Here is a 72,089-nt window from a genome sequence, read left to right as displayed (position 1 = left end):
AACATTGTTGTAAAAACCGCAGATCTATAAGTTCAACTCACCATTTTGACATAATACTACCATGTTAAAGGCCTACAGAAACTCACTACTACCGACCACGCGGTCTGATAGTTTATACATCAATGATGAAATCTTAACATTGCAACACATGCCAATACGGCCGGGTTAGATTAGTAAAGTGCAATTTTAAATTTCCCGCAAAATATCCTGCTGAACACGTCTCGGTATGATGACGTTTGCGTGTGACGTCACGGATTGTAGTGGACATTTTGGGACACCACTGTGGCCAGCTATTAAATCATCTGTTTTCATCGCAAAATTCCACAGTATTCTGGACATCTGTGTTGGTGAATCTTTTGTAATTTGTTTAATGAACAATGGAAATAGCAAAGACGAAAGCTGTAAGTGGGAAGCGGTGTATTAGCGGCCGGCTGCAGCAACACAAACACGTAGCGGCTACGTCGTAGCCGGTGTTTCATTGTTTACATTCCATTTACCATTGGCCTGTGGAGAACTGGGACAACAGAGACTCTTACCAGGAGGACTTTGAGTTGGATATGCATGCTTGTGGTGATGGGACAACAAAGACTCTTACCAGGAGGACTTTGAGTTGGATACGCAGACGCGGTACTGTGAGTATGCAGCTGCGGCTTCCAAACATTTGATCGCTTGCCCGTACGTGCGTGCCGCTATGTGCATGTCACGTACGTAACTTTGGGGAAATATATGTGCTGTATGAACTTTGCAGAGGTGAACGATACTTTGGGCTGTGGGACTGAGTGTGTTGTGCGGGTGTCTGATTTGTATTGGCGGGTTGTATGGACGGGAGGGGGGAGGTGTTTGTTATGTGGGATTAATTTGTGGCATATTAAATATAAGCCTGGTTGTGTTGTGGCTAATAGAGTATATATATGTCTTGTGTTTATTTACTGTTTTAGCCATTCCCAGCTGAATATCAGGTCCCACCCGTCTCTCACAGCATCTTCCCTATCTGAATCGCTTCCATTGCCCTCTAATCCTTCACTCTCACTTTCCTCATCCACAAATCTTTCATCCTCCCTCAAATTAATGGGGAAATCATCGCTTTGTCGGTCCAAATCGCTCTCGCTGCTTGTGGCCATGATTGTAAACAATGTGCAGATGTGAAGAGGTCCACAGCCTGTGACGTCACGCTACTTCCGGTACGGGCAAGGCTTTTTTATCAGCGACCAAAAGTTGCGAACTTTATCGTCAATGTTCTCTACTAAATCCTTTCAGCAAAAATATGGCAACATCGCGAAATGATCAAGTATGACACATAGAATGGATCTGCTATCCCTGTTTAAATAAGAAAATCTCATTTCAGTAGGCCTTTAAGAAAGGCTATAACTATCTGACAAGCAAAACAAAACCATGTTTGCATAGCTTCCTGAGCAATGCCCAAACTTACAATGTAAATATACTGATTAGACTTAGACTTAGGCTTGGGAAGAAGCTGTTACAGAACCTGGAGGTTCTGCTACGGAGGCTGCGGAACCTCTTTCTAGAGTCCAGCAGTGAAAACAGTCCTTGGTGTGGGTTGGAGGAGTCTTTGCAGATTTTGTGAGCACTGGTCAGGCAGCGGCTTTTTGCGATCTCCTGGATAGAAGAGGAGTCCTGATTATCTTTTCTGCCGTCCTCACCACTCTCTGCAGAGACTTCCAGTATGAGGCACTGCAGGCTCCAGTCCAGACAGAAATGCAGTTGGTCAGTAGGCTCTCTATAGTGCCTCTGTAGAATGTGTTTGATTTTGATGGGTTTGATTTTATGTATGTGTCCCCAAACAAAGCAGATAACCTGTTTAATTTCTCACAGTGTGCTGACAGAACATAAACAAAGAGATGGCCACACTTTTGCCAAATGTAAACAGTGAAGTTAAGTGTGCTGTTCACTTAGACACATTCGGACAACTACAGGTGTGAAATACTACTGAAGTGAATTAATTAACTCATAATATATTTTGCTTGTGGTGAATATTTATCTTCACCTTGGAGAAAGCAAACCACCAAGTTTAATTAAATAGTGGTATTTCAGCTCGAGCACATAATAAGATAAGGCCCCTTAGTTTGACATTTGCAGGTGGATCTGATCACTTCTCGTAGGAAAGAGGCCCTGATTGGGACTTTGGAATGCAAAAGTGATAGCCCTATCCTTGAGAAGAGACAACCTGTCTAGCTCAACGGCAACATGTAAGTTATGACTTAAAGCAGTTGTTTTCCAGACACTTACACACAAACATCTCCTTTTATGGTCAGGGTGTGCTCTCCCGCCTTAGCACACACACACAGAGACAGGAGGGAGGAATATAAAACTGATGGTTTGGCTTCTCCAAGTTAGGAGTGCCTCATTTTGTTGTCCTGATCTCCTCCAGGTACTGCAGTCCCTGTATAATGACGCTCACTTGTAATAAAGCAACTGTTGGTTCAGTAAAGTGTCTCCGAAGGCTCTTTTGATCCACCCGCACTGCTGTGTCACCCTTCTGTCCGGACAAGGAATACACTTCTCTACCTTTCCAACTCAAACATTGGTCAATAATATGACATTGTATGTAACACTAACACGTTGATTAATTGATGATAGCACCAGGGGTGTCACTCGGTTTGAAGACGTTTCTCTGTTTCTCTCTGTGTTTTCCCTTCGTGTCTGATGTCCTTGTCCTCCCAAAGTGCTTTCCCGAGTGTTACCCGTTGTGATCTCCTGTAGTTCCCCTGCGTATTTGGACTGCCTTCCTCGATCCTCGACCCTCGCCTGGACACGGACCTTGTCGCTTCTCTCCTGCCCTCGACTGCTTGTCTGCTCACGGACTGCCCTCCTGCGTTGTCCCTGCTCTCGCTCTACTCAACACTTGGTAACACACACTTCAGCTAACCATACACATAGCCACACACACACACTCTTGGGTTTTGTCACACACACACCATTCTATAGTTAGGGACTGAATGTCCCTCTGGGACAGAGGACCCCATTGTATTTGTAAGGTTTTATTATTATGATACCGCCGCCTCTTGGAGCTGTAATTTGACCCCCTTAACATGCTTCAAAACTCACCATATTTGACACACACATCAGGACTGGCAAAAATTGCGATCTAATCAAAAAACCTTGCCCCAAAACTCAAAATTGCGCTCTAGCGCCCCTTAAGAAGAAAACACAGACAAAATTGCCTGTAACTTCCAGTAAGAATGTCGTAGAGACATGAAACAAAAACCTCTATGTAGGTCTCACTTAGACCTAGATTTCATACACTAACATCCTTCATCAAAAATCAACAGGAAGTTTGCAATTCTCCCTTCCAAACAAAAGTCTTGTAAAAACAGTCACCTTTGCCTCTCTAAGCTATAATTTGACCCCCTTAACATGCTTCAAAACTCACCAAACTGGACACACACATCAGGACTGGCAAACATTGCGATCTAATAAAAAACCCAACCCCAAAACTCAAAATTGCGCTCTAGCGCCCCCTAAGAAGAAAACACAGACAAAACTGCTCCTAGGAAGAAAACAGACAAAACTGCCTGTAACTTCCAGTAGGAATGTCGTAGAGAAATGAAGCAAAAACCTCTATGTAGGTCTCACTTAGGCCTAGATTCCATTCACTGACAAAAATCGACAGGAAGTTTGCAATTCCCCCTTCAAAACAAAAGTTTTGTAAAAACCGGTCACCTTTATTCAAACATGATCTCCTCTGAGCGCGTTTGTCGTGTCAGCTTCAAACTAGCACAGGAGAGATATTGAACCCTTCTGATTAAAAGTTGACGAAATAGTTTTAATTACTGCTCCGGTTTGGATTGTATGTGCCGTCAAAGTCGGTCCCGTCCATCGCTGCTTGCAGCTTTAATTTTAGTTAGTATTGTTTATTATCATTATATATATTGTCAGAATAATTGTATGTAAGTTATCACAAAACTTTGTGTTTCAATGACTTCCCGGCGAGCAGACAAAAGCTGTCTTTGATCTTATGAAGCAGAAAGCTTGTAAAACTCCACTGTGTACGATGGGAAGCGACATGAAGGCGTCGGTTTCTTTGATGTATTGTAATCCACAGGAAGATTTAGTCTTGACCCGAGAGCTACAAAGCGGAGAGGAAGCAGGACCTGACCCCCCTCCAGGCACCTTTTTCTTTGAACTGTTTTGTAACCAAAGGCGACCGAATGTTTACGACCCCCCTTCCTTTAGAAACAGCTGTTGCCATGTAATCAGGGAAAGTCCAAATAAAATAGGAGGCGTACAATCTTTCGTCAGAGCGTGGTGGGACACTGTGCAAGGGTACAGGTCTACGCGTTTCTCCTCATTGAGCCAAATTTAATTATGTCTCTGTTCCTTGCTTCTTTGTCTGTTTAATAGATGTCATCAGTGTTTGAAACTGACATATATATTGGCTGTATATATAATAAATCATATAACTTTACTGCCCCTTGGTGTCTGTGCCGTCAACTCCTTCTCTCTCAATACACAACACAGTGTAAGCGTAGTCTGTGATCCTAGTTATTTTACTGTAATTGGACGTTAATCAACATTTAATATAGTGTAAGCCATTTTGATTTGTAAGCGCAGTTGGACCGGATGTGACGCGTTGTGCTATTATTGTGAAGGCCGGATGTGTGTGATTGGTGAGAAAAAGAGAGCTCTTTTGTTGTATTATGTTGTAATAGGTAACATTCTAAAATAAAACTCACATTTATAAGCTATGTTATGTTTTGCGGCTCCTGACGAGCTGTATTGTGTGGAAGCCGGAGAAAAATGGGTCTTTTGATAATGAAGGTTACCACCCCTTGCACTACATACAAATTAATTTACAGCGAGGATGGAGGCATCTCCATGAAAACAAGAAAGTGGTATAGGCAGCGGAGCACAATAACACGCCATCCGTGAATCCCATCTGTATGCATTTCGGTGAACCGCAATTAGGTGTCATTTTATCAGTAGGCTGTGCGTGTCCTGGTTGATTAGCCGGGCAATCGTTGTGTTTACAGGGCAGGCTCAGCAGGAACACAAAGCACCCCGTCATTCCCCTGGTAAAAAAAAGCCAGCAGCTATTAAAAGCGCATTCATTTGTTTAATTTTAAAAGAACACCACGGCCCGAGTGAAAAAAAAATTAAACACATCCCTTAGCGAGTAAAGAAACAAAGTCCTTACCTGAGGCAAAGACCCCCCCCCCCCACCCCCCTCCTCCCTCTCATTAGCAAGATGATGATGATGATGACACAAGAGGGGCCTTTCTTTTGTCCTTGCCGAGGTCAGCGATGTGCAGCAAAGCATTGCACACTTTCGAGTGTCGAAAAAGGAACAACGTGCAGCTCTTATAGGAATAAACAGTGACTATAAGTGAGTGCTTACATTTGTGCAATGGGGAGTAATTAGTGCATCATTAAATCATGTATCCCTGTGGACCTACATTATTAATTCATTTTCTCATTAATAGTAATGAGTAATAGTAAATATTCAATTAACTATTAGTGTTATTATTATTAATTATTAAAATAACCATTGATGAAATAATCAAATGAATAATGTTTTTCTTACATTTATTATATGCTTGTTAAATATTGTATTGTACCTATGATATAAAGGAACAAATATGTTACGATTATTTTTCACAAAAAACTATTATTTGCTTACATTATATTCTACGGATCATCCTGTTCAGCATCACAGGTCTTTTGAGGCAAAGCACACCATGTCACCACATGGTTTTCGCAGCTTACTGCAAGGTGTGTTCTCCCAGGATGCAAACGGACTATTCCGGACAAGGCGTGCAGGTAGGAACATATTTATTTCTCAAAACTCAAAAGGGTACAAAAAATGGAAAACAAGGCCAAGGCACAACGCGCTGATCGCACTTGAAGCCACAAGCTAACACTTAGCATCGACTATGGACATAGAGAACTAATGAAACTGTGGCATGAAATAAACAAGACTTACGTAGTCCAGGCATGAGGCACACGACTGGCATAACTATGGCATGGAACAAACACGAAACTGTGGCATGAAACAACGAGCATTAACTATGGCATAGAACAAACACGAAACTGTGGCATGAAACCAATAGCATTAACTATGGCATAGAACAAACACGAAACTGTGGCATGAAACCAATAATGACGCCAGGACGACTGACTGGCAAAGGCAGGCTTAAATAATGTATCTTGATTGGAAACAGGTGCGCGTCCCGAACATCAGAGGCAGGTGAAAATCATAAGTCGCCATGGTAACTAAAACAAACCCAGGTGTCAAAGAGGAACTAAAAGAGTCCAAAACTAACAGAACGTAACAAAAACATGCTCCGGAACACGGATCATGGCACACCACAGACAGACTGATGGCTTGTCAATAGGACCCTTTTTTTTGTTTCATCTGACCACAGAAGTTTCCTCCAGAAGGTCTTATCTGTGTCCATGTGATGTCAGATGAAACAAAAATTGAGCTGTTTGGCCACAATACCCAGCAATATGTTTGGAGGAGAAAAGGTGAGGCCGTTAATCCCAGGAACACCACCCTACCGTCAAGCATGGTGGTGGTAGTATTATGCTCTGGGCCTGTTTTGCTGCCAATGGAACTGGTGCTTTGCATAGAGTAAATGGGACAATGGAAAAGGAGGATTACCTCCAAATTTTTCAGGACAACCTAAAATCATCAGCCCGGAGGTTGGGTCTTGGGCGCAGTTGGGTGTTCCAACTGGACAATGACCCCCAAAAACACGTCAAAAGTGGAAAAGAAATGGCTAAATCAGGCTAGAATGAAGGTTTTAGAATGGTCTTCTGTCAGGTTCAAACACTGATGACATCTATTAAACAGACAAGAAGCAAGGAATCACGCAGAGACATAGTTAAATTTTGCTCAATTGAGGAGAGACGTTTTTTGGGCTGTACTCTAGTTACAGATCCAAACTACGCTCTAAAGTCTAGCCCACGTGCTTCCTCTATTTATTTGGGAGGTCCCTGGTTACATCACTGAGGCTGTCGCTGAGGGAAGGGGGCAATCTCGACAGCTCCAGTGGGACACAATATATAACTATTAATGAAATGCAAATGTGTTGATACTCGTGATATCGCCCTGTCTCTGCTCTGTCTGCGTCACAGCACTCGATGTTCGTCCTTGGCAGTCAGCAGGCCGATTCCGGAAACAAACACTGATACGAGACTGGCTTTGCACAGATAGAAAAAGTACAACTTCAGCACAATTGATAACTATAGCAACGGACCTTAAGCATAAGAGTTGTGTGATAATATATACATAATTATTCTAACACCTTCCCAAAGTCCTGACTAAAATGTGTGGACAATGCTGAAGAAACAAGTCCATGTCAGAAAACCAACAAATTTGGCTGAGCTGCACCACATTTTGTCAAGAGGAGTGGTCAAAAATTCAACCAGAAGCGTGTGGATGGCTACCAAAAGCACCTTATTGCAGTGAAACTTGCCAAGGGACATGTAAGCAAATATTAACATTGCTGTATGTATACTTTTGACCCAGTAGATTTGGTCACATTTTGAGTAGACCCATAATAAATTCACACAAGAAGCAAACTTCATGAATGTTTTTTTGTGACCAACAAGTATGTGCTCCAATCACTCTATCACAACAAAATAAGAGTTGTAAAAATGATTGGAAACTCAAGACAGCCATGACATTATGTTCTTTACAAGTGTATGTAAACTTTTGACCAGGACTGTATATAGAGATCGCCTGCTGAATAAGTGTTGGCACCCTGAAATTGTATGTAAAATCCGGTTAACTGTTATTGTTTTGTATATTATATTGTCACGGCTTGTTACACCACCTTATTTTGAGTTTCTTGGTAATTTTCTGGGTGTAGTTTTAGTTCCGGTCTTGCGCTCTTATTATGTGGCTTTTCACTTCCTGTTTCCTGTTTTGCCTTTGAGCACTTTTCCTCTCACCTGTTTTCTGTTTGTAATTAGCACTTTATAAGTTGAGCTTGCGACACCATTTGGTTGTCGGGACATGGTTCACTGGTCACTATAGACCCTAAGTGCCAAAGTCAAGGCCCGCGGGCCGGATGCGGCCCGCGAATGAATGATCTATGGCCCACGGGATGATATTTGATTAGTATTAGAACCGGCCCGCAGGCCACAGCTTCCTGCTGCTGTTTTGCATGCACCTATACTCTATCAGTGTTGGCGCTAGGAATTTTCAAAATGGGGTCCCAGGGACCCCATCAAGTCATAAAAATGGGGTCCCACAGTACATTTTTTTGTAACCGTTTTAAAAACAAATGATAAATGTATACATTATCCTGTTATATCTCACATTCTATATTGTGTTTTGGAAAAAGGTTGTCATGAACGTTACTTAATTCATAAAAATAAAAAAATAAAAAATAAAACCCATTTTTATGCATATGTAAATGTATTCAGTTATAAACATTCATTCACTTTCTTCTGTCTTTCATGGATTTAAACTTTACCGCTGCCAGTATTTTTTTCTGTATTTTTATTGTAATATTTTTTAGAATGTGTTTGATCTATTTTTGGCCAAAGTATGACTAACAGAACAATCTGACGTTGTCTTTATTTCTTAGTTTGACTGCCATGATTTTAATAGTCCTGCCGGCGTGTGCACAAATTTTCCTCCATGCGGCCCCTGAGCTAAAATGAGTTTGACACCCCTGCTATAGACAATCATTTCCATGCTGAGCTCAAGTACACACATACTTTGTGGACGCCATCTGCTCCACATTCCTTGTTAGTGTTTTTGTTTTGTTTCCTTCATAGTCTGTCGAGTCAGAGCACTTCCCTATTGCTCTCGTTTTTTTGTTTGTTTGTTTAATCATTAAATACTATTTTTTACAGCACCCTGCCTCCTTGTTCGTCTGCATTTAAAACCACTACGACCTTTGTCGTCTCCACGACGTACCGCTTGTTATTGCTTTGTATTTGATTTACTTACCGTATTTTTCAGACTATAAGTTGCAGTTTTTTTCATAGTTTGGCCGGGGGTGCGACTTATACTCAGGAGCGACTTATGTATGAAATTATTAACACATTGCCGTAAAATATCAAATAATATTATTTAGCTCATTCACGTAAGAGACTAGACGTATAAGATTGCATGGGATTTAGCGATTAGGAGTGACAGATTGTTTGGTAAATGTATAGCATGTTCTCTATGTTATAGTTATTTGAATGACTCTTACCATAATATGTTACGTTAACATACCAGGCACGTTCTCAGTTGGTTATTTATGCCTCATATAACGTACACTTATTCAGCCTGTTGTTCACTATTCTTTATTTATTTTAAATTGCCTTTCAAATGTCTATTCTTGGTGTTGGGTTTTATCAAATAAATTTGCCCAAAAATGCGACTTATACTCCAGTGCGACTTATATATTTTTTCCTTCTTTGTTATGCATTTTCGGCCGGTGCAACTTATACTCCGGAGCGACTTATACTCCGAAAAATACGGTACACTTTAGTAAAAAAAAATACACACTTAATATAGTCTGTTTATTTAAATGGTATCAGTGTAGAACTATACTGTACCACTCATACATACGTCATCAGCCTGATTTTGTATAAAATATCCTCAACTTTGAGATGCAGTGGAAACAGAAACCACAACATTTTAAGGTTCCTGCAGTGTTGGTGGAAAAAGTCCCATTGACTGGTCACCAACTACAAACTATTTACATTCACATATATGGCCATTAAAGGGTATCCGATAAACTTCAAAGGGACCTTTGACAATTCTAATCTACATTTAAAACACATCCTTGTGGTTTATATATTTTGTTATCAATATTATTTGCATCTTTCCGCGTTAAAAAGACCCATTGAGAACTAAAGTCTCTACTTTCAGAAATCATTGGATTTTTTTTCGACTGGTTCAAGGCCTTCTCTGGTTAAAAAATAATAATAATAATTTTTAAAAATTAGGAACGTTTTGTTTAGGTACAAATAACTTCATCCCGGTGACTCATCTGAAAGCTGTTACATATTACAAGTTGATAAATTAGCATGTGTGATTGGTCAGTACAGAATAACATCATATACTTATCCTCTGTCTTTGCAGAAGTCACAACAAAATACATCTAAATCTACATCCAAACCTGTTAATAATATATTTTTTTATCCATTTATTTTTGTCTTTCTGCATTCACTTTGTCATTGGATTTTCTTTTCACATGGTTAAAGACCCGAGTTTAGCAACTAATAAACTTTGTAGGGGCCCATTTTGACAAAACAATCCCATATAAAATGCCGTAAAGACAAATAAAAACGGAAGCATTTATTTTATAAACGGCAGAGCAGGCGCAAGGGCATTAAATGAGGAGGAGTAACTCCGAAGGCTGCAGGGAACAGCTTTAACAGTCTCATACTGTCAAATGCTGGCCGGCAGCAGATGCCAGAAATGCCCAAATAAGTACGTCCACCACACTGTGACATGACATCCCACTTCTCTTTGGCTCTCAACGAAGATGGATGCATCCCTTCCCCCTCTCTTATCTCATTTGCTCCTTTGTCTCATTTTCTCATGCCTTGTCTTAAGTTTCTTGGAGCCTCTTTTTGCATCCATCCATCCATCTTCTTCCGCCTATCCAAGGTCGGGACGCGGCGGCAGACTTCCCTCTCCCCGGCCACTTAGTTCAGCTCTTCCTGGGGGATCCTAAGACGTTCCCAGACCAGCTGGGAGATATAGTTCCCCCAACGTTCTCTGGGTCTTCCCCATGGCCTCCTACCGGTCGGGCGTGCCCGAAACACCTCACCAGAGAGGTGTCGGGAGAGCATCCTGACCAGATGCCCGAACCACTTCAACTGGCTCATTTCGATTTGGAGGAGCAGCTGCTTTACTCTGAGCTCCTTCCGAATGACAGAGCTTCTCACCCTAGCTCTTGTTCACTTGTGAACAAGGCTCCAAAATACTTGAACTCCTCAACTTGGGGAAAGATCTCTTCCCCAAGAGATGGCACTCCACCCTTTTCCGGGTGGGAGCCTCTTTTTGCACTGCTCTCTAAAATCGAAATATGGAATTGATCAATAACCTCTCAACAAATTTGACAAGATCTTCTTGACGGGAAGCTCGGGTTCGAGGGAACCTGTCTGTCTTGACGAAACGTTTGTTGTGGGATACACAATAATCTCTTGGAAGAAGATGCCTGGCGATTATTTCCGTCGAAGACATCAAATATGTCTACAAATTCTGAATTATAACACGTCATCTGTTGTCCGGATTGTGTCTATCGGCAAATTCGGAAAACAATGGCAGCCGTTCAAGGTACTCATAAGCTGCCCGTTATAATTGATGTGACATGTAGGACTGTGGGCACTCAGACTATGTTGATTTTAAACTAAATCCCAATCTGGTTAACATCTCAGAGAAGGTTTCGGCTCTGCAAAGCAATTCTAATCGACATTTTAAAACACATCCTTGTGTTTTAGATATTTTGTTAACAATAATATTGCGTCTTTCTCCGTTAAAAAGACCCATTGAGAACTTGAGTCTCTACTTTCAGAAATCATTGGATTTGTTCGACTGGTTTAAGGCCAAATCTAGTTAAAAAAATAAAAAATAAATACAAATATATTGTTTAGGTTCAATTAAATTTAGGACACAGGATTGATCACTTATTTATCCCGGTGACTCATCTGAAAGCTGTTACATATTACTAGTCTGTTGTTCGAATTGTGTGTTACCTTGGTCTATCGGCAAATTTGGAAGACGATGGCAGCCGTTCAAGGTACTCATAAGCTGCCCGTTATGACTGATGTGACAGGTAGGACTGTGGGCAGTCAGACTATGTCCATTTTAAACTAAATCACAAACTGGTTAACATCTCGGGGAAGGTTTCCGCTCTGCAAGGCGATTCTAATCGACATTTAAAACACATCCTTGGGTTTTAGATATTTTTGTTAACAATAATATTGCGTCTTTCTGCGTTAAAAAGACCCATTGAGAACTTGAGTCTCTACTTTCAGAAATCATTGGATTTTTTTCAACTGGTTCAAAGCCTACTCTGGTTAAAAAAAATAAAAAAATATTGGGAACATTTTGTTCAGGTTCAATTAGATTTAGGACACAGAATTGATCACTTATTCATCCCGGTGACTCATCTGAAAGCTGTTACATATTACTAGTCTGTTGTTCGAATTGTGTGTTACCTTGGTCTATCGGCAAATTTGGAAGACGATGGCAGCCGTTCAAGGTACTCATAAGCTGCCCGTTATGACTGATGTGACAGGTAGGACTGTGGGCAGTCAGACTATGTCCATTTTAAACTAAATCACAAACTGGTTAACATCTCGGGGAAGGTTTCCGCTCTGCAAGGCGATTCTAATCAACATTTAAAACACATCCTTGGGTTTTAGATATTTTTGTTAACAATAATATTGCGTCTTTCTGCGTTAAAAAGACCCATTGAGAACTTGAGTCTCTACTTTCAGAAATCATTGGATTTTTTTCAACTGGTTCAAAGCCTACTCTGGTTAAAAAAAAATAAAAAAATATTGGGAACATTTTGTTCAGGTTCAATTAGATTTAGGACACAGAATTGATCACTTATTCATCCCGGTGACTCATCTGAAAGCTGTTACATATTACTAGTCTGTTGTTCGAATTGTGTGTTACCTTGGTCTATCGGCAAATTTGGAAGACGATGACAGCCGTTCAAGGTACTCATAAGCTTCCCGTTATGACTGATGTGACAGGTAGGACTGTGGGCACTCAGACTAAGTCCATTTTAAACTAAATCCCAAACTGGTTAACATCTCGAAGAATGTTTCCGCTCTGCAAGGCGATTCTAATCGACATTTTAAAACACATCCTTGTGTTTTAGATATTTTGTTAACAATAATCTTGCGTCTTTCTGCGTTAAAAAGACCCATTGAGAACTTGGGTCTCTACTTTCAGGAATCATTGGATTTTTTTCGACTGGTTCAAGGCCTACTCTGGTTAAAAAAAATTGAAGAAAATAAAAAAGATTGGGAAAGTTTTGTTTAGGTTCAATTAAATTTAGGACACAGTGTTGATCACTTATTCATCCCGGTGACTCATCTGAAAGCTGTTACATATTACTAGTCTGTTGTTCGAATTGTGTGTTACCTTGGTCTATCGGCAAATTTGGAACTACTACATACTGTAGTTATAATGATTATATGGACAAATTATACTATTTATAGTCACTGTGGGGGGTCGGGGGGGGGGGGGGGGGGGGATTTGAGAAGCACTGCTCTAGTTGTATCTGTCTTTTAAATTAGTATTTTAAAAACTGTGTAGCACTTTGTGAAACTTTCACTGTTTGAACATTCAAACCTTTATTCATTAAATCAAACCTGACACTTCCGCCCCCAACGATTTTGGCCCCGCTTTTTGTAACGACATCCACCCGACTAATTTGCACATTATGGGAAGATTCAAGCTTTAACAATCGTACAAAAACGGGCACACTTTGGAATAAGCCGAAGGATCCTCTGAAGCGCAGCTTTGCATGGCTGCGGTATTTGTGAGCCCAAGATGCAGGAACCAGGAGAACGATGAGAATGTAACTGATGGCAGAAGGAGGATTTGACCTCCGACAATGGGCAAGTATCCAACCAGAGGTCAGGCGACTAACGACAAATCCAGCAGTTATTTTGCTGATCTTCAGAAGGATGGCGGAGTCCGCAAAAAACTGAAAATTCCGTAAGAAAAGTAGCGTATATTTCTAACAAGACACTTTACCCACCTGCTCCCAGTGCCACCTACACTGGTTTAAATGAAACTCAGATATGGTGGTAGTATTATGCTCTGGGCCTGTTTAAATAGAGCTGTCAAGGGTGCCTTAATGCATGGACTTACTAGGGGCCCCATCAAACTAGGGGCCCCGATTTTGACGGCGGGATGCAATGATTGGTCTTCATAGCTTTTAAATTACAGACATCTCTGCTTTCCTGTAGCGGTTGCATTGTTTTTTCCTACTGCTCCAGGCGGGTCGTGAACCCAGGCGGCGAGCGTGCTAACTACTGAGCTAAACGCAAAGGCCATCCACCAGTCCACCAGCACTCTTCTTGAAGTTGGCTGCCGTCTGTTACATTCACACAGACATGCATGCGGCCGTCGTGAGGAAGCTGTATTTATGAACGTTATTTTAAAAATGGATGATGTTGTTGTTGTTCTGTTGAGTAAAATCATGACTTATTTTTTTTTTCAAACAGTATTTTTGGGGCGTGGAGGGAGAATGGGGGGATTGTTGGAAGTTTGGGGCGGGGTGCAAAAACCCCTCCCCGGGCATCCCCATTATGTTAAAGCGGCTGTTTAAGTGCAGTGGACTGGATTACGTAACTGTCCACAAAACACTTTGAATAGGAATAATAGCTGCCGTTTTGCATGGTCAGGGTGAGGGTGTGAACGTCTCCCGGAGGCAAGACTGTCTCAATTCACAACGCCGGTCACGGCTGGAGAATCCTTTCAAAGATGCAGCCGCTCGACGGATGATGCAGACCCTGAATTGGGGCACAACTGAATAGAAATGAATGGCTTTATTTGATTTACACCGTGCAAGACGAAAGAGGTGAATTACATAACATACACACTATATTGCCAAAGGTATTTGGCCACCCATCCAAATGATGAGAATCAGGTGTCCTAATCACTTGGTCCGGTGTATAAAATCAAGCACTTAAAAGACTGTTTCTTCAATTATTTGTGAAAGAATGGGACGCTCTCAGTGATTTCCAGCGTGAAACTGTCATAGGATGCCACCTGTGCAACAAATCCATGCGTGAAATTTCCTCGCTCCTAAATATTCCAAAGCCAACTTTATAATAAGAAAAGTGAAGAGTTTGGGAACAACAGCAAGTCAGCCACTAAGTGGTAGGCCAGGTAAACTGACAGAGAGGGGTCATCGGATGCTGAAGCGCATAGTGCAAAGACTTTCTGCACAGTCAGTTGCTACAGAGCTCCAACCTTCCTATTAGCCCACGTACAGTACGCAGAGAGCTTCATGGAATGGGTTTCCATGGCCGAGCAGCTGCATCTAAGCCATACATCACCAAGTCCAATGCAAAGCATGGGATGCAGTGGTATAAAGCACGTCACCACTGGATTCTAGAGCAGTGGAGATGCCTTCTCTGGAGTGATGAATCACACTTTTCCATCTGGCAATCTGATGGACGAGTCTGGGTTTGGAGGTTGCCAGGAGAACGCTACATTTCGGACTGCATTGTGCCGAGTGTGAAATTTGGTGGAGGAGGAATTATGGTGTGAGCTTGTTTTTCAGGAGTTGGGCTTGGCCCTTTAGTTCCAGTGAAAGGAACTTTGAATGCTCCAGGATACCAAAACATTTTGGACAATTCCATGGGATGGCACTTGCAACCGTATTCTGGAGTTTTATTATGTCATAAAAGCACTTATTTTTATCCTGACACTGACATGTAATTGTCATAAGATAAAATAAACCTTCTTTTAATATTGTGACTTCATTCTCATTGAAAAACATATTTTTCCTATAATATCACAAAAAGTAAAAATAAAATAAAAATAAAGTCGTAAGCTACTGTATTGTTTATATGTTTTCCTGTAAAGATGAACATTTTCTTCGTCAACATTATTCTATTAGCAATATTTTCATAACATCATATTTTTTGGTGAGTTTTTACCCCTCATATTACAATGTTATTTTTAAAAAAAGTATTGTAATATTGCAACTTATTTCCTGTTTGTTTTTCCTCATAACATTACAGCTTTATTCATTTAAAAAAATAACTTCTTTTTTTTTGTTCTAAAATTGCAAGACAAGTCTCATAGAATTAAAGAGAATTCTTGCAATACTGCAGCCTTATTATGTCCAAGTAAAAAACATGTTTTTATCCTAAATCTGCAATTTAATTCTCATAAAATAAAATATATTTCCTTGTAATATTGTGACTTAATTCTAATTCAAGTTCAAGTTTATTATTCTTCGGTCAATCGTCAACAAAATAAACAAACAGTTGTACATTCATAAATTGAAAATGAAAAATGTTGCAGACCGAAAGGGTTTAGGCTGAAGTTGAACACTTATCGCGCCTAACCCTATAAACAATGTCAAGTACAAAATAAACTTCCGAAAATTATTAAATGTCCTTTGTACAAAATATTATAAATATGCATTATACATAACATAAACACAGTTCAATTATATACACAGTAAAGGCATGTGAAATATCCTTGTACACATGTTAAACCTTTGTACCAATTTATATACTATATACAAACAATTATACTTCCATTATTATTTATATCCCACATTTAGTATTTGAATTAACATTGATCATACATACTGTGTTGATTCAAGAATGATATATTTTTTCAAGACTTCAAGTTCATATGTGAGTAAAGGCAGGTGGGCAAATACTTTTGGCAATACAGTGTATTTAGGTGGGTTTTTACTAGGGCTTCATTTTTTTGAAATCAGCGTAATCACACTTTGTAATTTTGATTAGCAACGACTAACCTTTGTTTGTAAAAATATCCCAATTTTAACCCAACTGCTGGTTCAGAAAAGGACAAACTTCTTATTTGAGTTATTTTAACACAACATTTTGGGTTATTTTTTTCAACCCAACTTTTGCGTTGAATTATTTAACCCAAAAGTTGAGTTACGATACCTTTAATGTTGGGTTATTCCCAATCGAACTATTGGGTGGAATTATTTAACCCAAAAAGTTGAGTAACGCTAACTCAATGTTGGTTGATTCATAACCCAACTATTGGGTTTCATTTATTTAACACAAAAGCTGAGTTATGCTCACTTCAATGTTGGGTTATTCCAAACCCAACTAATGGATTGACCCAATAATAGGTTAAAAATTATACATTTTATTGCTGGTTTTCTCTGCTACTGATCAACATTATTTTTATTCCATTAAAATATACTCAAAAGCAAGATATGAGTGACATTTATTTTACAATAATTGCCGTATATGGTCATAGTAGTCCTATACAGCATGCTCAAATATTTTCATGTACACAAGATGTGTGATTGTACATAATGTTAATGAGATTAATCCAGTGGTTCTCAAACTTTTTTTGTCATCCCCCACTTTGGACAAGGGGGAGTTTTCAAGCCCCACCTGCCCCCATCGCCCCAACAGAACGCTAATGCCAAGCTTAACATTTTCAAATTCATTGAACATCAAGTAACATCAAGTTGTATACATTCAAACTCAATAACATAAAATAACATCAAGTTCAATAATAAATCAAATAACTGTGCAGCTGTGGTATAACTTGCATCAAGTTCAATAATAAATCAAATAACTTGCATCAAGTTCAATAATAAATCAAATAACTTGCATCAAGTTCAATAATAAATAAAACAAAAGTGTTATAACTTGCATCAAGTTCAATAATAAATAAAACAAAAGTGTTAGAACTTGCATCAAGTTCAATAATAAATCAAAAGTGTTATAACTTGCATCAAGTTCAATAATAAATCAAAAAAATTGTTATAACTTGCATCAAGTTCAATAATAAATCAAATAAAAGTGTTATAACTTGCATCAAGTTCAATAATAAATAAAATAAAAGAGTTATAACTTGCTTCAAGTTCAATAATAAATCAAATAACTTGATGCATAATAATAAATAAAATAAAAGTGCCACTTTGCAATCTTTGCAAAAAAAAAAGGAGGAGCTATGCATTTTGGCAAGACAGGGCAAGTGAACAGGGGCGCCGCTAGGGATTTTGGGCCCCATGAAAAGAATCTTTACAGGGCCCCCAACACAGCGGCAACATTTGTTGATGCTATTTTACATACAATTATGCATTTTAATGGTATTCTGAATACAATGGAATTAATTTTGAGTCATTTATTTGCTGCACCACTGATTCTTGAGACTGTGGTAAAATGTATTATATTTTGTATTATATTATTATTATTATTATTTCAACACACACAGCTGCTCACCTCCTTCCTCATGTGGGGGCACTGGGGCTGATTCAGGGGCAGGGGGACTTGGGGGCTGACAGACAGCTGCTGCTGCTGCTGCTGCTGCTGCTGCTGGTGCACTTGACTCTGTTCAGAATGAGGCATCATTTTGACAGAGGGGAGATCAACTATTATTGAATAAGAACAGCTTGATAAATGTTTGACTGGATTGGTTATTTAACTAATATAGCAGTAAAATGTAAAAATCCAGAGTTTTCTTGAGCTAACATGGTGAGAAAAGTGAGCTAGCTTATTACCACAGACAGGGACAAAGTTAATATGCATAACTTTCCACCACAACTAACAAACCCACCTTTTTTTGAGAAATATTGGGTGACATATTGTCGACCCTTCAACTCCTTCTCCTCTCTTATTGTATTTTCTTTTCTTTTTTGGCTGCCTGATTTTTGAGGCATACTGCTGTCTCCTCCGCTTTGCCCGCTGTGGCGCTGTCTGTCTGGGACAAATCGTCGTGCTCTACCTGCAGCTGATCCAGTCGGACTGAACCATTTTACGTAAATAGAGGGGGGGAGGGAGGGCCCTGCAGGTGTTGATGCTTCCAAAACAAATAAAGGTATTGTTACCAGGACATGGAAAATAAAACATGTGTGATTATATGTTAGTTAATAACTTAGTGTCATTATTTTTTCTGTATTATAATTTCATCATCATTAGGGGCCTCTCTGGGCCCCCCTCCGTCATGGGCCCCTAGAATCCGTCTCCTTTACCCCCCCCTTTTCGGCGCCCCTGCAAGTGAACATGAGTTTTACAGTACTCCAGCATTAGTGGCTGCAATGAGCCTGTTTTGCACTGCACAGCTTTTCAAATCGGGGTTGCAGGCTTGACACTGCCACTGTTAAAACCTCACTGAGTTCGGGGCTGAGCTGGCTTGACGCGAGTGCTTCCCGGTGAATGACACACAGTGTGTCCAATGCGCATTTGGCGCAACCCTCTTTATTAGAGCCTGCAGCCCGTTTCTTTACCCTGCCATGGTCTGTGCGTCATCAGAGCAAAAGCCCACACAGTTTTCCCATTTAAGGTTGTGTTCTTTGAGGAAACTGTCCATTATCTAGAACAGCTCATCAGCAGTGGCTCTATTTTTTATGTATTTGCAAAACAGCAAATCCTCGCACAGTGACTCGCCATTCACAGAGCTTCCGCTTAGCCCCGCCCCCATTAGTTACTGTTGCTATCTCTGTCAAACTTGCGCTCCTACCTAGAAATTTAAAGTCTACAGGGAAAATAAGTAATTTACATTTATTTATATAGCGGATTCCACAGACAGAATCACAAAGTGATTTACAGTGTGTATAGAAAATGAAAGCATAGTAAAAAAAAAATCTAAGAATATAATTAAAAAAAAAAAAAAAGTAAAGTGAAATTTCCTCCCGTTCCTCGCGCCCCACCTGTCATGTCTCTATTCCCCACCAGTGGGGCGCGCCCCACACTTTGAGAAACGCTGGATTAATCCATAATAAAATTCCCTTCAAGAAAAAAGTACCTTTTTAATGAAAATAAAAAAAGCCGTTTTACCCAAACATGCGTTACCCATTGAAAAACAACCCGAAAAGGGTTCATACTTTTGAAAACCCAGAAATTGAGTTAATATAATACCCTCATAAGCAACCAACAGAGCCGACTCCACCCTTGGCTGAGAGTTAGTTGAGGGTGGAGTCGGCTCTTTCGGTTGCTTTGTTGGGTCTGCTCCTGTCTCTGACCATGTTCCCCCCACCCCAGTGTATATGTTTTTTTTTTTGTTTTTACTTTTGTAGCTGTATGTAAAAATTGGTTGGTCTGCTCTTTAAATGTCTTTAATGTCTTTTGTGTTCTTTGATGTTTCCCTCTTACACACATGCTTATGTGTGCTATGGCTATGAGGTTTTTTCTTCTTCTTTGGCCTCAGTTTGGACCCCCTCTCCAGGTTTAGACTGAATATGTTTCAGTCTAAACATCACAGAATATGTTTCAGTCTAAATATCACCCCCCTAGCCCTTTCCCCCCAGCGTTTACCTGTTTCTCACCTTTTTTGAAAGGGGCGCCGGAAGTTGGCAGACCCGTCAGCGATCCTGTTCTGTCTCCCTGTAATGTTTGTCTGATCTTAAATGGGATTGTGCTGAAAATCCAATTCACACCATATCCAATCATATTTCCTATCAAGCATGATACACTATATTGCTAAAAGTATTTGGCCACCTGCCTTGACTCACATACGGACTTGAAGTGCCATCCCATTCCTAACCCATAGGGTTCAGTTATTACAGCTTCAACTCTTCTGGGAAGGCTGTCCACAAGGTCGCGGAGTGTGTTTATAGGAATTCTCCACCATTCTTCCAAAAGCGCATTGGTGAGGTCACACACTGATGTTGGCCGAGAAGGCCTGGCTCTCAGTCTCCGTTCTAATTCATCCCAAAGGTGTTCTATCGGGTTCAGGTCAGGACTCTGTGCAGGCCAGTCAAGTTCATCCATACCCGACTCTGTCATCCATGTCTTTATGGACCTTGCTTTGTGCACTGGTGCACAGTCATGTTGGAAGAGGAAGGGGCCCGCTCCAAACTGTCCCCACAAGGTTGGGAGCATGGAATGTTTTGGTATCCTGGAGCATTCAAAGTTCCTTTCACTGGAACTAAGGGGCCAAGCCCAACCCCACACCATAATTCCTCCTCCACCCAATTTCACACTTGGCACAATGCAGTCCGAAATGTAGCGTTCTCCTGGCAACCTCCAAACCCAGATTTGTCCATCAGATTGCCAGATGGAAAAGCGTGATTCATCACTCCAGAGAAGGTGTCTCCACTGCTCTAGAGTCCAGTGGCGACATGCTTTACACCACTGCATCCCACGCTTTGCATTGGACTTGGTGATGTATGGCTTAGATGCAGCTGCTCGGCCATGGAAACACATTCCATGAAGCTCTCTGCGTACTACACGTGGGCTAATTGGAAGGTCACATGAAGTTTGGAGCTCTGTAGCAAATTCAGCATCCGCTGACCCCTCTCTGTTAGTTTACGTGGCTGAGTTGCTGTTGTTCCCAAACTATTCCATGTTCTTACAATAAAGCCGACAGTTGACTTTGGAATATTTAGGAGCGAGGACATTTCACGACTGGATTTGTTGCACAGGTGGCATCCTGTGACAGTTCCACGCTGGCAGGCCTGGCCCTAACCAACCTGGCGCCCTAGGCAAGATTTTAGGTGGCGCCCCCCCCACATCGGCAGTGAAGTGTATATACTAGAGATGCGCGGTTAGCGGGTAAACCCGCGGAGTCCGCGGGTAAACCGCGGGTCGGGCGGTTTTATGACGAAAAAAATAGATTTTAAATAGATTCGGGCGGGTGGCGGTTGATATATATATATATATATATATATATATATATATATATATATATATATATATATATATATATATATATATATATATATATATATATATATATATATATATATATATACACACATATATATATATATATATATATATATATATATATATATATATATATATATATATATATATATATATATATATATATATTTATTTATTTTATTATACATATAAATAAAAGGAAATACTTGAATTTCAGTGTTCTGAAGGCTTTCCAGTAGATGGCAGTATTGTCCTGTTTAAGAGTGTCACAACATTGCAGTTTACGGCAGACGAACTGCTTTACGGTAGACAAAAACGTGACTGCTGTTGTTGTGTGTTGTTACCGCGCTGGGAAGACGTTGATGACACTGCCTAATAATAAACCCACATAAGAAACCAAGAACTCGCCCTCGATCATTCTACAGCGGACGTGAAAACAGACTGTCGCCGCTGTCCCCACTCAGGTCCGCATTGAGCTGGAGGGGGCGTGGCCTCCAGGTCCGGCTGAATACCGGGAGTCTCCCGGTAAAACCGGGAGGGTTGGCAAGCATGCTCTAATGCGTGGCCAAGAGATATTATTGCATGGCACGCATTGAATGTCTCTGCTGCATTGGATCAGTCTCATTTCTTTAACAGGAATTCCTTGTATCGTCTATATTAGATGTATAACAACGGGTGGGTGGCGGGCGGTTGTGGTTTTGATAAAATGTCAGTTCGGGTGGATTGCGGGTGGATGACGACTTTTGTGATGCGGTTGCGGATGATATAATTGCCTATCCGCGCATCTCTAGTATATACTCACAAGAAACCGAATAGCTTTGTCTTTGACCTTTTTTTTTAGTTAAAGAAAGCAAATCAACATATTATATGAGAATGTTATGTTATCATTATCTTTAACCGAATCACAGCAGTGCTCAAATTAAAAAACAGCATTCCCTCTCAAGTGATATTGCTTAATTAACATTAATGATGTGCACTTTAATAACTAGGCTTACAACTATACCTAATATATAAAGGGGTGGAAAAGTGACTATTACCTGCAGGGCAAACATTAGCTAACCAGAAGGCAATAACAATGTAAACAAAAAACACCTGCTTAAAAGATCTAATACAAGTGTCCCTGAGGAATGTAAGGTGGGAGTACTGTAATTACCTAACGTTACATTATTATTTTCCATAACAATATAGCCCCCTCCACAATATTAACCCGACGTTAAAACAGAACTAGCTATTTATTAATTAGCAATTGCTGAATCGTGTAACATTAGCTTAATGCTAAAAAAGCCAGGTTACTATCACATTCTGTAAAAGACAAATAATTTCTTGTAGGCTAACGTTATCCACCTGCTACCTCTGTCTTTTTCTCGTTTCTCCTCCTCTTCTTTGCTATTTTTTCTTCCCTGGGCACCTGACAGTTTTGGCCGTTTTGACATCTTGTGTTGAAGGGAGGGAAGGGAAGGGGCGCACCGTGTAACAAATAATATTTCTATTAAATAGGCTTTACTTTGCATTTTAATCAACGTGGGATTATTTTTTGTATTTAGAAATAATAGTACCAACTTTTTTTATTTTTTATTTTTTTCCTCCAACATTTGTGGCACTGGCGTGGCGCCCCCTGATGGACGGCGCCCTTAGCATTTGCCTATACGGCCTATGCCACGGGCCGGCCCTGCACGCTGGAAATCACTGAGCTACTGAGAGCGGCCCATTCTTTCACAAATGTTTGTAGAAACAGTCTCCATGCCTAACTGCTTGATTTTATACACCTGTGGCTGGGCCAAGTGATTAGGACACCTGATTCTGATCATTTGGATTGGTGGCCAAATACTTTTGGCAATATAGTGTATGTGATGAACTGTTCTTTAATACTAAAAACATGCCCGACTAATGTCTAAGACTGGAATGTTAAATCACGGTACTGTAAAGCATATCATAATCTTGGTGGTTTCTCTTCCAATTGTACCTCTGGTCATATTCACTTAATCCCCGCTGTGAAGTTGTAGACATTTCTAAAGCTTTCTGATAGATACGTCTGCCCGCTGTGTATTCTCTCGCACGGCACAGCGGCATTTAATAGAAGGTGAAAGTAATCTCCACAGCTGGACTGACAAGGGGCTATCTTTGTACGCCCCCCCCCCTCCAATATATATTTTGTTTGTGCCGTAAATTAACCGGGGACTCTCGAGCTCTCAAGGTTTCATGATAATATTGCTAAATACTGTAGCCCCCCCGAAGGAAATCAAGTCATAGATATGAAACTCATGTTGAATATTTCAACTTTCCCAAATCCTCAGATGTTATATGCATTTTTGTTTAGCAGGATTTTGTAGCAAGAAATGAAGCAGTCTGCTCTGTGAAAATGAGTCCAAGCAGTCATTTCCGATATCAATCAATTTTTGAGTAATGGGTAGATAATTGTACGTGGAAAGCGGCCTTTTCCACCACCAGAATCGATATGTCGGCCCCCTGTTGGTGGACAAAAGTTGGAAGAACGTAAATAAGACCGTCCACAAAAAGGTGCGTCCGGAAGAGTCGAAGATGGTCTGTATAAACATAATCAATGCAAATTTCGAACAAAGAACCACTAATACTACTCAGTGGCCTAGTGGTTAGAGCAGGGGTCCCCAAACTTTTTAACTCCGGGGCCGCATTGGGGTAAAACAATTTGGCTGGGGGCCACACTATATATATATATATATATATATATATATATATATATATATATATATATATATATATATATATATATATATATATATATATATATATATATATATATATATATTATATGTAAATGTGTGTGTATATATGTATATGTAAATGTGTGTATATATGTATATGTCTATGTATATGTATATATCCATGTATATATATTTGTATATGTGTATATATGTATATATATATATGTATATGTGTATATATAAATATATGTGTATATACGTGTATATATGGGTCAATGTGTGTGTATGTATATATACACTACCGTTCAAAAGTTTGGGGTCACATTGAAATGTCCTTATTATTGAAGGAAAATCACTGTACTTTTCAATGAAGATAACTTTAAACTAGTCTTAACTTTAAAGAAATACACTCTATACATTGCTAATGTGGTAAATGACTATTCTAGCTGCAAATGTCTGGTTTTTGGTGCAATATCTACATACGTGTACAGAGCAACTATCCAGCAACTATCACTCCAGTGTTCTAATGGTACAATGTGTTTGCTCATTGGCCCAGAAGGCTAATTGATGATTAGAAAACCCTTGTGCAATCATGTTCACACATCTGAAAACAGTTTAGCTCGTTACAGAAGCTACAAAACTGACCTTCCTTTGAGCAGATTGAGTTTCTGGAGCATCACATTTGTGGGGTCAATTAAACGCTCAAAATGGCCAGAAAAAGAGAACTTTCATCTGAAACTCGACAGTCTATTCTTGTTCTTAGAAATGAAGGCTATTGCACAAATTTGTTTGGGTGACCCGAAACTTTTGAACGGTAGTGTATATATATATATATATATATATTTATATACATATATATATATATATATATATATATATATATATATATATATATATATATATATATATATATATATATATATATATATATATATGTATATATATGTATGTATTCATACATATATATATATATATAGATATTTATATATATATATATTTATATATATATATATATATATATTCCTCGCGCACTAATTGACTTAAAGAGCGCACTTGCTGCATGTCACGTTATCGATGGTAAGATGCATTTTTAGACAATATGATTTGCCTGAGAGGCTAGGAGACGGTAGAAAATGGACTAGTAAGGACAAATTAAAAAAATAATAATAATAAAAAATTAAAAAATTAAAGAACGTTTTTATTTTTTTTAACTTGGTACTTCCCGCGGGCCGGATTTTGGACGCTGGGGGGCCGTATCCGGCCCGCGGGCCATAGTTTGGGGACCCCTGGGTCAGAGTGTCCGCCCTGAGATCGGTAGGTTGTGAGTTCAAACCCCGGCCGAGTGATACCAAAGACTATAAAAAATGGGACCCATTACCTCCCTGCTTGGCACTCAGCATCAAGGGTTGGAATCGGGGTTAAATCACCAAAAATGATTCTCGGGCTAGGCCACTGCTGCTGCTCACTGCTCCCCTCACCTCCCAGGGGGTGAACAAGGATGATGGGTCAAATGCAGAGAATAATTTTGCCACACCTAGTGTGTTTGTGACAATCATTGGTACTTTAACTTAACTTTAGGATACAGTTTCTTCAAAATAGCCACCCTTTGCTCCGATCACTGCTTTGCACACTCTTGGCATTCTCTCGATGAGTTTCAACCTGAAGTGGCTTTCACTTCCCAGGTGTGCTTGAAGCTCATCGAGAGAATGCCAAGAGTGTGCAAAGCAGTGATCGGAGCAAAGGGTGGCTATTTTGAAGAAACTAGAATATAAAACATGTTTTCAGTTCATTCACCTTTTTTCGGGGGGTTAAGTACATAACTCCACATAAGAGATGTCCGATAATGGCTTTTTTGCCGATATCCGATATTCCGATATTGTCCAACTCTTAATTACCGATTCCGATATCAACCGATAGCGATACATACAGTTGTGGAATTAACACATTGTTATGCCTAATTTTGTTGTGATGCCCCGCTGGATGCATTAAACAATGTAACAAGGTTTTCCAAAATAAATCAACTCAAGTTATGGAAAAAAAATGCCAACATGGCACTGCCATATTGGCAGAGAGCATGAGGAGGTTGAGGTGGGCGGGGTTGGGGGGGGGGGGGGTAGAGGGGTAGCAGGGGTGTATATTGTAGCGTCCCGGAAGAGTTAGTGCTGCAAGGGGTTCTGGGTATGTGTTCTGTTGTTTTTTATGTTGTGTTACGGTGCGGGTGTTCTCCCGAAATGTGTTTGTCATTCTTGTTTGGTGTGGGTTCACAGTGTGGCACATATTTGTAACAGTGTTAAAGTTGTTTATACGGACACCCTCAGTGTGACCTGTATGGCTGTTGACCAAGTATGCTTGCATTCACTTGTGTGTGTGAAAAGCTGTAGATATTATGTGATTGGGCCGGCACGCAAAGGCAGTGCCTTTAAGGTTTATTGGCGCTCTGTACTTCTCCCTACGTCCGTGTACACAGCAGCGTTTTAAAAAGTCATAAATTGTACTTTTTGAAACCAATAGCAATAATTTCCGATGTTACATTTTGAAGCATTTATCGGCCGATAATATCGGCAGTCCGATATTATCGGACATCTCTACGCCACATGTGTTCATTCATAGTTGTGATGCCTTCAGGGACAATCTACAATGTAAATAGTCATGAAAATAAAGAAAACGCATTGAATGAGAAGGTGTGTCCAAGCTTCTGGCCTGTACTGTACATTAAGTAGACCACATGGACGTGTTTTGAATGACTCCTTTAAGGCGTCAGGAAGCTTGTTCACCAACAGCCTCACTCCATGACGGACACAGTCCTCGTACTGTGATCAGCTCCTGCTCATCCCCCAACATGTATAGTCCACAGCACATCAGTTCTGTGACCACGCTGCCATCCATAAAGTGTCCAGTGCTCCACTTTCTTTACAACTTCACGTGGGCAGGTTATCTGTATGCAGCCATGGTTTCTCCGTGGCTCGGGAAGCGTTCATCCCGTGGCACAGCTGCGTCTCGGCTCATGTGTCTGCACGCCGCTGATTAGCGGACCCCTCAAAGTGTTGCGCACTCCTGCAGCCATTTAGCGTGCCCCCTGCATAATTTCACACCGGCACGCCAGACTTCCTCGCTTCTAGATTTCCAGCTACGCTATGCGGCCAAGTGGGACTCCACACTTAAGCAGTCCGCCCTCTGGCCTTCCCATACCTTGTATTTTAAAACCCTCCATGCTTATGTTAAGCACTAAATAGACCATCGTATCACATTCACGTTGTGTTGGCTGCAGGTGTTTTACAACAATGACGTCAACACTTCTCTCAAGCTTGCTGATTTTCCATGTTACATAACATAAAATCACAGTTACACACATGGGCGCCGATCCCGTGGGTGCTTCACGGACAATGCCGAGCACCCACGTGGGATTGATGGCAACACTAATGGTGTTGTTTATTTTGTGGCAACTTTGGTCCATTTTACATAATAAAAAAGTCACACATTATATAGTCTATAATTGACCAAGCCTAACCAAGATTTAATTATGTCCGATGATGATCTAATGGCACAATCGTCTTGACTTTGAACACTCTGGGCACTTTGTGACTTCAATAATAAATATGGCAGTGCCATGTTGGCATTTTTTTCCATAACTTGAGTTGATTTATTTTGGAAAACCTTGTTACATTGTTTAATGCATCCAGCGGGGCATCACAACAAAAATGAAGGCATAACAATGTGTTAATTCCACGACTGTATACGTCGGTATCGGTTGATATCGGAATCGGTAATTAAGAGTTGGACAATATCGGAATGTCGGATATCGGCAAAAAAGCCATTATCGGACATCTCTAACCAGGAGGTAAGAAAATGTTGCATAATATTGCGAAACAGAACGCCAGATAATGTCTTACCTTATACACACACCATAATAATACTCGTATGTTTCATGCGCTGACAATCCATCAAGCGGTGCGGCTTCATAGCTTACCACAGTCGTACTAAAACATTTTGATTGATTTTTGAGCGCCGTGTGTAATGTTCTATATTCTCAATGGAACATATAAAATGTTGGCGTTGTTTACTTGAGTCATATTGCCATCATAGTGCAGTGAACGTATATATCTTATGTTTGACTGCCATCTACTGGTCACACTTATCCTTACACCATGTACCAGATAAAATTTATTCGAGGCCAGTAAGCAAATCCAGAATAATTCTGTACATTAGGCGCACTGTCGAGTTTTGAGAAAAAAAATATATAGTCCGGAAAATACTGTACGTATAATAATAATAATAATAATAATACCTGGGATTTATATAGCGCTTTTCTAAGTACCCAAAGTCGCTTTACATGTTAAAAACCCATCATTCATTCACACCTGGTGGTGGTAAGCTACTTTCATAGCCACAGCTGCCCTGGGGTAGACTGACGGAAGTTTGATTTGATTTGATTATAAATTACATGTTCTTCTTTTGTTGAACATTTTACATCACTTAAAGTGCAATAACTGCATTGTCGTTTTCCAGATATTAAATATTTATGGATATTTAATGCACAGTTTCCTGCAACAGGACGTTCGTAGTTCCATCTCTCGGCTGACGGGAAACTTGTGCATGGTCAAAGTCGAATAAGGCAACTATACCGAATGTACAAGAGCAGTGAGAACGATGCTGACCAATGCAACGGTCTCGCTCCAACGCCCGTGGTGGAGCAGAAAAGGACGGTAAGCTGTTGTTTCCTGCTTGTCTCGAGCTCTGAAGTGTCACATGGTGCCAGAGGGAGGGTAGCTCAGGGAGATAAATTGCTCTTGTTTTGAGTAGGACAGCCGTTTTGCGTCACACAAAGGCTAGGTATTGCACAAGACCGTGTCGGAAAAAGCCCTCTCCAACTCCATGACGGTACACCCACTCTGGTTTATTCACAGTATGGAAAAACAGAAGTCTCTCATTTATCGCGGCCAATTGATTCAAAGGCCTGAAGGTGGTAAACACATTTCCGCTAAATTGGATTATTGTTATTAAATACATTTTTTTAGTTGGAGCAAAAACACTACACACCTGCTCAGTGGCCTAGTGGTTAGAGTGTCCGCCCTGAGATCGGTAGGTTGTCAGTTCAAACCCCGGCCGAGTCATACCAAAGACTACAAAAATGGCACCAATTACCTCCCTGCTTGACACTCAGCATCAAGGGTTGGAATTGGGGGTTAAATCACCAAAAATGATTCCTGGGCGTGGCCACCGCTGCTGCTCACTGCTCCCCTCACCTCCCAGATGGGTCAAATGCAGGGAATAATTTCGCCACACCTGGTGTTTGTGTGACAATCGTTGGTACTTTAACTTTAACTAGGTGTGGCGAAATTACCCTTTGCATTTGACCCATCCCACCCCTCTGGGAGGTGAGGGGAGCAGTGAGCAGCAGCGGTGGCCACGCCCAGGAATCATTTTGGTGATTTAACCCCCAATTCCAACCCTTGATGCTGAGTGCCAAGCAGGGAGGCAATGGGTCCCGTTGTTATAGTCTTGGGCTTACGACCTTTTAAATACGTTTGACATCATTAGAGCTCCCTAAACAGGAAATAACAAACCTATAGGCTCTATATCAGGGGTCACCAACGCGGTGCCCGCGGGCACCAGGTAACCCGTAAGGACCAGATGAGTTGCCCGCTGGCCTGTTCTAAAAATAGCTCAAATAGCAGCACTTACCAGTGAGCTGCCTCTATTTTTTAAATTGTATTTATTTACTAGCAAGCTGGTCTCGCTTTGCATGACATTTTTAATTCTAAGAGAGACAAAACTCAAATAGAATTTGAAAATCCAAGAAAATATTTTAAAGACTTGGTCTTCACTTGTTTAAATAAATTCATTAATGTTTTTACTTTGCTTCTTATAACTTTCAGAAATACAATTTTAGAGAAAAAAATACAACCTTAAAAATGATTTTAGGAATTTTAAACACATATACCTTTTTACCTTTTAAATTCCTTCCTCTTCTTTCCTGACAATTTAAATCAATGTTCAAGTGAATTTTTTTTTTTTAATTGTAAAGAATAATAAATAAATTGTAATTAAATTCTTAATTTTAGCTTCTGTTTTTTCAAGGAAGAATATTTGTGAAATATTTCTTCAAACTTATTATGATTAAAATTCAAAAAAATGATTCTGGCAAATCTAGAAAATCTGTAGAATCAAATTTAAATCTTATTTCAAAGTGTTTTGAATTTATTTTAACATTTTTGTTCTGGAAAATCTAGAAGAAATGATTTGTCTTTGTTAGAAATATAGCTTGGTCCAATTTGTTATATATTCTAACAAAGTGCAGATCGGATTTTAACCTATTTAAAACATGTCATCACAATTCTAAAATTAATCTTAATCAGGAAAAATTACTAATGATGATATTCCATAAATTATTTTTTTAATTTTTTCAAAAAGATTCGAATTAGCTAGTTTTTCTCTTCTTTTTTTCGGTTGAATTTTGAATTTTAAAGAGTCGAAATTGAAGATAAACTATCTTTCAAAATTAAATTGTCATTTTTTTCGTGTTTTCTCCTCTTTTAAACCGTTCAATTAAGTGTAATTATCATTAATTATTAATAATAACATAGAGTTAAAGGTAAATTGAGAAAATTGGCTATTTCTGGCAATTTATTTAAGTGTGTATCAAACTGGTAGCCCTTCGCATTAATCAGTACCCAAGAAGTAGCTCTTGGTTTCAAAAAGGTTGGTGACCCCTGCTCTATATCTATTAAACAGACGAGAAGCAAGGAATCATGCAGAGACAGAGTTCAATTTGGCTCAATGAGGAGACACGTGTTTTGGGCTGTATTCTAGTTACAGATCCAAACTACGTTCTAAAAGTCCAGCCCGCGTGCTTCCTCTATTTATTTGGGAGGTCCCTGGTTACATCACTGAAGCTGTCGCTGAGGGAAGGGGGGTAATCTCGACAGCTCCAGTTAGACACAATATATGATTATACAAAAATGCAAATGTGTTGACGCTGGTGCTATCGCCCCGTCTCTGCTTTGTCTGCGTCCCGGTACCCGATGTTCGGCCTTGGCAGTCAGCAGGCCGAGTCTGGACACAACACTGATACAAGACGGCTAGCAATATTTTGGATTGCCAGCTTTGCACAGATAGAAAAATACAGATAATAACTATAGCAACGGCCCTTAAGCATAAAGTTGTGTGATAATATATACATGATTATTCTAACAAGGCTAAGTAATTTTGTTTTTTTTGTGTCGAATACGATCTTTTTAATGGCCATTCCTTGTTTTGTTTTGTAGGTGTTTTTTTCCAGTGTCTTGGGTTTACGTCCTGTTTTGAGCTCTTATTTTTTTTTCACTTCCTGTTCTGTCAGTGTTAGCTCACATCAACTTCACCCCCGCTTGCTACTTTTTCAGTTCACTTGCAGGTGATTAGAGATGATGGTTTCCACCTGCCGCTAATGACCACCTGAGGACTATTGAAGCTTGTCTCACAGCGTTGTTGGTTGTGGGATCATTGCGTGTCGGAGTTGCAAACACGGTTAGTGGTATTTTTTTGAGGTTCTTGTTTTGTATTTATCTTTGTGAGCTCTCCTTTAAGCTTTTTTTTTTTTTCAAACACAGCCTTCCCTGTGTTTTTCTGTGCAATTCCCCGCTGCACTCTATTCATGTTTTTTTGTAAACATAGACATTAAATACTTGTTTACCTGCATTCTTAAAAGTAGCACTTTAGTTGTCATATGTTCTCTTCACCTTTTTCCAATTTGACAGGAATTTATTCATCCATCCAAACATTTCCTACCACTTGTCCCTTTTAGAGCACCTTTGAAAGTGTAGTGCCCTTTTTGCAGGTGTTAAAAGTTTGCAAACTGTCACTTTAAAAAAATGTTTTCAAGATTTAGTAACTATCCAAACACAAATATCACAAGATATATTATATTTATGACATGTGCCATACTTTCCTGGCACCATTATAAGCTGCACCCACCACATTTTTGAAGAAATAAATATTTTTACATATAGTAACCGCAACGGACCACAAGCCACACATATATATAGGTACAAAATAATTTCAAAATGTTTATTAACATACCTTAATTGTTTCCAAACGGTGTCTGTAACATGGCAGTAAAACGGCTCATCAAACAAAACAGAAGTCATCGTCATGGACCCACTAGCTGCTTAAGCTAGCTCTCCAATCAGCTAAACAGACTCAATAACTCCCCGTGTAAGTTAATACTAAAAACAAGACACTTGTAAACGTGTTAGCATATTTACTAGTGCTAACGACGCCAGTTTGATTATATTACGTACATATTTGCTTTAAAACTCTCCTACAGACATCAATCCAATCCAATCTATTTATATAGCACATTTAAACAACACAAATGTTTCCAAAGTGCTGCACAACAATATTAAAAACAATATTCAAATATTATCCTTAGCTCCACCAATGACTGAATAAAAAGAAAAAAGAAATACATATAAAAATAAATATGATTAAAAACGATTTTAAAGGGTAAAACCAATTAAAACAGTAAATAGAAATAAAAATTTATAAAAAATGTATAAAATCACACATGGAACCGTTTAGTAAGTATGAATTGTTTTAGTTACATTGTAAAACTTACAAACGTTTGTCGGAGTGATGAATGAAAAATCCTTTCAAGCAGAAACGCTACAGACAAATAGTAGACAATATCGGATATACTTCCAGTTCAAGGCACAAAACAGGAAGTACAGTTTCGACCTGCAGCACCTACAGTGAGCAAAGTCGTCCAAAAAGTGGTGCATAGCACAAACAATAACACTGTGGAAGTCTCTGAGTGTGGGAGGGTTCTCCTGGTGCCGACAGATCTTCCGTGAGCCCGGTAGACAGGTTGGAGCAAGTCTTTTATTTCTCATAAACAAGTATGGTGTGCTATCGTGCTCTCTCTCTCTGTCTCCAACTCCAACAACATGTCTCAGTCCGGCTGCTGCTAATAAAGGTGACATGTGATTACATAACCAGCCCCAGCTGGGCAATCCACTCACCTGCCGCTGGCTTCGAGGCCGGTCCTTACACACCCCGCTCCGCGGCAGGCCCGCAGACCACGCCCCCCACCCCCCACAAACACCTTTTCAGTGTATCTGTCGGTTTAACGTGAAAACTGTCTGTTCAATTCAAAACATTATGGATCTTTCCGTGTGGAGTTTGCATGTTCTCCCCGTGACTGCGTGGGTTCCCTCCGGGTACTCCGGCTTCCTCCCACCTCTAAAAACATGCACCTGGGGATAGGTTGATTGGCAACACTAAATTGGCCCTAGTGTGTGAATGTGAGTCAAGTCTAGTCAAATCAACTTTATTTATATAGCATGTTTTCAACAACTTTTAAATTGAACCAAAGTGCTTTACAGGTTAAAAAAGCATACAGCAAAAAACAAACAAAGAACATAAACAATGAATGTGCTGAACTAAAAATTTGCAGAACAAAAATAATAATAATAAAAGTGAGACAAATTGAAAAATAAAACTAAAGCGAACAGGTGGGAGGTGGGGACTAGAAATGGTGGCCTAGTGGGCGGACTCAGCTCAGGTCAAAGGCCAGTGAGAAGAGGTAGGTCTTAAGGAGGTTTTTGAAGACCCCCAGGCTCTGGGCTGACCTAATGTGGAGGGGAAGGCTGTTCCAGAGCTTAGGGGCGGCAACGGAAAAGGTTCTGTTCCCTCTGGTCTTTTGCCTGGATGTGGGGACCGCCAAAAGCATTTGGTCAGCTGACCTTAAGGCTCTAGACAAGGTATGATGATGCAGCAGCTCGGTCAGCTATTGTGGGGCCAGACCATTTAGGGATTTAAAAACAATTAAAAGTAATTTAAAATCAATGCCGTGACGGACAGGGAGGGTGAAAGTTGTCCGTCTATCTGTGTTGGCCCTGCGATGAGATGGCGACTTGTCCAGGGTGTACCCCGCCTTCTGCCCGAATGCAGCTGGGATAGGCGCCAGCACCCCCCATGACCCCAAAAGGGACAAAGCGGTAGAAAAATGGATGGATGGATGGCTGGATGGCTGTCAGCGAAGAAAAATCCATAAATTAGCTGCACCGTTTTATCTGCCGGAAGGTCAAAGCGTTGGAAAAATAAGATATATATATAAATATTCAGAAGATATTGACAACTAGAACTCCCAGACTGATGTATGTCCTAATACTTAAAGGCCTACTGAAATGATTTTTTTTTTTTATTTAAACGGGGATAGCAGATCCATTCTATGTGTCATACTTGATCATTTCGCGATATTGCCATATTTTTGCTGAAAGGATTTAGTAGAGAACAACGACGATAAAGTTCGCAACTTTTGGTCGCTGATAAAAAAAAGCCTTGCCTGTACCGGAAGTAGCGTGACGTCACCGGAGGAAGGACTCCTCACATTTCCCCATTGTTTACCATGCAGCGAGAGAGATTCGGACCGAGAAAGCGACGATTACCCCATTAATTTGAGCAAGGATGAAAGATTCGTGGATGAGGAAAGTGAGAGTGAAGGACTAGCGTGCAGTGCAGGACGTATCTTTTTTCGCTTTGACCGTAACTTAGGTACAAGGGTTCATTGGATTCCACACTTTGTCCTTTTTGTATTGTGGATCACGGATTTGGATTTTAAACCACCTCGGATACTATATCCTCTTGAAAATGAAAGTCGAGAACGCGAAATGGACATTCACAGTGACTTTTATCTCCACGACAATACATCCGCGAAGCTCTTTAGCTACTGAGCTAACATGATAGCATCGGGCTCAAATGCAGATAGAAACAAAATAAATAAACCCCTGACTGGAAGGATAGACAGATCAACAATACTATTAAACCGTGGACATGTAAATACACGGTTAATAATTTCCAGCTTGGCGAAGCTTAACAATGCTGTTGCTAACAACGCCATTGAAGCTAACTTAGAAACGGGACCTCACAGAGCTATGATAAAAACATTAGCGCTCCACCTACGCCAGCCAGCCCTCATCTGCTCATCAACACCCGTGCTCACCTGCGTTCCAGCGATCGACGAAGGACAAAGGACTTCATCCGTGCGGTCGGCGGCTAGCGTCGGCTAGCGCGTCTGCTATCCAAGTCAAAGTCCTCCTGGTTGTGTTGCTACAGCCAGCCGCTAATACACCGATCCCACCTACAACTTTCTTCTTTGCAGTCTTCATTGTTCATTAAACAAATTGCAAAAGATTCACCAACACAGATGTCCAGAATACTGTGGAATTTTGAGATGAAAACAGAGCTTTTTGTATTGGATTAAATGGGGCTGAATACTTCCGGTTCAACGATTGACGTCACGCGCATACGTCATCATACATAAACGTTTTCAACCGGAAGTTTAGCGGGAAATTTAAAATTGCACTTTATAAGTTAACCCGGCCGTATTGGCATGTGTTGCAATGTTAAGATTTCATCACTGATATATAAACTATCAGACTGTGTGGTCGGTAGTAGTGGGTTTCAGTAGGCCTTTATGTCAGTAAAACACATTTTAATACCTTGAATGCAGTCTCCTTTTAGTAGGCAGTTTTCTGCATAAACTGAGCCTTGTCACAGCAAGTTTATGTTTTCAGATTTGAGCTCAGGCAAAAGTCTAATCCAAAACCCCTGCGTTCATTAAACATAACTCTAACATGCCCACTCGCTCCCCTGCCGGTGTCTGTCATGTTACGGCGCGCACGTCGTACAAGAATCTAAATGAACAGCATGTCTGTGTTTTGTTTCAAGTAATGAGATTAGCTTTTTTTTATCCCCGGTGCAGTTGACGATGGGCGAATGCGAGCCGGAGACGGGAGGTTCGGTTTCCTGACACGTCACATCTCTGAAGGATCATCGGTTGAGCCGGCATGCTTCGCCTTAGGAAAGTAAGTGTCAGAAACATTCCCACGGTGCAGCGCTGCCTTTCACATCGCATTGTCAAATTTGTGAAGCGAAAAGAGGTTCCGTGTTGCATCAAACAAACGGCGGCGATCCCACTAGCGGGTGCTGGCTTTTATGTTGGCCTTAGGTGGGTGACCCCTGCAACCCTCTGCCTTCTATTCCATGGCTAAGTGCTGGAGAACCATTTGCTGGTGACATTGTAATCAACTCCTCCATTGGGGTTCTAAAAAGTCCATGTTTCTGCACAAAGGATGCTGGTGTGCATGAGAACTTACACTATATTGCATAAAGTATTTGGCCACCTGCCTTGACTCACATATGAACACATAAAGTGCCATCCCATTCCTAACCCATAGGGTTCAGCTATTACAGCTTCAACTCTTCTGGGAAGGCTGTCCACAAGGTTGCGGAGTGTGTTTATAGGAATTTTCCACCATTCTTTCAGAAGCGCATTGGTGAGGACACACACTGATGTTGGTCGAAAAAGGCCTGGCTCTTAGTCTCCGTTCGAATTCATCCCAAAGGTGTTCTATTGGGTTCAGGTCAGGACTCTGTGCAAGCCAGTCAAGCTCATCCACACCAGACTCTGTCATCCATGTCTTTATGGACCTTGCTTCGTGCACTGGTGCACGGTCATGTTGGAAGAGGAAGGGGCCCTGTTAGAATAATAATGTATATATATTATCACACAACTTTAGTATGCTTAAAGTCCGTTGCTATAGTTATTAGCTATTGTGCTTGTGGTAGAATGTCCAAATCTTAAGCAGGAACAAAAGTGAATTTAGTTTTGCTGTTGTGTCCTTGGGCAGGACACTTCACCCTTTGCCCCCTGTGCCGCTCACACCGGTGAAATGAATGATGAATGAATGGTAGGTGGTGGTCGGAGGGGCCGTAGGCGCAAACTGGCAGCCTCGCTTCCGTCAGTCTACCCCAGGGCAGCTGTGGCTACAAATGTAGCTTACCACCACCAGGTGTGAATGAATGATGGGTTCCCACTTCTCTGTGAGCGCTTTGAGTATCTAACAATAGAAAAGTGCGATATAAATCTAATCTATTATTATTATTATTATTACAACAGTTGTATTTACCCATAATCAAATGGTACAAGGTTGGATTGAATTGCCATGATTACAGACAGTTTTCTCCGGAGAAAAAGAAAGAGCTCCCTCGAGCAGGGCAAAAAAGGAAAGAGCTTGAATCATCCCTAGACTTGGTCTAGTTGGTTATTCATCTGTTCACTGGTGGGTCAAGGTCCAGCTTTTTTTGGATCAACATTCTCTTCGCCATAACAACAAACAAGATATCATTGTACAATGTCAGGGTGTCGCGCCCTGTCCTCCTTAATGCTTTTCGACCTCGTTCAGACAACAAAATATGGTACAAAGGTCAGAAATTTCACTACATGCTCAAGTTAGACTTTTGTATCTGTGCAAGGACGAAACTTCTTGTCCGAGGGGTGGCCTCAGCCGCAGATGTTATCTTTGTTTTAGCCCGCTAACAGCCAAGGACTTCAAGGACCTCAAAGAAGATAAGACGACAGCACACAGACGAAGCGGAGACAAGGCGAAATCACAAAGCCCCCCAGCACATTCCGTCACGTATTGTGCATCCTGGACCTGCTTTGCATGATATATGTGACCGCTCCTATTAGAGGCGGCCTCAATGATGTTAACTGTGGAACTCCTGCATAAATAGAGGGACGCGGGAGCTGAACCTTGGAGCGTAGGGCGAGACTGTGACTAAGTGTGCAGCTCCATGCGTTCTCCACATGAGATAAATTGAACTCTGTCTCTGCATGGTTCCTTGCTTCTTGTCTGATTAATAGACGGCATCAGTGTTTGAACCTGGCAGCTTGCTCCAAACTGTTCCCAAAATGTTTTGGTATCCTGGAGCATTCAAAGTTCCTTTCACTGGAAATAAGAGGCCAAGCCCAAATCTTGAAAAACAACCCCACACCATAATTCCTCCTCCACCAAATTTCACACTCGGCACAATGCAGTCCGAAATGTACCATTCTCCTGGCAACCTCCAAACCCAGACTCGTCCATCAGATTGCCAGATGGAAAAGTGTGAGTCATCACTCCGGAGAAGGTGTCTCCACTGCTCTATAGTCCAGTGGCGACGTGCTTTACACCACTGCGTCCCACGCTTTGCATTGGACTCGGTGATGTACGGCTTAGATGCAGCTGCTCGGCCATGGAAACCCATTCCATGAAGCTCTCTGCGTACTGTACGTGGCCTAATTGGAAGGTCGGAGCTCTGTAGCGTCTGACTGCAGAAAGTCGCCGACCTCTTTGCACTACACGCTTCAGTTTACGTGGCCTACCACTTGGTGGCTGAGTTGCTGTTGTTCCCAAATTCTTCCATTTTCTTATAATAAAGCCAAAGTATTAAATATTCCCAAGTTGACTTTGGAATATTTAGGAGCGAGGACATTTCACGACTGTATTTGTTGCACAGGTGGCATCCTATGACAGTTCCACGCTGGAAATCACTGAGCTCCTGAGATTGATTAGGACAAGTGATTCTGATCATTTGGATGGGTAGCCAAAGACATTTGTCAATTTAGTGTATGTTCAATGGTCAAAACCACACATGTGACTATGAAAAGGAACCATAGCAACCGGATGACCAAATTTCACTAACAAGTTCTCCTAATGTGTTCATTGATCCTGAAAATGAGTCCAAGCAGTCACTTCCTATATCAATCAATTTTTGAGTAATGGGTAGATAACTGTTCGTGGAAAGCGGCCTTTTCCACCACCAGAATCGATACGCCGGCCCCCTGTTGGTGGGAAGGCATAAACAGTGTGGATAAAGGCATGTACGACTATAATTTTAATCACTTATTTGCATTTATTTGTCGCCCTGGTCTATGATTACTTCAAACCTGATATGGTTAACACACAGATCTGGCCCGCCATGTAATTTTATTCGGCCTTCGAAAGCCTGGAAACAATATGCGTCATTAAATTACTTTATATTTCCTTACTAAATGTGGGTTTTTTTCCATTTCGACAGGAAAAAATACATGTACTCAATGCAATCGCATATTTCTTAGAGGTTAAAGTGATCCCTGAAAAGTGCGCACCTCTCGCTTAGCCTGTCCCATTTTGCATGAGTCAATATGTGACTGGAGAGGTTCATACTTTCTTCATAGTATTTTTCGGATCATAGGGCGCACCGGATTAAAAGGCGCTTTGATAGCTAGTCTACTGACAGATATAAGTAAGAACTTTACACTACTTTATATTAGAAATGGCAACAGCGGGAGATGAATGCCACATAAGAAGGTAGAGGAAAAAGAAGAAGCTTATGACTATGGTGTCAACACGGACTACAATTGCAGACGTGCGCGCATTTTCAGGACGTATGCAGATCCCAAATACACATCAGCAGGTACCAGAAGGTAAGAAAAATAGCTTTTGCATAATATTGCGAAACAAAACGCCAGGTAATAAGTCTGCTAATAGGTGCCATTTTGCGGTCCTTATACACTCACCATAATAATACTCATATGTTTAATGCACCGACAATCCATTAAGCGGTGCGGCTTCATAGCTTACCGATGTAGTACTAAAAACATTTTAACAGATTTTTAAGTGCCGTGTGTAATGTTCTATATTTTCAATGGAACATTTAAAGTTTTGATGTTGTTTACTGCCATCATATTGCAGTATACACGTATCTCTTATGTGTGACTGCCATCTACTGGTCGCACTTATCATTACACCATGTACCAAATAAAATTGCTTCGAGGTCGGTAAGCACAACCCGAGTTATGCCGTACATTAAGCGCACCAGGTTATAAGGCGCACTGTCGATGTTTGAGAAAATGAAAAGATTTTACTGTAAGTGCGCCTTATAGTCCGAAAAATACGGTATGCAAGCTGACCCCTTCTTTAGTTGTATCGCTACAACTTGCAACAATCCATCTAGCACACATATTTGATAATTATTTTGAATTATGTGCAAAAATAACATGAAGATGCTCCCAAAACACATATGATAAATTATATGAAATTGCCTCCAGTCTTGTTTGGGTGATGTCAACAAGTGGCCGTTCCACACTGCAAAAACTGAAATCTATGTAAGATTATTTTCTTATTATTTTCTGTCTGATAAGATAATTTTCTGTCTGATAAGATAATTCTTCTCACTAAGCAGATTTTATGTTAGAGTGTTTTACTTGTTTTAAGTGTTTTGGTCCTAAATGATCTCAGTAAGATATTACAGCTTGTTGCTGAGATTTGATGACCTATATTGAGTAAAACATGATTGAAACTAGAATATCAACTGTTGCAAAACGTGTCATCAACACTCACAAGTATAAAACTACTTTTTTAAAGTAATAATTTCTTATTTCAAGCATGAAATCCAAAATCATGACTTTGACACAATTGTGTCTCATAATTAAAACAGATGACAGCCAAATGGACTTTGATGTTTTATTTTCAATGAAACAATAGAAAAAATGTACTCTTATAGTAGTACAGTTGGCACAGTACAGTAAACTGACAGTTAATATTTAAACATTTGACATTTCAAACAATTTTGAACAGAAATAGTTCATCCACATTCAGATAAATTCTTCAAAATTACAATAAAAAAAAAATTGGCCGGGGGCCGGGCTGTATATATATATATATATATCATTGGCGTGCCGTCACTGGAGGCAGGGGAGGTGGGGCCTCACCTGCCATCATGGAAAGAAAAAAAAAGGAAAAAGAAAAAAACAATAATTATATTGTTATATGTATCCAGTGATTATACTAAAGTTATTTTCCATTTAACTTCACCAGTTTTAGATTATTTTTATTTTTATTTTCACATTTGCCGTTCAAATACTGAGAAGAGACGGTGCGGTGATCAGCAGCCAGTTGAGGCACGTCACTGATTTGTGCCTCAACATGGATTGCGCACAATGACTCGGCTAACTGCTGAGCTGCTGTGCAGTGAGACTGTATTGCTATATGAACTATATCAGCTAACTAAACCATAGTTTAGTTAGCTGAGGTATATAATGAACAGTGTATTTTGTCAACAACTGTATGTGTGTAACGTATTTCTTCAGCTGAGCATTCATAAAACTGCTGCCAAAGACGTACTGTCTGAGGCTCGCAGTAATCCGGCCTCCTGGTGGTAGAGGGCGGTAGTGATCCCAGAGATCATTCCTTGCCGCAGAAGAAAAAAAAAAAAAAAAAAAAAAGTTAGCAATAATAAGTGCAGCGTTTTTTAATTTCCTCTCGCCTGAACTTTTATTAAAAACATGGAGGATTACATATGTAAAATAAAACAGTTTTCTAAACTGGACTTTCAATGGAAGCAGGAGGTAATAATTAAAGGTAGACCAACGCCGGAGCTAAAAGATTTGCTTTTGACTTCGGGACAGAAGACCCGTTCTTTTCAAACGGCGTGGTACACACGCAAAGGCTAGCTGTTTGGATGCCCAGCAAGAAAGGTAAGACCATAATAATGTTTTTTTTATTAAATGTGCTTTTTTGTGTGCTACGGTTGTGTAAAGAATGCTGGTGTGAGCTTTTAAACATAACCTGTTAACTGCTGCCAATCACATGGTGAGTATATATATATATATATATATATATATATATATATATATATATATATATATATATATATATATATATATATATATATATATATATATATATATATATATATATATATATATATATATTCCTTGCGCAATAATTGACTGAAAGAGCACGCACTTGGCGCGCGATGATGTCATGTTATCGATGGAAAAATGCATTTTTAGACAATATGATTTGCCTGAGCGGCTAGTAGACCCCGAGAGTAACAAGCGGTTGCCTTGTTGCCTTTCCATTAAGAAAAATAAACTTGTTTTTAGTATAAGTTTGCTGGTTTCAAGAAACGTGCATGCGCATATCATTATGCCAAGATAATAGCACTAGCATTTACTTTAATTTAAGAATATTTTTCACCATATTGAGAAAAAAAGTCTCATATCGAGGTTAGCTAATTTTACTTGTTTTGGAAGGTCTTGACAAGCCAAATTTTCTTGTTCTATTGGCAGATAATGTTGCTTAGTTCAAGTAAAATGCCCCTAATTTTTGTGGGGTTTTTTCTTTGTTTTTGAACACCGACTTTTTGCAGTGCAAAATGTTCCCAGAATCACTACTGTGTCTATTTTGGGGGTTATTTTACCTGTAGATATCATTTTTATGTCCAGATCTGTGAAATAAGTGCCAATGTTGTCAGCGTTTGGAGGGACACTTTAATCTTCTCGTCCTTTTCTGAGCTTCAACGTTTACTTCGTTGTATCACTGTTGCAAATGCCACAAAAACAACACAGTGGCTGATTGGACCTAAATTGTGTCCAATATGTTTGTTGTTATGATGTGAAGGATCTCCTCGAGCATAATTATAATTTATTTCTAACCGAGCGATTTGAGTACAAAATGATATTGCGCAAATGTCAGCGCTGTCTCCCCTGCATAAAATAATGTTGAAAAAAAGACTAATTTGTTTATACAAAAGGGTATTTAAAATTCAGTTACTGATGGTTTTTTTTCCCAGTTCAGGCAACATTGGTTCAATCCACACTCACTAAGGGTGGGAATGTGAATGGTTTTCTCTCTTTACTCTTTAGACATGTCCTTGTTCTGATTGACTGGTGACCAGACTTGTTAGAATAATTGTTTGTAAGTTATCACAAAAAACTTTGTGTTGAAATGAGTTCCAGGCAAAAGGACAGAGGTTGTCTTAGAGGCCTACCAAGAGTAAGGCTGGTAAAACTCCACGGTGTAAGGGGGAGAGCCACATGAAGGGTTTTCTGTTTTCTGTCATGTATGGTAAACAACAGAAGGATGTTGTTCTGGCCCAAGGACTTCAAAGCAGAGAGATGACAGGATCTGCCCAATTTCCAGACAAACTCTTTTTGAAGTATTTTACAAACTTTTTTTAGCTATTTTATGGACCTCTTTTTGAACTGTTTTATGGAACTCTTTTTTAACTATTTTACGAACCTTTGTCCTTTGGAAACAGCCGTGGCCATGTGGTCGGGGAGGGTCCAAAATAAAAGAAGGAGGCATACAATCTTTTGGCAGAGCGTGCTGGATATTGTAGAAGGATACAATGTCCGGGCGACTCTCCTCAATATATGTCAGAGTTTGTAGGTGACAAACCCCAAGATGCAGAGATGGCGGCAGGCATTGAGCAGGAAAACATGATTTAATGTTCATAAAATAAAGGTAAAAACACAAACCAGGAACTAGAAACAGCCAAAACTGAAAACAGGAACCAGCAAACAGAAAACAATGGAAACAGCTAATGGCTAACAAGAAAACACAAAACAAAACAGCTAGGAGAAAGCAAACTACAAATAGCAAACAGGAACAGCTTACCGCTACGACGACAGGTACAAGGACAAGTAGTAGCACGACAGGTAGTAGCTGTAACGATATCGACACGACAGGTGGAAATGACAGGAAGTAGTGACAGGTAGAAGCTACAACGACAAGTATTACAATGACAGGTAGTAGCGACAGGTAGAAGCTACAATAATCCAGCTCTGACTGGAGGACAAAGCAGGTTCAAATAGCAGCTGGCTGATTAATACCAGGTGTGGCCTGGTGCCAATCAGCCACAGCTGAGGGGAAAAAACACTCAGGGAGACAATCAGGAAATAACCAAAATAAGAGTGCTGACAGGAACTAAAGACAGGAAACAAAGACAAACGCAGAGGAAAAACCAAGACATAGCCAGACCGTCAGGGACAAGCCTGACAATATATTGAGTCCAAATTGAATTATGTCTCTGTTTAATTCTTTGCCTCTTGTCTTGTTTAATAGATGTCATCAGTGTTTGAACCTGACAAGACCAACATGTGTTTTGCCTTTCGGCGGAAGTAAGCTGACATAAGCTCCAGCACCACACGGTCCTGAGCAGGCTAAATTACATATGAATTGAATGTTTTTCTCACACACAAAGAGAAGAAGTAAATATGTTGGTTCCCAAAGTTAGATATCAGCATCGGTGGAAAGCTTTGAGGACATGAGATTCATGACCAGAAATACACATCAGCACAACAACAAAAACTGACTTTTTACTTGGGAGTTGGTTTCATTTTGTGCAGCAGTGGAAAGCATTTACTCCGTGGCTCTATTAGGGAAGCTGGGATACCAGCGGATCAATGTCGGCTCCACCGAGAGGGTGTCTGATTTGTAGGCTGGCGTTAAAGTTGCCGTGGCTGAGCAAAAGGTGAGGCCTTTCCCGCCAAACGGTGCATGTCAGCCGGTCTAAGTCCGAGGGCGACCACCCCACTGCCGCTGAGTGTTGTTCTGGATGAACATAAACAGCCAGCCCTATGGTCTCAACATGTAGCAACTTGCTCAACAAGCTGCAAGTGTCTCTAGTATAGTTTAAACTGCCATTTTTTTCTTATGATTCATATTTACTTGTCTTCTTCTCGGTAAAACAGGCGCATTTGAGCCACCGCAGAGTTACGATGTGTACTGCCGCTTAGTGTACGCCACTCTATTTATTACAATCTTTAGGCTGCATTCGCAGTCCATTCAAATTTATGGCAAAATACACTCGTGTCGGCCCAAATTGTACTTGTAGTAAAATTAATATATGGGAAATATGTATATGCAAATTACCATAGTTTTATCTAAAGTCCCGTCGGGCTGTAATTTGAAGCTACACTTGTCAGAGTCTCCCGACTCAGTTTTGCACTGGTGCACGCACTGATACCTGGGGCCTCATTAAAAAGCTTGCGTATGCACTTTTTCAAGAAAATTTTGAGATGTTTTAAAACTGATGTTGAAGTGGAAATGGGCGCTCTCTCACGCTGTCATACTCACATTTTTACAGGTTGTGGATGCCGTATTTTTCGGACTATAAGCATACTTGCCAACCTTGAGACCTCCGATTTCGGGAAGTGGGGCGTGGTTGGGGGTGTGGTTAAGAGGGGAGTAGTATATTTACAGCTAGAATTCACCAAGTCAAGTATTTCATATATATATATATATGTATATATATATATATATATATATATATATATATATATATATATATATATATATATATATATATATATATATATTTATCTTATTATATATATATATATATATATATATATATATATATATATATATATATATATATATATATATATATATATATATATATATATATATATATATATATATATATATATATACACTACCGTTCAAAAGTTTGGGGTCACATTGAAATGTCCTTATTTTTGAAGGAAAAGCACTGTACTTTTCAATGAAGATAACTTTAAACTAGTCTTAACTTTAAAGGAACACACTCTATACATTGCTAATGTGGTAAATGACTTTTCTAGCTGCAAATGTCTGGTTTTTGGTGCAATATATACATAGGTGTATAGAGGCCCATTTCCAGCAACTATCACTCCAGTGTTCTAATGGTACAATATGTTTGCTCATTGGCTCAGAAGGCTAATTGATGATTAGAAAACCCTTGTGCAATCATGTTCACACATCTGAAAACAGTTTAGCTCGTTACAGAAGCTACAAAACTGACCTTCCTTTGAGCAGATTGAGTTTCTGGAGCATCACATTTGTGGGGTCAATTAAACGCTCAAAATGGCCAGAAAAAGAGAACTTTCATGTGAAACTCGACAGTCTATTCTTGTTCTTAGAAATTAAGGCTATTCCACAAAATTGTTTGGGTGATCCCAAACTTTTGAACGGTAGTGTATATATATATATATATATATATATATATATATATATATATATATATATATATATATATATATATATATATATATATATATATATATATATATATATATATGTATATGTATATATATAAAAGAAATACTTGAATTTCAGTGTTCATTTATTTACACATATACACACACATAACACTCATCTACTCATTGTTGAGTTAAGGGTTGAATTGTCCATCCTTGTTCTATTCTCTGTCACTATTTTTCTAACCATGCTGAACACCCCCTCTGATGATGCATTGCTGTGTGGCACGCACAAAAAGTGCTTTCATCAAATGCACTAGAGTCTGGAATCTTCCATCTCTCCCTAGCATGGCCCAACACCGGCCAATCTTTGCTTCCTGAGGAAGATCTTCACTGCCAAGCACTTGGTACTTCACTACTTCTTCCCGGAGGCTATCCAGGTCCAATCGCAGCTGCGGCTTGGATTTTACAAGCGTATTTCTTCATCTTCCTCGTTCTTCTGCTTCGTCTCCTTGTTGTGTGCGCAGTTGTGCACTGCACTCTCTAAAAGCCGTAGATGTTATTGTCACATATGCATGTCCAGTAGATGGCAGTATTGTCCTGTTTAAGAGTGTCACAACATTGCTGTTTACGGCAGACGAACTGCTTTACGGTAGACGAAAACGTGACTGCTGTAGTTGTGTGTTGTTACCGCGCTGGGAGGACGTTAATGAAACTGCCTAACAATAAACCCACATAAGAAACTAAGAACTCACCCTCGATCATTCTACAGTTATAACGTGATTGGACAGGCACGCTGTTTATATTGTGGAAAAGCGGACGTGAATACAGACTGTCCTCACTCAGGTCCGCATGGAGCTGGAGGGGACATGGCCTCCAGCTCTACCTGAATTTCAGGAGATTTTCGGGAGAAAATTTGTCCCAGGAGGTTTTCGGGAGAGGCGCTGAATTTCGGGAGTCCCCCGGAAAATCCGGGAGGGTTGGCAAGTATGTATAAGGCGCACTTAAAATCCTTTCATTTTCTCAAAACTCGACAGTGCGCCTTATGACCCCGTGCGACTAATGTACGGAATCATTTTGGTTTTGCTTACCGACCTCGAAGCTATTTTATTTGGTACATGGTGAAATGATAAGTGGGTCCAGTCACTCATAAGAGATACGTGTAGACTGCAATATGATGGCAGTCACACATAAGAGATACGTGTAGACTGCAGTATGACTCAAGTAAACAACACCAACATTTTATATTTTCCATTGAAAATAAAGAACATTACACAGGACGTTAAAAAATCTATCAAAATGTTTTAGTACGACTTTGGTAAGCTATGAAGCCGAACCGCTTGATGCATTGTACTGTGCTTCAACATATGAGTATTATTATGGTGTGTGTGTGTATAAGGTAAGACACATTATCTGGCGTTTTGTTTCGCAGTATTATGCAAAAGCATCTTTTTTTACCTTCTGGTGCCTGCTGATCTGTATTTAATATCTGCATAAGTCCTGAAAATGTGCGCGCGTCCACCTTTGTAGTCCGTGACAACACCATAGTCGATAAGCTTCTTCTTTTTCTCTATCTTCTTGTTATGGGACATTCATCCTCCGTTGTTGCCATTTCTAATATAAAGTAGTGTAAAGTTCTTACTTATATCTGTCAGTAAACTCGTCATGAAAGCGTTAAAACATACCGGTGCAGTGAGTTACATTATTCACCCAAGGAACTTTAGTTATTAGTTATTAGTGCGCCCGTCAGAGACATATGAACAAATACACCCCTCAACCCCATTCGGGCTCGGCCACATTTGATTTTCACAATGTGAACTTTCGCCATTGCATTTACAAGGGATGTAACAGTATTGTAAATACTGGGGTATGTCAGTTTCAAAGTGACGTGTGACGGTATCAAACAAAAATTAGGTGTGTAGTTTTTTTCTGGCGTTTTAGCGTTGGCGGGGTCTGTAAATAAACCTAATCTGCCAGAATCCTCTGCGCAGCGCGGGAACGGCAAGGTGGGGGGCGTTGAACGCCGTAAGCAGGAAATACGAGTAAACTAAAAAGCTTCTTAAGCCAATGCCAATAAGCCCTTTGGAAGCATCAAAAATAAGCTGAGTCAATTTAAGATCTCGAATAGATTGTATTTTACATCTTCTCAGCTCTTTAAAATTGGTGCAGTAGATAGCAAGTTATGTGTGAAGTGTCGGGCAGCCGAGGGAACTCTCGTTCATTTACTGTGGGAATGTCAGAGAATTAAAGAGTTATGGTTGAAAACAACAAAAGAAGCAATGACATTCCTAAATATAAACATCCCAATGACACCGCAAACTTGTATTCTTGGTGATCTGCATCAATTTAGTAACGTGTCATCAAAGAGTAAAAATGCATTTCTTTCAATATGCATCATAACAAAAAAGGCTAATACTAAAAAAATGGATAGATGATAGTCCAACTCATACTGACTGGTATACACAAGCTATGGAGATAATATCAGTAGAAAAAACAGCATTTAGTTAAAATAATAATGACTCATATATTGGAATATTATTATTTAAATTAGTTTTAACTATTAAATTAACTTAAAACATGACTTATTTTATATTTGTGGTAAATATTGGACACAATGTGTTAAGCTTATGAGATGTGATGTAAGTGTAAGCCTCTGTGACACTATTGTTCATTTTTTAAATGTTTTTATTTTATAAATGGCTGTGATGATAATGTAAATGAGGGATTTCTAATCACTGCTTTGTTGGAATTCTAATTAATATTGATACTGCTGTTGATATTATACATTTTTGTTTGACTACTTTTGGATTGTTTTGTGTCATGTTTGTGTGTCCTCTCAATTGCTCTGTTGATTGTTATTCTGAATGTTGCTGGGCAATGGTAATATTGTGTATTATTTTGTTGGACTGATTAATAAAAAATAAAAAAAAGCTACTTGATACTACCTCAACCCATCCACCTATTTTCCGTCTGTTGCGTTGGGAGCCTATTCCAGCTGCACTCGTGTGGAAGGCAGGGCTGGACAAAAAAAAATACATTGTCAAAGGTTATGTTGTTAGTTTACTTTTCTGAGAAACAACCTTTTCCAGACTGATATTAAAAAAAATGTCCGCTGTAGAGGTCACTGCTTCTCATAATGTAAAAGTTGAAAGACACTAAACTGAACATTATTGTTTTACACTTGTTACACCGGATGTTTACATTGTTACTTTAGATACATTAAAGTGTATGTTGTTATTTTAAATATTTGCTTGAAACAGTAGATGTGCATGCATAATTACAAATACTTGTTTGTAGTTTAAAAAATAGATGATTAGAACATTTTATGTTTGTGTTCAATTACAGTGAGTGTGTATATCTTAAACATCCCTGCTATTTCATTTTACACACTATGGCATTTTGACCTTTTTTTTTTTTGTTTTTTTTAATATATAAACCACAATAATATTGTACTTTGACCTTAATACAATGATAATATTTTCCCATGGCCTTAATACAATGATAATATTGTACCGTGGGGTTTTGATACCAACACATCCCCTAGCATTTAATGCGTGATATTACACACTATGGCATTTTGACCATTTTTTTTTACATTTTTTTAATTCATATACCACAATAATATTGTACCGTGGCCTTAATACAATGATAATAATGTACCATGGCCTTAATACAATGATAATATTGTACCGTGGGATTTTGATACCAACACATCCCCTAGCATTTAATGTGTGATATTACACACTATGGCATTTTGACCTTTTTTTTTTTTTTTTTTTTTTTTATACATATACCACAATAATGTTGTACTGTGTCCTTAATACAATGATAATATTGTACCGTGGCCTTAATACAATGATAATATTGTACTGTGGGATTTTGATACCAACACATCCCCCTAACATTTAATGCGTGATATTACACATTTTGACCATTTTATTTATTTATTTATTTTTATACATATACCACAATAATATGGTACCGTGGCCTTAATACAATGATAATATTGTACCGTGGGATTTGGACACCAACACATCCCCTAGCATTTTAATGTGTGATATTACACACTATGGCATTTTGACAATTTAAAAAAAAAAAATGTTATTCATATACCACAACAATATTGTACCCTGGCCTTAATACAATGATAATATTGTACCGTGGGATTTTGATACCAACACATCCCCTAGCATTTAACTCGTGATATACACACTATGGAATTTTGACCATTTTTTAAAAAAAAATTTAAAAATATTTTTATACATATACCACAATAATATTGTACTGTGGCCTTAATACAATGATAATATTGTACTGTGGCCTTAATACAATGATAATATTGTACGTGGGATTTTGATACCAACACATCCCCTAGCATTTAATGCGTGATATTACACACTATGGCATTTTGACCATTTTTTTAAAAACATTTTTAATTCATATACCACAATAATATTGTACCGTGGCCTTAATACAATGCTAATAATGTACCATGGTCTTAATACAATAATAATATTGTACCGTGGGATTTTGATACCAACACATCCCCTAGCATTTAATGTGTGATATTACACACTATGGCATTTTGACCTTTTTTTTTTTATTTTATTTTTTTATACATATACCACAATAATGTTGTACTGTGTCCTTAATACAATGATAATATTGTACCGTGGCCTTAATACAATGATAATATTGTACTGTGGGATTTTGATACCAACACATCCCCCTAACATTTAATGCGTGATATTACACATTTTGACCATTTTATTTATTTATTTATTTTTATACATATACCACAATAATATGGTACCGTGGCCTTAATACAATGATAATATTGTACCGTGGGATTTTGATACCAACACATCCCCTAGCATTTAACTCGTGATATACACACTATGGAATTTTGACCATTTTTTAAAAATTTTTTTAAAAATATTTTTATACATATACCACAATAATATTGTACTGTGGCCTTAATACAATGATAATATTGTACTGTGGCCTTAATACAATGATAATATTGTACCGTGGGATTTTGATACCAACACATCCCCTACCATTTAATGCGTGATATTCCTATTATTTCTGAGGACATATATTAATTGTTTCGCCACATTGTCTTTCCGTGACTCCAGCGGGCATCAGCAGAAGCGGGTGGCGGCACAAGAGACCGCCCGGAAAGAAAGGGGACAGTTGCCACGATTATCTTTTCAAACACTCGTCTCTTTTGGCCATGTACATCCATCTTCTTCATCGCTTTGTTCCTGATGCCCAAGCAATTATTTTTTTTTTCCAGTCCGTGTGCTGTTTTTTCCCTAGCAGGAGAAAGAGTCCTCATTGGGCAGCGTGTGCCATTCTCAGTCACAAGGCTACTTTTGATATGATTTGCGTACTTTTAAGGGGGCGTGGACTGGGCGTCGTCTGCTAGTGCCAAGCCACAAAAAACCCTTTCATACAGCTGAATTTTTACTGGTGTAAGTATAACCCATAACCCATAGGTTTTCAGTGATGTCCGACTTCAATGATTACCTCTTAAAATACCATAATTGATGTCTCCACATGACCACTGCTGGAGAAACACTATACAGGAACACATTTACGCCCTAATGTGCATTGAATCACCTCAACAGTGTAGAAAACGGGTTATTTTCTGGCGCATTTAAAAATCCATTCAAACGCATCAGCAATTACAACATATCTTATGTGGTACTGTCAAAATTTAAAGGCCTACTGAAACCCACTACTACCGACCACGCAGTCTGATAGTTTATATATCAATGATGAAATCTTAACATTGCAACACATGCCAATACGGCCGGGTTAGATTACTAAAGTGCAATTTTAAATTTCCCGCGAAATATCCTGCTGAAAACGTCTCGGTAAGATGACGCCTGCGCGTGACGTCACGGATTGTAGCGGACATTTTGGGACAGCTTTGTGGCCAGCTATTAAGTCGTCTGTTTTCATCACAAAATTCCACAGTATTCTGGACATCTGTGTTGGGTAATTTTGCAATTTGTTCAATGAACAAAGGAGACAGCAAAGAAGAAAGCTGTAGGTGGGAAGCGGTGTATTTCGGCCGGCTGCAGCAACACAAACACAGCCGATGTTTCATTGTTTACATTCCCGAAAGATGACAGTCAAGCTTTACCATTGGCCTGTGGAGAACTGGGACAACAGAGACTCTTACCAGGAGGACTTTGAGTTGGATACGCAGACGCGGTACCATGAGTACGCAACCAGAATGTTGCCATAAGCATTTTGTTTAATTTGTATGTGTAAAGCAGTACGCAGCTGCGGCTTCCAAACATTTGATCGCTTGCCCGTACGTGCGTGCCGCTATGTGCACGTCACGTACGTAACTTTGGGGAAATATATGTGCTGTATGAACTTTGCGGCTGTGGGATTGAGTGTGTTGTGCGGGTGTTTGATTTGTATTGGCGGGTTATATGGACGGGAGGGGGGAGGTGTTTGTTATGTGGGATTCATTTGTGGCATATTAAATATAAGCCTGGTTGTGTTGTGGCTAATAGAGTATATATATATATATATATATATATATATATATATATATATATATATATATATGTCTTGTGTTTATTTACTGTTTTAGTCATTCCCAGCTGAATATCAGGTCCCACCCGCCTCTCACAGCATCTTCCCTATCTGAATCGCTTCCACTGCCCTCTAGTCCTTCACTCTCACTTTCCTCATCCACAAATCTTTCATCCTCGCTCAAATTAATGGGGAAATCGTCGCTTTCTCGGTCCGAATCGCTCTCGCTGCTGGTGGCCATGATTGTAAACAATGTGCAGATGTGAGGAACTCCACAACCGGTGACGTCACGCGCATATCGTCTGATACTTCCGGTACAGGCAAGGCTTTTTTATCAGCGACCAAAAGTTGCGAACTTTATCGTCGATGTTCTCTACTAAATCCTTTCAGCAAAAATATGGCAATATAGCGAAATGATCAAGTATGACACATTGAATGGACCTGCTATCCCCGTTTAAATAAGACAATCGCATTTCAGTAGGCCTTTAAACTGCATAAAATATATTAAAAGTGAAAAAATACAATATTTGAACTCACTATTCGATGCGAATTCTGATTCGAGCGGAAATTACGAGAATGTCCCCATTTGATCGCCAGGACAGCTGCGCTAGCTTCCAAGGTTGACCGACACATTTTTAAAGGGTTACTAATGGTCTTTAGTTGAAAATGTCCAAGAAAAGATTTCACTCAGTCTAATCATTGCCATGTTGAGTGCTTCTATTACATCTGAATATACGTAAATGAAGGGCATACTTACTCAACAGCCATACATGTCACACTAGGGGTGGCCATATGAACAATGCCAACACTGTCATAAACATGTGCCATATAGTGAAACAACACTAAACAACAATGACAGACACATTTCGGGAGAATATTTGCACCGCAACACAACATAAACACAACAGAACAAATTCCCAGAATTCCCTGCAGCACCAACTTTTCCGGGACACTACGTCTGGCTACGGCGCAACACTTCCCGCTTCCTGCTAAATTGAAACTTGTGAATGGATACTCACTTTGGAATGACAAGTAAGTATCCAATCATAGTCTTGTTAACACCAGGCTATTTAGATAGGCTATCACAACTGTCTATCACCTGTATGTCCCCAATCGCTTAGATTGTACGGACGCCCGCATTGTTGATTCTGAAGGCCTCCGGCAGATTTCATACGGCATGGCAACATAAGCTAGCTGAATTGTGATTGGATACAAACTAAAACTAAAATCAACAGCACTGGAACGAACATAATATGACACGAAGAGAATATGAATACTTGGTAACACTTTAGTATGTGGAACACATATTCACCATTAATTAGTTGCTTATTAACATGCAAATTAGTAACATATTGGAATGCAAAAGTGATAGCCCTCTCCTGTCTAGGTCAAAGCCAACATTTAAGTAATGTCTTAAATCCGTAGTTTTTTTAGACACTTTCACATGAACATCTCCTTACATGGTCAGGTTGTTTTCTTCTGAATTAACACACACCCATATGGTAATGTAAGACTGTGGTTCGGCCGTCTCCAGGTTAGGAGTCCCTCATTTTTTTTATTTTTTTTTACCTCCTCCATGTACTGCAGTCCTGTATAATGACACTTGCTTGAAATAAACCAACTTTTGGTTCAGTAAAGCGTCTCCCACGTCTCTTTTGATCCAGATGACAAGACCAGAAATACACATCACTGGCTTCCTAGATTACAAATGCTATGTTTGTTATAAATAACATTGTTTGGAAAAAAAACACTGGTTAAACATTGTAGTGACATGCTACTGGTACCTTGAGCGCCCCCACTTCTGAAGGGGCGAGTCAAATAATACTGCTTGATAATGTATGAAATAATCCAGATTTTTACACAATAAATTGTCATAAAGCGAATTTTATAATGCAGAAATTACATACAAGCCGTGTGTTTATTTTCCCAGAGCACGGCCATCCTAATGCCACCACGAGGAGCCTGCCTGGTGGTGATTGCTTGGCATGGGTCTGATAACTCGCAGACTGCCTAACGCGACACACAAACAGCCAAGAACCGTGGAGGACACACTTGTAGGAGGTAAGATAGCAGAACGCTGCAGTAGATGGACCAATGAAGTACATTACATTTATGGAGCATGAACAGAAGCCTGAGAGATGGGCATTGTGATGGCATTTGTTTCCAGTTTAGCCTGCACAGCAACACAACAGAACAGCAGGTATTACAGTAGCTGATGCGGACACACACACACACACACACACACACACACACACACACACACACACACACACACACACACACACACACACACACACACACACACACACACACACACTCACACATTATTGTATTTGTTACCTTCTTGAGACCTCGGAAAAATGCCTACCTTTTTAGGACCACCCTCTCGAGATATATAAAGATTTGTATTTACTACATTAATAATATATACATACTATGCAAATGTAAAACACACTTGTTATTACATATGTTGGCCAGAGGGGGAGCACTTCACATTTTTACACACACTTGATTCATATGATGACCAGAAGGGGAGCACTTCAAATTTTTACACACACTTGTTATTTCATATGTTGACCAGAGGGGGAGCACTTTTAAAACCGACACACAGTCAACTTGAAAAATCCCTCCTTTTTGGGACCGTGCCTAATTTTGATAGATTTCACCACTGGGGGTGCAAATGAGACATTCTCTGTCAGATGCAATGGTTTTCTGTATTGGGACCATAATTTATGTCCTAACTTGTTCACCGGTACTCATATGGAAGGTACTTTTTCTTGTTGGTGTCTCAAGAAGGGTAGAAATACAAGAACACACACACATACACACCCACACATTCTTGTATTTGCTACCTTTTTGAGACCTCCAAAAAATGCCTACCTCTTTAGGACCACCCTTTGTGGATATATAAAGATTTGTATTAACTCCATTAATGATGTATACATACTATGTAAATATAAAAAAGGTAAGCTTTTAGTTAATTTTGTTGAATTTTTATGTTTGTAATTGGTTTTTAATATTCATTATTTACTTCCAGTTATTACAGTATATATATATTTTATTTTATTTATTTAATTAATTTTGGCCAAATTTAAATTTCTTACACGCACTTGTTATTACATATGTTGGCCAGAGGAGGAGCACTTCAAATTTTTTACACACACTTGTTATTTCATATGTTGACCAGAGGGGGAGCTTTTAAAAACGACACACAGTCAATTTGAAAAATCCCTCCTTTTTGGGACCGACCCTAGTTTTGATAGATTTCACCACCAGGGGTGCAAATGAGACATTCTCTATTAGATGCAATGGTTTTCCGTATTGGGACCATGATTTATGTCCTAACTTTTACACCAGTACTCAAATGGAAGGTACTCTTCCTTGTTGGTGTCTCAAGAAGGGTAGAAATACAAGAACACACGCACATTATTGTATTTGCTACCCTTTTGAGACCTCCAAAAAATGCTTACCTCTTTAGGACCACCCTTTGTAGATATATAAAGATTTGTATTTACAACATTAATGATATATACAAACTATGCAACTATAAAAAAAGTAAGCTTTTAGTTAAATGTTTTGATTTGTGTGTTTATAATTGTTTTTTAATGTTCATTATTTACTTCCAGTTATTACAGTATGTCTCTATATACATATTTATTAAATTTGTTAAATATATTTTGGCCAAATTTCAATTTCTTACACACACTTATTACATATGTTGGCCAGAGGGGGAGCACTTCAAATGTTTACACACACTTGCTATTTCATATGTTGGTGCAAATGAGACATTTTCTATTAGATGGAATTGTTTTCTGTATTGGGACCATAATTTATGTCCTAACTTGTTCACCGGTCCTCATATGGAAGGTACTTTTCCTTGTTGGTGTCTCAAGATTAAGAAAGGTTGAAATACAAGAACGCATGCACCCACAAACACACATTCTTGTATTTGTTACCTTCTTGAGATCTCCCAAAAATGCCTACCTCCTTTGTATATACATACAGATTTGTATGTACAACATTAACGATACATACATACTATGCAAATATAAAAAGGGTAAGCTTTTACTTGTTTTGAATTTTTTGTTTTTAATTGTTTTTTAATCTTCATTATTTACTTCCAGTTATTACAGTATGTCTCTATATACATATTTATTTAATTTGTTTTAATTAATTTTTGACAAATTTCAATTTCTTACACATACTTATATATATGTTATTACATATGTTGGCCAGAGGGGGAGCACTTCAAATTTTTACACACACTTGTTATTTCATATGTTGGTGCAAATGAGACATTGTCTATTAGATGCAATTGTTTTTCTGTATTGGGACCATAATTTGTGTCCTAACTTGTTCACCGGTCCTCATATGGAAGGTACTTTTCCTTGTTGGTGTCTCAAGAAGGGTAGAAATACAAGAACACACACACACACGGGTGATGTCCACTGAAACACCTCAAAAACTCAATACAAAATGTGTTTACTTCTGGAGTGAAGCAGTAATTTATATTACAGTAGCCTATGTATTATATAGAAACCAGTCGGGTTAGTTGTCTGCGCCTCGTCATAGGAAAGTCAAAGAAATTGGCCACCCTACAGGTTTTTGGAAGATAATAGAATTTTACTGCATGCATTTGTACACAAACCAGATAGTTATTTTATGTTTCTGTTTGTTCCCAGCTCATTGCCCCTCAGGTCATGTTCTCAGAGTGCCTCCATCACTCAGCGTTTGATATTTTTGTCAATAAATCAGCGTAAAGCACCTACTGTCAGACATGCTCTGTGAGTCTCTGCTCGGCAAAAGCGAACACAATTTATTCTCAGGAGCCGATACAAAATTGTTCGATTTTTGTGCTGGCCGCTCACAGCGTTTTTTTGTTTGATTTACTACATCGAAAGGTCACTCTAGGGGAGACCTATCTGCCTCTTTTATGTATATGTTTACACACTTCAATCATCTGTTTTGAAGCAAAGTGCCAATGTATCAACATCGGATTCCCTTTTCTCACCATTCAAATTGGCCTTTTTTGAAATGTATCTGTCCTGTTCAGCAGCACTACTGATCTGTATGCCTCATTGTCGGGGGTACAGATTTACATTACAACAGGTTTGTGAATCACAGAAGGACGTACAATGAGAGTGTGCAACAAAAGGAGGGAGATAAGATGTCAAGAAGAACTTTGCGGTGTAGAAGAAAAAGGGCAGATCAGGAAGGAGATGTGCACGAATCACCGAAAGAGATTGCGAAGGCAAGATCTACTCTCAGAGACAGGAAAGAATGACAAACAACAAAAACTCTCCAGAGTATCGACGGACATTTGAAAGGTGGCGTTGACACAATCCAGGCTGCTTTCAAGGATTTGAAGTAGGAAAACACAGCACTAAGTAAAGTAAGTGCTCAGCCAGGAATATATATACTGTGTGTATGTATGTATATGTATGTATGTATGTATGTATATATACGTATGTATATGTGTATATGTATGTATGTGAATATATACGTATGTATACGTATATATCAGTGACGTGCGGTGAGGTTCATGGCTGGTGAGGCACTGACTTCATCACAGTCAGATTTACAAACATATGAACCCTAAAGAGTATCTTATTCACCATTTGATTGGCAGCAGTGAACAGGTTATGTTTAAAAGCTCATACCAGCATTCTTCCCTGCTTGGCACTCAGCATCAAGGGTTTGTATTGGGGGTTAAATCACCAAAAATTATTCCCGGGCGCGGCACCGCTGCTGCCCACTGCTCCCCTCACCTCCCAGGGGGTGATCAAGGGGATGGGTCAAATGCAGAGGACACATTTCACCACACCTAGTGTGTGTGACAATCATTGGTACTTTAACTTAACTTTAAGTTTACACATACAAACTGTAGCACACAAAAAAGCACATTTAATAAAAAATATGTTATTATGGTCTTACCTTTATGTAATATATTGGGTTGGAGGCAATAACCAGGCGAGGTGATGAAGTACGTCTCTTTACTGTAGACTTCAGAACAGACTCAACACACTTGACGTCAGGTGCGCAACACCACGTAAATCGTTGGCCAACCAAAAAGTAACCCCAGTACGCTATAGCCAACATTAACCAGGAGATGGCAACAGATAAACATAGATCAATCTATTACATTCCTCCCCTTTTAGAAATGTAGAGTTAAAATAAAATAAATAAACAACCCAACCAAAAAATGCAGCAGCTTAATAAGAAGCCAAAAAGTGCAAAAACAATAATGTTCGTGTTGGAGGAGTTGTGAATGAATGAAATATAAAATCTGTGCTGCAGTCTGCAGGTGTACCTAATGTTGTGGCCCTGTCATTCACAACTCCTCCAACATGAACATTATTGTTTTTGCACTTTTTGGCTTCTTATTAAATAACTTTTTTAAATAGATTCAATCTTGCACGTGGAAAGTTTAAGTGTGGGCTTTAGTTGATATAACACTGCCGTCAGGGGGTGCATTCTACGCCGGGGGTTGCATTCTCTACCACCAGGAGGCGGGATTACTGCGAGCCTCACACAGTGCGTCTTTTGCAGCAGTTTTATGATTCCTCAGCACAAGAAATACTTTACACACATACAGTTGTTGACAAAATACACTGTACATTATATACCTCAGCTAACTAAACTATGGAAATGTATAATATAGTTCATATAGCAATACGGTCTCACTGCACAGCAGGCCAGCAGTTAGCCGAGTCCTCCATGTTGAGGCACAACGCAGTGACTTGCCTCAACTGGCTGCTAATCACCGCACCGTCTCTTCTCAGTATTTGAACGGCAAATGTGAAAATTCAGCGATTTTGAATAAAAATAATCTAAAACTGGTGAAGTTAAATGGAAAATAACTTTATAGAGTAATCACTGGATACATATAACAATTTAATTTTTTTTTTTTCTTTTTAAATTTTTTTTCTTTCCATGATGGCAGGTGAGGCGGGGCCTCACCTGCCTCTAGTGACTGCACGTCACTGGTATATATGTATGTATATATGTTTATATACGTATGTATACGTATATATGTATGTATATATGTATATATACATATGTATACATTTATATATATATATGTATATATATGTATGTATACGTATATATGTATGTATATATGTATATATATATATGTATACGTACCGTATTTTTCGGACTATAAGTCGCAGTTTTTTTCATAGTTTGGCCGTGGATGCGACGTATACTCCGGAGAGACCTATGTGTGAAATTATTAACACATTACCGTAAAATATCAAATAATATTATTTATTTCATTCGCGTGAGCGACGAAGCAAATGGCAGCCATCGTCACACACACGTCAGCCATCGTCACTCACACGCCAACCAATAAGAATTTGGCGGGGGCGGGTCATGGCAGAAGTGCATTGTGGGTTTTGGAATGCTAATTGCTATATGCTATACGCTACTGCCGGAGCTATTAAAATGGATCACATCAACGTTGGCGGTAACTTATAAAAACTGAGAAGGACTGAACTAAAATGGCACCGAAAAGGAAATCATACACTGCAGATTACAAGCTGGACGTAGTGAAATATGCAGCAGAAAACGGCGACCGAGCAGCAGAAAGAATGGACGCTAGCGGGGCATACCAGGAGCGACACCGGGGAGGAAGATTTCATGTTATTTAGCGATTAGGAGTGACAGATTGTTTGGTAAACGTATAGCATGTTCTATATGTTATAGTTATTTGAATGACTCTTACCATAATATGTTACATTAACATACCAGGCACGTTCTCAGTTGGTTATTTATGCCTCATATAACGTACACTTATTCAGCCTGTTGTTCACTATTCTTTATTTATTTTAAATTGCCTTTCAAATGTCTATTCTTGGTGTTGGGTTTTATCAAATACATTTCCACCAAAAATGCGACTTATACTCCAGTGCGACGTATATATGTTTTTTTCTTCTTTTTTGTGCATTTTCGGCCGGTGCGACGTATACTCCGGAGCGACGTATAGTCCGAAAAATACGGTATATATGTATGTATATATGTATACATATGTATGTATACATATATTTGTATGTATATATGTGTGTATGTATGTATGTATGCATGTATATTTGTATGTATGTATGTATGTATATATGTATATATATTACACCTGACATCCACTGTAATGATACCAAATACAAGAGCGTATCTGGTCGATACTGCTATGATTACATCAATATTTTTATTGTCACAAAATCTTTTTTTCTTCTAAAAAAAAAAAAAAAATCATATTATATTATATTCATAAACTCAGGAAATACGTCCCCTGCACTTAAATTATGACCAATGTATGACCCGGTAACTACTTGGTATCGGATCGATACCTACATTTGTGGTATCATCCAAAATGAATGTAAAGTATCCAAACAGAAGAATAAGTGATTATTATATTTTAACAGAAGTGTAGATAGAACATGTTTAAATGGAAAATAAGCAGATATTAACAGTAAAGAAACAAGTAGATTAATAATACATTTTTACAGCTTGTCCTTTATCATTTTGACAAAATAATAGAATGGAAAATGACACAATATGTTACTGCATACGTGAGCAGCTAAATTAGGAGCCTTTGTTTGCTTACTTAAAACTAAAAGACAAGTTGTCTTGTATGTTCACTATTTTATTTAAGGACAAAATTGTTCATCGATTGCAATAAGAAGCATATGTTATATAAATGATAAATGATAAAGGGTTATATTTGTATAGCGCTTTTCTACCTTCAAGGTACTCAAAGCGCTTTGACAGTATTTCCACATTCACCCATTCACACACACATTCACACACTGATGGCGGGAGCTGCCATGCAAGGCGCTAACCAGCAGCCATCAGGAGCAAGGGTGAAGTGTCTTGCCCAAGGACACAACGGACGTGACTAGGAAGGTAGAAGGTGGGGATTGAACCCCAGTAACCAGCAACCCTCCGATTGCTGGCACGGCCACTCTACCAACTTCGCCACGCCATGATTTTTTTGTTAAAATAAAGCCAATAATGCCATTTTGTTGTGGTCCCCTTTATTTAGAAAAGTATCGAAATACATTTTGGTATTGGTACCGGTACCAAAATATAGGTATCGAGACAACCCTAGTAACCAGTATTTATTGATTTAAGATATTTGTTATCATATATATCCTGCATTTATCACAGTCCAATGTTTCTGGCAATGTTTACTCCCGTATTTATTTAGTATTGTATATTACTCAATACAATGCTGGCAAACTCTACTAATTTTAGTATTACACATTTGTATCAAGTATCTTTCGAAAATCGATACTCTGGTACATGCAAAAGTAAACATGACGTAATTCAATCTTAGCTTGTTAATAAACATGTTTGAAATATTCTAAATAGTTATTTTTCCTGTTTGTCTTACTACAATAATAAACCTATTACCTATGAAAATGTTGCTATTATTCACCTATACTGAACTGTGTTATTCTCTGTAATGACTCATCTGTGCTGTATTACTCCCAACCAGATGTACCTTGGGGTTAACCTACATTACGTAACACCTTTACTTTGTTTTCCGTGCTCTGATGCGATTTGACTTGCTTTGGCAGCTGATGTTGTTGTCTCTCCTGTTTTCCGTATGTTGTCCTTGAGGCCTTTACTGACACTAATGTGCAACTTCCGTCGAGCTCTGGACCAGAAAACCCACAGTTCCACTACCATGTACAGGCCACAACCTCTGTCTTTGTCAGACGGCAGATTGTCAGAGCAGGTAAGGTCTGCATCACCAATATTTATTTTTAGTCCAGAACAATAGCAACCTACCTCTGGAACAGTATCAGTCGAGGCACAAACGGTCTTTTCGGAGCCTTTTGAATGAACTCCGAGACATTCAAAAGTTTTGTTTCCATGATTCTTTGTCCGAAAATTCCTTCGGAAAAACTTTTCCGCCGGTCTTACTTTGCATCGGACCTGCATCCGCCCAGATACATTCTGGTAGTAGCGTCATGTTCATAGCACAATCCAACATAATTTATTGATGCTGTCTGCTATTTAACATCAGCATAGCAATTACAGACGTAATATTTGTAATCTGTGCCAATATCCCAGCAGACATCAGTTAAAACATGCCGGAAAACATGACTTTAATGTAAAAAAACAATTAGTGCAACTGGTAAGGAAAACAGGAAACAGCCAACAGGAACCAGGATAACAGGAGACAGGCAACAGGATACAATCATCGAGCCCTGACTGGAGGGCGAGGCAGGCATAAATAGTAGCCTGTTTGGCAACTGCAACCAGGTGTGCCAGGCTGCCAATCAGGGACAGGTGAGGGAAACGAGCGCTTAAGGAGACATGCAGGAAATGGAACCAAAATAAGAGCGCTGACAGGAAATAAACACCAACACAGAGGAAAACCCAAACATAACCAAACTGTCAGTAACAAGCCTGACCATGTGAAGTCATAGATCAACTGGAAAAGCAATTCATTTGTCCGCGCTAAAATTAAGTTAAAGTACCAATGATTGTCACAAACACACTAGGTGTGGTGAAATGTGTCCTCTGCATTTGACCCATCCCCTTGTTCCACCCCTTGGGAGGTGAGGGGAGCAGTGAGCAGCAGCGGTGGCCGCGCTCGGGAATCATTTTGGTGATTTTTAACCCACAATTCCAACCCTTGATGCTGAGTGCCAAGCAGGGAGGCAATGGGTCCTATTTTTATAGTCTTTTGTATGACTCGGCCGGGGTTTGAACTCACAACCTACCGATGTCAGGCCGGACACTCTAACCGCAAGGCCACAAAAAGGCTAGAGACATCAAACTTTGCGTAACTTTGCCTTTCTTTACCGTATTTGTCCTGTGTTATGACTTTCTTCATTAAAAAAAAAATAGCTCAGCTTCCACACTCGAAAAAAATTGGCATAATACAACCTTTAGCCAATAAAGTCAGGCCTTCAAAATAAAAGCATGGAAGCAAAATGACAGAGTTTCGCCACAATAGGCAGTCAGGTCTTTGCACCATTTACTTTGCCTTGCCTTTTATTTTCAACTACCGATGTTATTTACGCATTGCTCAAATGTAGTTTTGGACTTGTGGTGAATTTTCTTTGAGTTATGAACATATTCTACCATGAATTGATTAACGTGGACCCCGACTTAAACAAGTTGAAAAACTTATTTGGGTGTTACCATTTAGTGGTCAGTTGTACGGAATATGTACTTGTCAGGTTCAAACACTGATGACATCTATGAAACAGACGAGAAGCAAGGAATCATGCAGAGACAGAGTTAAATTTGGCTCAATTGAGGGGACACGTTTTTTGGGCTGCATTCTAGTTACAGATCCAAACTATGTTCTAAAAGTCCAGCCCACGTGCTTCCTCTATTTATTTGGGAGGTCCCTGGTTACATAACTGAAGCTGTCGCTGAGGGAAGGGGGGTAATCTCGACAGCTCCAGTTAGACACAATATATGATTATACAAGAAATACAAATGTGTTGACACTGGTGATATCGCCTCGTCTCTGGCCTTGTCTGCGTCACGGCGGTGTTCGGCCGTTCCTGGACACAGACACTGATACGAGACTGGCTTGCAATCTTTTGGATTGCCAGCTTTGCACAGACAAAGAAAAATACCCCTTCAGCACAATTGATAATAACTATAGCAACGGCCCTTAAGCATAAGAGTTGGGTGATAATATATACATACACTACCGTTCCAAAGTTTGGGGTCACATTAAAATGTCGTTATTTTTGAAGGAAAAGCACTGTACTTTTCAATGAAGATAACTTTAAACTAGTCTTAACTTTAAAGAAATACACTTTATACATTGCTAATGTGGTAAATGACTATTCTAGCTGCAAATGTCGGGTTTTTGGTGCAATATCTACACAGGTGTATAGAGGCCCATTTCCAGCAACTATCACTCCAGTGTTCTAATGGTACAATGTGTTTGCTCATTGGCTCAGAAGGCTAATTGATGATTAGAAAACCCTTGTGCAATCATGTTCACACATCTGAAAACAGTTTAGCTCGTTACAGAAGCTACAAAACTGACCTTCCTTTGAGCAGATTGAGTTTCTGGAGCATCACATTTGTGGGGTCAATTAAACGCTCAAAATGGCCAGAAAAAGAGAACTTTCATTTGAAACTCGACAGTCTATTCTTGTTCTTAGAAATGAAGGCTATTCCACAAAATTGTTTGGGTGACCCCAAACTTTTGAACGGTAGTGTAATTTTTCTGATAGTTCTGTACTGTGCAATCTACTATTAAAAGTTTAAATCAATCAATCATTCTTTTTTTATTTTAATAATTTACACAGGGTCGAAAATGTTGCTTGAGCTTCGAGAATGAATTTAACCTTGACAACCCCTTTTACCCCCTCATTAGTGGTCATGATTGACTGCAGCTGATCTCTGGCAGCATGTAAGATTTCGTGTGACAGCACTCACTGGATGGACGGATGCTCTTAAAGATTGTCTTATTGGCCAGAGGAGCAGTGAGGCTCTGTTTGCTGCTCCAAGCCTTAGGCTGTAATGTGTTGACTTCAGGGCTAAGGCTAGTCTTTATTCCCCTCCAGTGTCGAACATGAGGCTCAGGCTGTGGTTTTTCTGTGAGAAACTTTCATTTCAATGCGATATCTGCATAAAGTTGTTTTCTCTGATTGAAAATTGCTAACAATGGTAGAATTTCTCACAGGTTTTATGCAATTCAAAAGACAGTTTACAAAACCCAAAACCAGTGAAGTTGGCGCGTTGTGTAATTCGTAAATAAAAACAGAATAGAATGATTTGCAAATCCTTATATTCAATTGAACACACTGCAAAGACAAGATAGTCAATGTTCGAACTGAGAAAGTATTTTATTTATTTTTTGCAAATAATGATTAACTTAGAATTGAATGGCAGCATGTCATGTCTGTGTGATCATGTTTTGTTTTAGTTATGTTCGGTTTTGTTTTTGGACTATTTGTGCACTCTTGTTTTGTCACCACGACGACCGATTAGTTGCACCTGTTTTCACGCTCGGTCTCACACACCTGTTGTCAATCATGTCTGTATTATTTAAGTCCATTGTTTTCAGTTAGTCTGCCTGGCGACATCACACGTTATCATCACTCTGCTTCATGCCATGTTCACAGTCCCATGTCAAGTAAGTTTTTGTTTCATGTTTATAGTTCCTCCGCCATTGTGTGCGCCTTTCATTTGTTCTTTTTTGATAGTGTTAAATAAAATCATGTACTCACATTCACGTCTTGCCCGCGCCAACTTTCCGTTGCCTTCCGGAAAAACAAACCCCAAAGACCAAGTCTTGACACAGCAACAGATTGCAGAAAAGTTGGTCTTAAACTGTTGGACAATTTGCTCACGCATTTGTTCACAAAGTGGTGACCCTCGCCCCATCTTTGTTTGCGAATGACTGAGCATGTCTCATGGAAGCTGCTTTTATACCCAATTATGGCACCCACCTGTTCCCAATTAGCCTGTTCACCTGTGGCTAATATTTGCAAAAATTAACAGTTTACCAGTTTGAACGTTAAATATCTTGTCTTTGCAGTCTATCCAATTGAATATAGGTTGGAAAGGATTTAAAAATCATTGTATTTACCTTTTATTTACCATTTACACAATGTGCCAACTTCACTGGTTTTGGGGTTTGTACCTTTTAGTTTGAACCGTATTGCAAGCAATACGCTTTGTAGGCAGAGCTAGGGATCGGATCACAAACACTTAATATCCTCTGAAGAAGTAGATTTTCAGCAGTTGGACTAAGATTTTTTGAGTCGACAAACGGTTATGATTATATTATGTTTTTGTTTTTTGCTGTTATTGCATCCCTGTCACTTGGATACATTCCGTTATGATACTTTATTAATTATGAATTAATATTTGCAGTATGCCGACGACCAATAAACGGTCAACTGCATGCCAGATATGACCCTCTGGGCCACATTTTGGACACTGCTGATCCCATTAAGGGCCTGATATGCAAAGATCCAAACAGCACGCGGTAAACAGCGTGTGCAATCTATAAACTAACCTATACTATAAGTGGGTGTGTTGCAAACAATTGACTAATTACACGACTTTAAAGTGATGCAGACCACTTTATTTAAATGAGGACTTTGTGTGTAGTCTACGGGGAATCGCCACGGAAACGCACTCATTCACTGCACGTTCATGTTATCATAAAGTAAAAGTAATACTAAAGGATAGCAAAACGTATCAGTTGAATTTGTTTTAAAGGGGAACTTCACTTTTTGGTTTAATCATTATGAGAGACAAAAAGACAGAAGGTTCTTGTTTTTTTTTTGCATTCTAACTTAAAACAAGTTTCTCGTTGTAGGTAGCTAGCAATGCAGCTAATGGAAGCAAACAATTCCACCAGTAAATCACTTTAAAAATGCATTCAAAAACAGTCAACAATACTTCATTTACGGTCCGTAATCCGTATAGTAACCAAGCTGTAGTGACATTGTCATTGTAAGAGCGAACACTGAGGAACTAGTTTTGTAGCGTAGTAACACATTGACGTGCTACCAAGTTAGCCGTAAAATATAATTACGGTACGAGATAAGCTCGCTTTTACGTCAGCACAAAACGCGGTTGAGTTTGTAATGCGCAACACATTGCGATACGACACACATCTGTACTGATTAAAACGTGCATGTACTGTAGTCGTAATGTAGTGCTGCATGTAACATGATGAATATCAAAGTTACTCACTCGATGGATATTTGTTCGTGTGGTCCAGCTGGACGGGGATGTTTTTTTCTAATTTTTTGGGGGGTAAGCACGCCATTTATGTCGAAATAGCTTGTCTCCAAATTCCACATTTGCAGCTTTGTGTCACACCGAACTTACTCTCTCAACTTCCGTCTATTATCCAACGTTTCACTCTCTTTTTCATGCTGGCTTCTCGAAGCAGCAGTTCTTCCTCCGTATATTCAGCTTCAAAAAGATAGGGTTGTGAATCCTCATTAGTCCAAAAATAGTCGTCTTTGTTGTCTATTACTGAGCCTGCCACCGTGATTAGAACACACTTTGTTTCCGGAAGTAGGAACACTCATTTGTTGCCAGAAGTTGGAAGTGTGCTGCAATGGAAACGGAAATTAGTAGTTGGTTAAGGCATTGATTAAAATGACTAAAATACAGTAAATGTACATATTACACATAGTTTTTTTCACCATCTTTAAAATCCTAATTAAAAAAAAGACGTGTGTTCTTGTCTCTCATCATGATTGTAAATGATAGGCAAAATTCCCCAAAAAGTGCAGTTCCCCTTTACCCCTTTAATAAGCCTTTAAGTCATCTAAAATTAGAAAATGATGTTGCTGAATAGACGATACAGCAAATATTTTTATTTCTGACCGTCCAAAATGTATGACGGGGGATTCTCCTCTGTCAATCGTCTGTCTGTGCAGTGCAAGAACTGATCCTGCAGCCATGTGTGGAACTGTCAGTTTGCACGTCCTCCTGACACGCGCTATATAAAACAAGTGTTGATAAATCACATTGCGTGTGCCAAATGATAAAATGTGCATATTCATGAAGACAGAGACGCAAAAATGGATTGCACACCTTTTTTCTGCTCGCTTAACAGACGTAATCCACTTTGCACGCGTTTAATAGATCAGCTTTTGTCAGGTTCAAACACTGATGACATCTATTAAACAGACGAGAAGCAAGGAATCATGCAGAGACAGAGTTAGATTTGGCTCAATTGAGGAGACACGTTTTTTTGGGCTGTACTCTAGTTACAGATCCAAACTACGTTCTAAAAGTCCTCTATTTATTTGGGAGGTCCCTGTTACATCACTGAAGCTGTCGCTGAGGGAAGGGGGTAATCTCGACAGCTCCAGTTAGACACAATATATGATCATACAAGAAATGCAAATGTGCTGACAGTTGTGATATCGCCTTGTCTCTGCTCTGTCTGCGTCACGGCGGTGTTCGGCCTTGGCAGTCAGCAGGCCGTTCCTGGACACAGACACTGATACCAGACTGGCTTGCAATCTTTTGGATTGCCAGCTTTGCACAGACAAAGAAAAATACCCCTTCAGCACAATTGATAATAACTACAGCAACGGCCCTTAAGCATAAGAGTTGTGTGATAATATATACATAAGTATTCTAACACTTTGCGTGTGCTATCAGGTTTGCATGTGTTTTAATACACACAAACCTGCAGTAAATCAGGTCTTTAGAGTGTAAACACCAAAGAAAAATATCTCACCAATAAGTTATCACTGAAGTGGTATTTTGTAGGTGTGGAATTAGCACTATTATGTTTGTAAATAAATTTTTTTGTGTAAAAACATATTTTGCAGGTCATTATAAAACTGTGGCTCGACAGTTTATATGTAAGAAGAGCACAACTTAGCAAAACTATCATGGAACATATTGGTATGATACAGAGGCGAAGAAAAAGAAAAAGAAGAAGTTCACCCTGTTTACCCTCATCCATTTTGAATTGTTGACACACCACAGCACAGGTTGAATCACAGGGGAGCGAGACTCCTGCTGTGACTCACACATGGGTACGTCTTTGGTTAATCACACTGCTGTTCGGTTTGGAGCGCCGCTCTCCGTCAACAAAATCTGCCTACTATGCCTGAATTTGCAAGGTTTTTTTTCAGAGAGTTGCGGTTTACTGTAGGGAAGGGATTTATATGGTGAGAGGTAAAGCGGGTTGGGGGGGTGATCATTTTGCAATGCAGTCTGCTGAAAATGACGGAAAGCGCCACTCTACATGGTCAAAGTTGGAATAGCCACAAAACACATGTTGAGATATTCAACGCTTCACTGTTATCTGGTGGCTAAAGTGGATAGTGCACACCCCCCAATTCGTCTCTTTTCATGTGTCAGGTAAACCGTGACGAATGGGGTCATATGCATCCTCTTCCTACTGTATTGAGGCTTATTTTTATGTCGATAACAATGAATCAACTTGTGATTTTATGAATTTAATATTAGAGATGTCCGATAATGGCTTTTTTCCTGATGTACGATATTCCGATATTATCCAACTCTTAATTACCGATACCTATATCAACCGATACCGATATATACAGTCGTGGAATTAACACAGTGGAATTTGGGACATGAGGCCGTTGAGGTGGGCGGGGTTGAGGTGGGGGCAAGGGGTAGGAGAGTAGCGGGGGGTGTATATTGGACTATATTACCTACTCAGTGGCCTAGTGGTTAGAGTGTCCGCCCTGAGATCGGTAGGTTGTGAGTTCAAACCCCGGCCGAGTCATACCAAAGACTATAAAATGGGACCCATTACCTCCCTGCTTGGCACTCAGCATCAAGGGTTGGAATTGGGGGTTAAATCACCAGAAATGATTCCCGGGCACGGCACCGCTGCTGCCCACTGCTCCCCTCACCTCCCAGGGGGTGAACAAGGGGATGGGTCAAATGCAGAGGACAAATTTCACCATACAAAGTGTGTGTGTGACAATCATTGGTACTTTAACTTTAACTTTAACTTTATATTGTAGCGTCCCGGAAGAGTTAGTGCTGCAAGGGGTTCTGGGTTTTTGTTCTGTTGTGTTTATGTTGTGTTACGGTGCGGATGTTCTCCCGAAATGTGTTTGTCATTCTTGTTTGGTGTGGGTTCACAGTGTGGCGCATATTTTTAACAGTGTTAAAGTTGTTTATACGGTCACCCTCAGTGTGACCTGTATGGCTGTTGACCAAGTATGCGTGGCATTCACTTGTGTGTGTGAAAAACCGTGGATATTATGTGACTGTGCCGGCACGCAAAGGCAGTGCCTTTAAGGTTTATTGGCGCTCTGTACTTCTCCCTACGTCCGTGTACACAGCGGCATTTTGAAAAGTCATACATTTAACTTTTTGAAACCGATACCGATAATTTTGAAACCGATACCGATAATTTCCGATATTACATTTTAAAGCATTTATCGGCCGATAATATCGGCAGTCCGTTATTATCCGACATCTCTATTTAATATTAATGTTGCTCGGGATGGTCTCCTGCTGGCCCCATTGTGGACTGGACTCTCACTATTATGTTAGATCCACTATGGACTGGACTTTCACAATATTATGCTAGACCCACTCGATGTCCATTGCATCCGGTCTCCCCTAGAGGGGGGGGTCACCCACATCTGCGGTCCTCTCCAAGGTTTCTCCTTGTCATTCTCATTGACATCCCACTGGGTTGAGTTTTTCCTTGCCCTTATGTGGGCTCTGAAACGAGGATGTCGTTATGGCTCGTGCAGCCCTTTGAGACACTTGGGATTTAGGGCTGTATAAATAAACATTGATTGATGGGGATAGGTTAGAAATGATAAATGATAAATGGGTTATACTTGTATAGCGCTTTTCTACCTTCAAGGTACTCAAAGCGCTTTGACAGTATTTCCACATTCACCCATTCACACACACATTCACACACTGATGGCGGGAGCTGCCATGCAAGGCGCTAACCAGCAGCCATCAGGAGCAAGGGTGAAGTGTCATGCCCAAGGACACAACGGACGTGACTAGGATGGTAGAAGGTGGGGATTGAACCCCAGTAACCAGCAACCTTCCGATTGCTGGCACAGCCACTCTACCAACTTCGCCACGCCGTCCCCCAGGTTGATTGGCAACACTAAATTGGCCCTAGTGTGTGAATGTGAGTGTGAATGTTGTCTGTCTAACTGTGTTGGCCCTGCGATGAGGTGGCGACTTGTCCAGGGTGTACCTTGCCTTCCGCCCGATTGTAGCTGAGATAGGCTCCAGCATTCCACGCGACCCCGAAGGGAATAAGCGGTAGAAAATGGATGGATGGATGGATGGATGACTGATGAAATCGTAAAACTCCTTAACTTTAGCAGCCGGGTCCGAAGTACACCATGGATGGATGAAAAGTTGCCAACCTGTGGGAACTCACCAAACAAGAACCAGTGGAACTGCAAATCAGGAGAAGGAAGTGGAGCTGGATAGGCCACACACTCAGAAAACCCAATAAATCAATCACCAAACAGGCACTAGCATGGAACCCACAGGGAAAAAGAAACAGAGGGAGACCAAGAACAACCTGGAGAAAAAGCACAGAACAGGAGATGAGGACTAAGGGGCTGTCATGGCAACAACTCGACCGAAGGGCACAAGACCGGAATGGATGGAAGGCTTTCGTCGGCGGCCTATGTTCCTCAGGGAATACTAAGGCCTAAGGTAAGGTAAGGTACTCGACGTCCATTGCATCCGGTCCATTGTCACCCACATCCTCTCCAAGGTTTCTCATTGTCATTCTCATTGACATCCCACTGGAGTTGAGTTTTTCCTTGCCCTTATGAGGAATCTGAACCGAGGATGTCGTTGTGGCTCGTGCAGCCCTTTGAAACACTTGTGATTTAGGGCTATATAAATAAACATTGATTGATTGATTGATTGATTTTCAAGTCATAAAAATGGGGTCTCACAGTAAAATTTTTGGGGTCCCACTTTTTTCTAACCGTTTTGAAAACAAATGATAAATGTATACATTATCCTGTTATATCTCACATTCTATATTGTGTTTTGGAAAAAGGTTGCCATAAACGTTACTTAATTAATTAAAACAAATAATACAAAAGAAAACAATTGTTTATGCATATATAAATGTATTAAAGGCCTACTGAAACCCACTACTACCGACCACGCAGTCTGATAGTTTATATATCAATGATGAAATCTTAACATTGCAACACATGCCAATACGGCCGGGTTAACTTATAAAGTGCAATTTTAAATTTCCCGCCACACTTCGGTTTAAAACGTTTTATTATGCTGACGTATGCGTGTGACGTCACGAGGGCAAGGGAAGTATTCGGAGCCCGTAGAATCCTATACAAAAAGCTCTGTTTTCATTTCATAATTCCACGGTATTCTGGACATCTGTGTTGGTGAATCTTTTGCAATTTGTTTAATGAACAATGGAGGCTGCAAAGAAGAACGTTGTAGGTGGGATCGGTGTATTAGCGACTGGCTGTAGCAACACAACAAGG

At 39.6% G+C, this 72,089-nt stretch overlaps 1 long non-coding RNA gene across 1 annotated transcript; it reads left to right on the top strand.

The window, feature by feature from the left end:
• Window positions 1–31,294: 31,294 nt before the first annotated feature.
• On the top strand, window positions 31,295–56,887 carry LOC133657578 (uncharacterized). The gene is made up of 4 exons (XR_009827294.1): window positions 31,295–31,475; window positions 35,713–35,815; window positions 54,053–54,183; window positions 56,805–56,887. It is a non-coding gene; the product is annotated as an uncharacterized LOC133657578 (long non-coding RNA).
• The last annotated feature ends 15,202 nt before the right edge of the window (window positions 56,888–72,089 follow it).

Source organism: Entelurus aequoreus, linkage group LG01 (assembly GCF_033978785.1).
Source record: "Entelurus aequoreus isolate RoL-2023_Sb linkage group LG01, RoL_Eaeq_v1.1, whole genome shotgun sequence".
NCBI classification, from domain to species: Eukaryota; Metazoa; Chordata; class Actinopteri; order Syngnathiformes; family Syngnathidae; genus Entelurus; species Entelurus aequoreus.
This window is presented reverse-complemented; position numbering and strand designations above follow the sequence as displayed.